This window comes from Physella acuta, unplaced genomic scaffold (genome assembly GCF_028476545.2).
Source record: "Physella acuta isolate Inbredline_101_S28 unplaced genomic scaffold, ASM2847654v3 ptg001914l, whole genome shotgun sequence".
Taxonomy (NCBI): Eukaryota; Metazoa; Mollusca; class Gastropoda; family Physidae; genus Physella; species Physella acuta.
Window position 1 is genome coordinate 15595 of NW_026733419.1, and position 72089 is coordinate 87683.

Sequence of the window (72089 nt, forward strand, 5' to 3'; positions counted from 1 at the left end):
TATGTGGGCGTAAGTCAACATACCAGATAAAGTGACGGAGTGGCCTAGCGGTAGAGAGCTAGACAACTAACCCGTAGGTATCGAATTTGAATCCGGGTTCAATACAGTAGACCGTCCCTGAGTCCACCCAGCTCTGATGGGTACCTAACTCACGTGAGGGAAAGTAAAGGCAGGCGGACATAGTGCTGACCACACTATCCCTTCATGTGCTGAGCTCACAGAAACAGGTAAACTCTACTGTGCTTGCCCCATAGACCGTGCGGTTTGAAAGGGGAACTTTACTTACTTTACTTACACCAAATAAGTTAACTTGAGTTTTAAAAGTTTTTTTTCCAGGTAATCACCATTATGTAATTAGATTTAGTACAATAGACCTTTGGTAAATCAACATTTCACCAACAAAATTCGGGCAAAAGACATTTTGCCTTAGGCTTTCCTGCTGGCAATAGGCGTGTTTTTGTGCGTGTGTGTGTTTGTATGTGTGTGTATCAGGAAGCTACGTTTTTTTTTTATTTCCCAAAAAACAGCTCTAATCCTCATAAATTTATGCACACGTTATCAAATTATTTGTAATGTCAACTAGGAACTTGTGCCACCCACGGGATCTAGAACATGACCTATGACGTGAAATACTACACCTGTAGCCTACGTAGTTTATTGCGGAATCTTTTGGTGTGGTACGATTTGATTTCATTTTCGTTGAAACGAAAACATACTTTAATTAAAAAAAAATTAATAAAAAAAAATAATAATAATAATTAAAAAAAAAATAAAAAATGTCCGCTTCGCTAAACCTTAATTAGACGCCCTCCTGTGTGGGAATATCTAGAAGCTTTGCTTTTATTGGTTAAAAATTTTGTTGAAAAAAAAAATATTAAAAAAAATGTTGTTAAATAAGTTATTTTCAGCGATGTCTACAAATAGATTCTAGATGCTGATAAAAAAAAGTTCTAAAAAATCTGAGAATAGTACAGATGACGTCACTTCCGGGTGTGTATTTTCTGATAGTTTGATTGCGTTCATGCGTGCACGTACATGATAAAAAGCTGTCAAACGTGAATTGGCAGAATATCCGTTGTAAATCTAAAAAAGTAAAATTACGTTTAAAATATTAGTTAGCTGGAATGTTATATTTAGACTTGTTCACGTCGCTCGCGGGCGTCTTGATTAGCATCTTGCGTAGGGATCCTAGGGGGGGGGTCGTGTGTAGGAGTAATGTAAATGTAATGGTATCACTACATAGGGTGGGTATTCTCTATTGATGTCAGTCGTAGGAGTATGTAATATTATGCAAATTCGTACAGGAGTAGACTGGCCCGCGGGTCTATTGTGAAAAAATCCCGGTGGGCTTCCAAGAAAAAATCTTTTAAAATTTTGATTTAAAAATTAATAATTAGGTATATCTCCATTTTGCCATTTCCATTCCTTTATACCATTGCGTAAAATATTCAGGCTTGAATGGAAATAAATAAAAAGATAATTAAAAATGAATTTTAGTCTGTGGTTTGGGGCCCCTTTTAAAATTTGTCGGGCGTGTTGGACACAGCAAGTCCACCCATGTATGTGAGGTCAGTCTTTTTTATATGTGGGTAAAGTATGTACGCGTGTACATAAAAAAAGAGTGTAACAAAAAAACTTTTAAGGCAAGTCAAAAGATAATACACCTAATGACCCCCACCCCCACCCTCTCCCCCATCCTGTTTAAAGGTTTTTTTTGTCTTGTTTTTTCATCCATAGAAGCAATACATTTTAGCTAAACTAAACAGTGGCGTAACTAGGATTTTCGGACCCCTATGCAAAAATATCAGTGGGCCCCTTCGTCAGCCGTCAGGCAACAATAGAGTCTAACGAAGAAAACAACTGCTTCTTATGATGGCGGATTTTAAATAAATATTCTGTACATTTTGTATTTTATACGTCCTGTGTATTTATGCTATATTATTATGTTGTAAAAATGTTACATTTGTTTTTTTTTTCTAAGTAAACAAACACAGGAGGGTCATAAGACAGGGGCAGAGGTGCGGTCCACATTTGATGAAAACATTTATGACAAAACATAATAAAAGATTAGCGAGGGAGGGGTGACACCCCTCCGAAAATGTAATTTGTTGGAGACGATGGGGGTGACACCTTTAGTAAACACTTAGAGTAACACCCACCTTGTGACGCTACTAACCAAACACCATTTTTTTCATTAAATTGCTCATTATTTATTTAGATCTGTTTTTTTATGCTTTTGATTTTTCAAAATGATTAATATGTTAATTGATATCTACTTTAGTTGCTTCTGTATATTCGTTTCTTAGGATGACCAAGCTAGTGACCCAAATGGGCATATCTACAATTTGTTTCATAACAAATAAATTCATCATAGTGAGCAAAAATTGAGATTTGAAAATTCCATCGCAAACATCAAAATCTCCTTCCCGATCACCGTGGAATGTTGAAGAAGGTTTATACTAACTTGCGCACCCGTCCGCGTTGCTGAGATCTAGTCCAACATTCCAGGGTAACAAAACTATTCGTACGGGTTTCATCAACGCGTTACCAATTATGTATTTTTAGTCGTGTGGCCTTGTTTTCTAAAACTGAGATAGGTCTATTTAAAATGTTAACAACGCCGTTGCTATTTTTTTCGGATCTTTGTTGCGGGGGGGGGGGGGGGGGTCTACACTATGCTCAGACGCTGTTGGACGTGCTGTGTGAAAGCATTTAATAAACGTTTCACTAAAACTACAATGGTCCTGAAATAAAGATAACAACGATAACACTTTCAACTGTTATCCATTTTTATTTCCATTTGTACCCACAAAACGTTTGAAAACAAGATTTTTTTCTGTTGACTGTGGCTCGATGTCAATGGGTCCCGATACATTCGAATTTAGGGGTCCCTCTGACTGACTCGAAGCAGCCGGATCCCTTGGGCCCTTTTCACTTAATTATAAAAACTCCTACAAGAAAAAATGGCCCTAAAGTAATTCTACTGATTTGGGGGTAAATATATCTCATTTTTTAAGAAAACCTTAAGCTGGTCTCATTTGTTTCGAAAAATATCAAGCTTTTAGAAGTATCTAGCGCTAAATTGCTAGGCTGCTAACCCCGAGAGTCTCGCGTTCGAATCCGGGTTCAAGTCAGTAGAACGTCCCTGTGTCCACCCAACTTTGATTGTTATTTAACTCAAGGTAGGGAAAGTAAAGGCGGCTGGGCACAGTGCTGACCACACTATCTCTTCTGATACCAAGGTCACGGAAACAGATGAACTCTACTTCACCTGCCCCAATGTGTCTTGGGCACGAACGGGGAAAAGATGATGATACTCTTAAACTAAGTTCTTATAAGTATCATATTCCTAAAAGTAGCAAACTAAGTTCTGATAAGTATCATATTCCTAAAAGTAGAAAACTGTTATAAATGTTTATTCCTAAAATAAATAAAAAAATCAAGGTCTAAAAAAAGAATTACTTTCCAAAACATTCTAATGTCTAAAAAGAATTGTACTACTAAATGCGAACGTCATACAACTACAACGTCCCAGAGAATACTAGTAAGTACTACATTCCTTAAATGTTCATGCTGGGAAAATTATTCTACTTCTAAAACTCCGAAAGCCAAGTTCCAAAATTCGCCTAGACAGCATTAGACCAACTCTTCAATACAACTAAAACAATTAAATTGACCACATCACACATCTCTCCAACACAGTTTTCAACAGTTAACTTTTTGTTTAATTTGCTCGTTTTCTGAGGTACTTCTTCATTTTTGCATTAGTTAGCACAGTGGTTCTTAACCTGGGTTCGATCGAACCCTAGGGAATCGGCGGAGATCAAAGCACACGCCCGACTCATATTATTTTGTCATTGCGGACGATAGAACTATTAAGAAGGGTTGGGTGAATACGCATTTGAAACTCATGGGGTTCGGTACCTCTAAAAAAAGGTTAAAAACCACTGGTATAGCTTATGAAAGTTTTTGTATTTGATTATAGACGAGTATGATCAATAATAGTGAAGAGTTTGAAATTTTTTCACATCTTTATTTACCAAATGCATGAAAAACAATATTCATAAAAATAATAACGAAAAATTCTTTCAAACATTTTTTTTTTAAATTCAGCAGTAAGAAGTATTTACATTAGACCTAAATGTACGGAGTATACACATAATACAACTTGTCATGTGATTAAAAATAGAACATTCTATACATCTTATCTCATAATATAAGCCCCATACAATATTCATTCATGATTTGTACCATGACATAGACATAATAATACATAAGCATAAAAGGATCATCACAATATATAGAAAGCTAAGAAAAAACAATGTTAATTATGGTGACATTTTAAATATATTTTCGTAGTAGCTTCTCGTTCGACAGAATATGTTTGTTATTTGTTTTTGTAAACAAAAAGTGACAATAAAATGTACAATTTCCAAATTATGACCAGCGTGCAATATTCGTAAGCTAATGCAACATTCATACATCATATAATATTCATACAATTGTAACATTCCTAAAAAATGCCACTTTTATACAAAATGCATCATTTATTTAAAAAAACAAAACATTCCTACATTATGCAACATTTATAAAATGTACAATTTCGCATACAATTATCGGGTGTAGGATCAGTCACTAAAAAATGTTGGCATTTTTTTGTATATGAAGTTTTAAAAAACTTTTTTTTTGTAATTTTTTATATCACATCATTTTTCTGTCACATATTTCTTAATGTATATGTGCTTATAGGCACATATCTTAGGAATTAAATCTCTATTCCCCCCCCCCTCCCCCGCCAACCCCTCCACAAAATATATATTGTATATGCTATATTAAAGACCACAAGCAGGCTTAGTCCATCCATATGTCTTAATGTGACAACCATACATACACATACATGTTTCCTTTTGAGCGATTTAACAGTTTACCATAAAAAGACAACCTTGATTACATATGGTAAAAATACATTACATCACAAGCTGATATTTAGCACATGATTAACTCACACCAAAATGTAACCTACATATTATACCCTCATGGCAATCAGAGATTAAAGCATTGAAAAGTTGAAATAATTTAATGAATGATCCCCCACCGGTGCTTAACTTCGAGACAACAGCATGACGTCATTAATTGGTGCAACTTTAAAAATGCGAAATGAAGGAATCACCTATCCAAAGTTATTGCTTAGTTTTTTTTTTTTAATTTAAGGAGCAATTTAGATTTTTTTTGTTAAAGTTTTGTATACATTGGAGTCTCATCAAAGAGCGGGTTTATACTAAAATTCGGCGCTACATTATCAGAAATCAGATCAATTTGTTGAAGGTCGTCAATACTGGCACCTGACCTTGGCGTATGAATCTGCATGGGTTCGTAGGAATCGCTTCCGGAATTCGAGCTTTTGTCCGTATCACCTTCAGAGTCCTGAGCGGGGCTGGGAAGCGGGGTGTGCCCATTCTGCTTAGGGGTGTTGGCTTTGTCTATTTTACGCTGGAGGGGTCTGAGGCTATCGTAGACTTTGTTCACGCGACCGGCGAGTCCAGTTGCAGCGGGGTTGTGCTTGCTGTGGCGGAGGAAACCGGAGCCGATGACGTTGATGAGCTGGGCGTCGTCGTCGGCGGTGGACTCGGCGAAGCTGACGTCGAAGGACGTGTTGGTGCTGTTGGAGACGGAAGGCACGATCTGCGACTGGCTGGTGTTGGCGGCTGTCTCGCCGTAGATGGCGTTGTCGCCGAGGTCACCGTGGTCATCCTGTTCAACAAATTAAACTAATTAGTCGAATGAATATTTTAGACAACATGGGTAGTTGTGCTATCAGTGTCCGATAATGACTCTACAAATACAATGCCTACTTTGTCCTACACAATGTCCTACATGTCGTATACTTTGTCCTATGTGTCCCAATATTTTGCCCGACACCATGTCCTACATGTCCTACACCATGTTCTACATGTCATGTACCATGCCCTACATGTCCTACACCATGTCCTATACTGTCCTATATGTCTTACACTATGTCCTACATGTCTTTACTTTGTCCTATGTGTCCTATACTGTGTCCTATACCATGTCCTACATGTCCTACCCCATGTCCTACATGTCCTTCACAATGTCCTACATGTCCTACCCCATGTCCCACATGTCCTACCCCATGTCCTACATGTCCTACACCATATCCTACATGTCCTACACCATGTCGAACATGTCATATACCATGTCCTACATGTCCTATACCATGCCCTGTACTTGTCCTACATGTCCTACCCCAAGTCCTACATGTCCTGTACTTGTCCAATACCATATCCTACATGTCCTACCTCATGTCCTACATGTCCAACCCCATGCCCTACATGTCCTGTACTCACCACAAATCCCGTATTCACGTGACAACCGTTCCCAACTGAAGTCGTGGACGCGATGCTCGGAGGGACACCACCTTCGTGAATGGCCTTGACCTTCTCAAACATGGCCTCGACCTGTGACCTGGGGACGACCCCGATCCTGAAAAAGGCCAGCTTCCCTTCGGTGCTCAACTTCCGGCAGTCTACGACAGTGGACGCCATGTTTTCCGGAGAGGGCCCGGAACACAGGATACCATCGCACTGTGGAACAGAGGCGAAATCTGAATGCGAGAATCCGGGGACTTCGAGTTCCTTGGCATATAAACATCTAAAAAGCTAAGACTCGTTACTATAACAATAATAGCAAGCTGTCACCACCAGTATTTCTTTCAGACATTTTTCAATATGGTGGGGAAAGACACTTGAATCTTTCGGAGGCGGACTTAAATTTCCGGGGAGCGGAAACGTATTAATGATATATTTTTTATATAAATAATATTTTAAATTTTATTCACGAGGGGGCAGGGGGATAGACCTTTTTCGAGGAAGGGCACATCCCCAACCCCCAAATAGATGCCTGAAAGAAACTCTTGTCAACATCCAACAGTATTAAATAAAGCAATTTACAGTTTTAATAATGATGCTTGGCCAATGGACCCAAACAAAATATAAACCTACGTTTTCTAGGCCCAGCTTGGCCAGAACCTGGAGGTGGTGGGTCGTGTCCGCCTCGCCCGTGGGGTTAGCTGACGTCACGGCGATCGGCCCCGTCTGGTCGATGAGGTGTGACGTCACGGTGTTGTCCGGCATGCGGCAGGCGATGCTGTCCGGACGCCCGATGTACTTCTCGGACTCTCCGATGCCAAGAGTCTGGAGCCATTCACCTGATGGAACCAAACGTTTTTTTGACGTCAGGTACTTTAGCGGTTCTTAACGATATTGTGGAGAGGTTTTGTTTTGGTTTTTATAGTGTTTTGTCTGATGGGGTTTTGTATAATGTCTTACTTTTATATACGAGCTAAGATTGTAAATTAGTTTTTTTTTTAAAATGTTTTAAGATTTTTGATTTTTATGTTACGTGTTTTATACGAGTGTTTATATATATATATATATATATATATATATATATATATATATATATATATATATATATATATATATATATATATATATATATATATATATACATATATATATATATATATATATATATATATATATATATATATATATATATATATATATATATATATATATACATATACATATATATATATATATATATATATATATATATATATATATATATATATATATATATATATATATATATATATATATTGTACAACAAGTTCACTTTCAAGATATGCTTTCCACTTGACTCTGAAATCAGTCAAGTTTACCAGAGCTAATGCTACAAGGACTGCGATTGAACCGTGACCCTCACCTTTGGGGACGACAAGGCTGACGGTTGAGGGCCAGATCTCGTTCATCAGGCCCCAGACTAGCTCGCCAAAGAGGGGGCGACCTGCCTCAAGCTGCTCCACTTTGGAGATCCACATGGACATGGGCCTGTCTTCGGCCAGCTTTTTCGTGTTGTACGCTCTCTGGTGATCAGATACAAGAGGTGTATGGTAATACATATGGGACCCACGATACAATCGGTATATGGCATAAACATGTGGCATACGGTACACTAGTTGCGATAGTAAAATTTGCTGTACAAGGAGTTTTGCTTTAGAGAAATCGTTACCATGATTATATACTTTTACATATGGTAACCACTAGACATTTCGCACACATTGAAAGGGTATGAGATGCACAAACATACAGATGGTTTAACATTAGAGTACTGTTAACAAACATGGTTTGGTGTAAGAGAATTGTTAACAAACATGATGAAACTTACCTCAACTGAGGCAGGGAACTTGCAAGCAGCGACCAGAGTATAAACTGTATCTGTTGGTATACCGCAGATACCTCCTCTGTTCATGATATCTGAAGTATCAATAGCATAATAGATATACCTTTACAGAAGTATCATTATCATGATTATCATAGTCGGGATCACTAAATTGCAATAAATTCGTACAATTACAATCATAGAGTAGTCTTTAGGCTATATACTTTTTAAGAAACAAAAACATTGGTTCTAATGTGTATGTACTTGTAAAGATAAAAAAGACAATTATATTTACCTGCAATGGCCTTGACCCCACTCGCACGTTTACCGTCTGCCCAGAACGCCTGCTCCCCCTGCGAGTGCAGAAAGCTGACCTGCAGGAACGGTTTCCCCAGGGGCAGCAGTTCCCTCCCCCACACCGACCTGAGCGCCGTGGCGATGAAACAGTAGATGCAGACGATGACGAAAAGAACCGTGATGACGATCTCGTAGATGAAAGAACCGTTGGCGTTGACGGCGTGGAGAAGATTGCCGACGATGATGAGGTTGAAGAAGAAAGTCAGGACCGTCCAGGCTTTGTTGATGATCGTGGAAAGACCGAGAAGAAGAAGGCCGACGGACAAGAAGCCGACACATCCGGTGATGATGGCGGCGGAGTTGTCCTGATCTATCGTTCCGATCCCCCGGGCCGGACCCCATATCAACCACAGTGACCCGAAAGTGAAGAAAGCACAGCTTTCGAACGATAACCCTTTAGCGAAACAGATCGAACCTACAATCATCTGAGCGATACCGCCTAGAACAACAGCCCAAGGTAAAACCCAAAGCCCGGAAGGACTCCACAGAATGGCTACAGCGGCGATAGCGTTTAAAGCAAAACCTGCTACATCAAAACCACCGTATCGGGAGTAACCGAGAGTAAAATCAGCAGAAAATAAAGCTTTCCCTTGTTTAGATGAAGTGCTTATTGTTTTGACATGCGAGAAACATGATTTAAAATGCGTTAGAAAAAAGTTTGCGATTCTCGCTGGATCAACAAGACGCGTACCTAGAGGGAGTTTGAAACCGGAGTTTTTAACTCGGGAGATGTGAGCGGCTAGACCGTAGAGGGAGAAAACAAACAGGATCCACCCCATCGCCCCGAGAAACGCCCCTGAGTTGTTGTCGTCGACGAGAATAGCCACACACAGAACACACAGCGCCAGATTCTGGGGCAGCTGGTACACTTCACGCGTCAGAGAGATGATGGCAATGACAGCGAAGATGATGAAATGGATAACGGTGGCGGCGATGAGGGTAAGAGGGACAAGCTCGCCTGTCGTGAAAACGACGGCGAGGTTGAAACCGTTGGTGATCCAGAAGGTGGCGTGGAAGATGAAGTAGAGCCCGTGGTAGATTTCGTTTCGCCTGACGGCAACCACCGCGGCAACAAGTTGGAAAACGCCAGCAACGATCACCCATGTGAACTCAGCAGACGCGTGTTGGAAAATCCGCGTCACCTGCCCAGCATACACCGCGGCGGCTAATGTATTCATGACATGCGCCATAGGGATATAATCTTTAGACGTTTTGAACTCTTCACTTTGGGAAATTTTAGGCTTGGGTTCGCCTTCTCGAAACCTGGTCCATAACGTGGAAACGGTTAGGTATAAGGTTATCAAAGCCAGGAGGAGATAGTACGCAGCGGCGCTTCTGCGAACTGGAGTCCAGAGAGCAGCGATCTCGAAGATACAGGACAGAAACATGCCAAGAGAGAGGATGGCGCAGAAGCGATCTTTGTGGTGGAGGGAACCACACACGTAGAAGAGGAAGGTCAGGAGGAAGGTGCCATAGCCGGCCCATAATGCCTCAGAGTCGGTGATGTTGTTGGGGGTGTAGAACTGTACCACGTGGTACAGCCCGACGGCCGTCCAGAGCGCGCTGATGGACATGAGGAGAGACCGGAGCAGACTGCTGTCTTGGTCAGGTGACGTCACGCCTGGCATAGGAGGAAACAAAACACAAATACAATCCTTTGATTTAAAAGTATTTCAAAGACATGTTTTGTAGGGATTTTAAAAACCACTTTTAGTGTTATATTATTAATGTGTTCCCATTACTGACAAAAATGTTAATTCTGTTACAAGTTCAAACTTTACATGAAAGGTCTCAAATACAATTCCTCTAAACCAATTTTGGTAATTCATCGTCCATTTTCTTTTCTTTTAGCAACCGGATATAACACTACGAATCCCGAACATTAACTTAAAGTTAAGACTATTCGTCATAACATAGAAGGCTACACACAGCTAATTGATACCAAACTACAGATGTTTCGTACATAACGTTGGCAATCAAGTACACCTATATTTTTTAAATTTTAGTCTAGATTTCTAAGATTCGGGGCTAGAGTATAAAAGTTAGATTTAAGAATCGGTATATTGGTCAACGAACAAAATCCGCAATATATTTAATAAAATGAAAATAACATTTTTTTTTTTAAATTATTGGGTTAATGGAATGGACAACTAAGTGACTATCTATTTGTGACTATCTAATTTATGAAATAAGAGTTTAAAAAACAAAAAAGGCCAAACAAAGAATGGTCCAATGATGAGTTATTCGGTGGTAGCGCGGTTAGTACCACTGGTAAACTATACATGTTAAAAATAACAAAATAACCAAATACGCCTCAACAAAGAATTGACCAATGACTTAACAAAGAATCAACCAATGACTTACTCAACAGTAGCGCAATCAGTGCCAGCACCATCAGAGCGATGCCAAAGCCGAAGTTGACCTGCAGGACATTGTCGACAATGGAGAAGTTGAAGATGGCGACGACGACGAAAATGATGCAGTGGGTGTAGAGGGTGGCCGTCAGTGCCGATGACGGACGGATGACAGCCATGTTGGTGTCGGATGACGGATGGACAGTCTGTTAGTTTCTGAGGACAGACAGTGCTTTATATGTAGACTCATAGATTCAAAAACTGGGCTTTGGTCTATCACAACAAGACAATTAAAATCTTAACTTTAACCATAATCTTAAAATAAAAAACTTACTAAAAGGAACCCAACCACGGCATTAGAGAGATTACATAAACGTTTGACAAATAACCAACACGCTTGACATATAACTAACAAGTTTGATAGATAACCAACAAGTTTGACAGATAACCAACAAGTTTGACATATAACTAACAAGTTTGACAGATGACCAACAAGTTTGACAGATGACCAACACGTTTGACAGATGACCAACAAGTTTGACAGATAACCAACAAGTTTGACAGATGACCAACACATTTGACATACTTTTTAAAGACATAACGATGTGTGCTTTATTATAATTCACATAATAAATATAGTTATGTCCGACTGGACATAGTGCTGACCACACCATCCCCTTATATGCCTAGGTCAAAGAAACATGTAAACTCGACTTCACTTGTCCCATGGACCGTCCGAAAAAGGAACTTTACCTAAAAACTAAGCCCATTTACTTTTCTTGGCTGTTTATTTATCTGAGTAATTAGTTGTTATAATACTTAATCCCTAAACCTTAAGTACTAGATACACGATAGGCCGTATTAAAAGAAACTTTTTTTAAAATTATGAAATAAAAAACGATTTGATTTAGTATCTTTATCGGAATTAAAAAAAAACAAGTGGTAAAAATAATATTCAGTTATGATAAAAGAAAAAGAATATTAACAACAATATGTCCTAAAAATGTTAAGGCTAAAGGAAGGAAAAGTAACTTAAAAATTTTTTCTTACCTTATTCTATCCAACTTAAAGTTAACTGAACAGTTGTAGAAGATGGGTTCAAAACGGCTTGACCTCTAAAGCCAGACGCTAACCTCTGATCGCGTGAAACAATATTTTTTTTAAACGCAGACGTGAAATTATTTTCAGTCAAATATTGATGTAAAATATTTAATGTTGAGCTGAAAACGTTGAAAAAAAATGTGACCTAGCAAGCACGCAGGTTTTTTTTTTTTTTTTTTTTTGCTAGATGCGGTGTAAACAAACACACCTTTTCATTGGTCTATTGAGATCACGTGAATAGACGGTCGTTTGGTTGGCGCGTGTGGTGAACAAATGCGACAAGCGGCTTAAAACAACGTTTATATTCTTCTTTACCTGGAGGTCCGGGTGTTAAGGTGAAGTAAGTTACCGCGATATTTTGTGTGGGACGAGTGAGGGTGGGGGTTGGGGGATTACTTCCGGTCTAAATTTAGCTCAGAGTGCGAGGAATCAGAGCGTAGTAAAGTTACAGGAAAAAGGTATGGTGATATACAATACCTACGTCAGTAATGGTATTAACATACTAAAATAAAACATGTGGTCGTGTTTTACCTTACCCCGGAACTAAAAGGATTGTTATGTTGTAATCAATGAAAGGTCAAATAATGATTTAAAAAAACAGGATATTTTTTGTTCGTAGCATTGAAATAAATCGTGATTTTGAAATTAAAATTTCGACCAATGAAATTTGATCTGGGGTAGAGCGGGAATGGTTTTCAGGAATTAATGTGATGTCTCCTGTTGGTGAAGTACTAAGAACGTCTGATGTAAATAGATAATTTAAAACGAAACTGCCAATTTCGACCCCCTGGACTATCCTTCAATCCTGCTCAGTTCAACACGTAGGAGTAAATGATTCAATTCGTCATCTTTTCCTGTTCGTGCCCAAGACACATGGGTCAGGTGAAGTAGAGTTCATCTGTTTCAATAACCTCGGCATACGAGGGTATAGTGTGGTCTGCACTACACCCAGCCGCAATAGTTTGTTTAACGTGATTCAGGTACCCATCAGACTAGATAGACTTAGTGACATCTGATAGACATCGGGATCCGAACTCGAGACTTTCGGGCTAGCAGTCATACGCTCTACCATTCGACCACGCCGTCCCAGGAATGACTCAATTCGGTGCCTTAAAACAATTTCGCCTATTACGAACCCTAGCCTATCACTAGACTTGGAACTAAATCAAATATTTATTTCGCATAATTATTTAGCACGAAAACATGACATTTTACACAAAAACATTATATTTTAACCCATCCCTTACCACTCATACGGTTATTTAATATTTCCATAGCACCCCCCCCCCCCCCCTTCATTTCTTATAAAATTTCTGGGAAAACACCCCCTTCCCTGCTCCAAAAAAACACGACAAAACATTGATACCACAAACATTTTGAATGTAGGATTTTTTTTTATTATTTAACAAACATGCTGTATTATTTAAACCAATGTTAAAATAATTAGATAAAAAATTAAATCGGTACACAAAATACGTAAAAAAAAATGTTGACTTCATTTATCAGTCAACAATAATTAGTTTTTCCATATTCGGTTACGAATAACAATGTATGTACACCATTCATGTGCCACAGAAACACGCACCTTCTAAAAAATGAAGTGCTGGGTAATGAAGTAGTTGTATCAACTTAGTACCCATCACTTCTGAGCTTTATATCATACCCGGCCCTCAATATTAATTAATTACAAATAAAGGCTGTGTTTATATACTACTATTCTCAACCACACCTACCCAACGTTACAGAAACAAAGCCACACCTACCTGATGTAATACAACAAAATAATAAACAACACCTGTCTTCATATATAACGGAGTGGTCGGGTCGGTTAAGCACATGGTTGTTGAACCTGTAAGTCCCGAGTTCGAACTCCCGATGGCTCAATAGCTGGAGAGACGACTCCAAAATCAAACAGCTGCTACCGTTATTCTTGGTTGGACAAAGGCCAAAATTAAGAATGAAGAAGAAGACATTATTATAAAATGTATAACTGTCCCCAGTTTCGTACCTTTTATGCAACCTAACCCCACCCTTAAAATTTCGAATGTGACTAACACAGTTCACAACATAGTTATTTAGATTAACAGTTTTTTTAACTGTAACGAATTACTATTTGATCATTTTTGTTAATCTGTCTGGAAACACCGTAGTCCTCCCAAGTAGGTTAAGGGAGAGCAAAGGTGTCTCTATTCTCTTTTATAAATACGGATTTTAGCCCTCCGCGTTATCTATCTGTCTATATATATATATATATATATATATATATATATATATATATATATATATATATATATATATATATATATATATATATATATATATATATATATATATATGTCTATATATATATATATATATATATATATATATCCCATACAGGTGTGGCTTGTGACAGTAGAGACACTTTTAGCAGAGGCGTAGCGACCCTTCCCGGCGCCCGGGGCGAACTTTCAATTTGGCGCCCCCCCCCCCGCTTATATATATATATATATATATATATATATATATATATATATAATATATATATATATATATGTATGTGTGTGTGTGTGTGTGTATAATTATGTGTGTGATAGTGTGTTTATATATAAGCTTGTGTGTGGGTAAGAGTGTATTTGTGTGTGTAAGCGTGTGTGTAAGCGTGTATGCTACAGTCCGGACAAGGTTTAATAATTACATTGTATGATTTTCATTCCTTAAAACTTTACGACAATTTAATTCCCATTAAGATGCGTTTAACTTTTTTTGCGAAAGATTAGTAATGTCAGTAAAAAAAATAAGCCTGATCTGTGTTAGAGGGTAGTTTGTAGCTAACGCTAATATGTTTAGACCAGCCTTTTATGTTCTAGTTTTGAAAGATCTCTGTTGTGATATGGTACATAGTTGGATTCGAAGTTTGTTAGAGTAAGGACACACAAGTGACATACAAGAAGAAGTTATCAGAAATATTTATTGTTCACATTGGAATACGACATGGGTATTTCGTTGATTGGTTGATGGTATGACAAAACAAGCTAGAGAAAACAAACTGGAATCCAACGGATGTTAACAGCTCGTAGTCTTGGATTTCGCAGATTTGCCCTGCCTTCTCGCACACAGTTTCTTCCAGGCATCTTTTCGGGGGGGCGAAGCCCCCCGGAAAAATTTTTACGCCTCCCCCCCCCCCCCGAACGAAATGAAATTTATATAATTTATATTTAGAAAATATATACTTTTAACAGTGTCCGCCCCCCCCCCCGAAGAAAGTTTACCGCCTCCCCCCTCCCCCCGAAGATTTCAAGTGCCCCCCCCCCGGAGAAAAAAGTCTGGAAGAAACACTGGTCAAAAGTATCTGATCTCTCACGTTGAAGTTGAGAGAATCGTAAGAATCTTACAAAGAACTAGTCGCGTCTTTTTTTTTAACAAAACTGGCTATTGAAATTGTACATTACGCGTTAATACACTTGGTTTCTTTACTAAGTGTTAAGAGAGTTATCTACTCACCAATCCAGTACAAATACTTGCGATTTTTGTTAGCGAAAAAAGCGCCCCCCCCCCCACCCCCACTCATCACAACCATCTTGGACAAAGTTTGTAGAGCGGTTTTTAACGTAACTAACTTTTTTTTTAAAAATGTTACACAATTATACAATGCACAGTACAATTCGTTTCTTTCTGAGAGCTAAAGGTTGTTTACTCAGAATCCTGTGTAATTTTGCTATTTTATTTAGCCTAAAAGCGCCCCCCTGCACCATCTTGATAAAAGTCACTAACGTATTTTACAGTTCAACAATCGTACAATACGTTTTAATACAATTGGTTTCTTTTAATAGTGGTAACGTTTATCGACTCAACAATCTAGTGTAAATTCTTCCGTTTTAAGTCTCGAAAAAGCGCCCCCCCCCCATCTAGGAAAAGCTTCAAAGCGGTTTTGCCGGTCACTGTTTCTTAAGAGTATATGTTTTACATTAAGAAATCAAGATAGAAAACAGTTAAATCAGTATGTAAATGCGTGTAGCCATTACATTTCTTAACTTAGACAGTTTATAATTCAAAACTGCAGCATAAAATAAGGTTTAAAAAAATTTTCCCACCCCTTTTGGCGCCCCCATAGGGTCGGCGCCCGGGGCGGCCGCCCCCCCCCCCCCCGCCCCCCCCCCTAGCTACGCCTCTGACTTTTAGTCTTATCGTATCTGGTGTAGCCGTCTAAATAAAAACATTAAATCACGTGACTAATAGTCACGTTATCTTACTAAATGATACAGGAGGTAACGTCTATTCAAAAGGGTGGGGGATGGGTGGTTCAATAAGGCCCCTAAAATCGATATTTCTCAGAAAACGTCACTTACGTTGGATTCCGATTATAAAAGAAATGTAAAATGTGAAGAAAAGAATATATATTACATAGGTTTGGGGAAATTTTATGTTAAATATTTTTTTTCTCCGAAAATTCAAAATTGAAACCAGGCAATTCCCATGCAACCAACCAATGTGCACAACACCGAAATGGTAAACACATGCGGTGTAAAAACAATACATAGAAATACCTTCTTAATCCCCTTCATTTTGTTATTATTAAGACTTACGTTTTTTTATTTCTTAGAAATAAATGTCAGACAAACATTATATATATATATATATATATATATATATATATATATATATATATATATATATATATATATATATATATATATATATATATATATATATGTCTACCACATAATTATCTATACATTCGTGTATATATTATGTAATGAATAAACATTATATAGTCATAAGCATTTACACAATCACACAAATAGAAATACACTCATATAATGAATATATATTTACATAGATACTTTTCTATATATTGTTTATAAATGCACTTGTAAAGACGCATGTATATATATATATATATATATATATATATATATATATATATATATATATATATATATATATATGTGTGTGTGTGTGTGTGTGTGGGGCGCGGTGTGTATCTATATATGGACAAATATACTATATCAAAATGCCTTTCTTTGTTCACAAATAGCCCACCCTTCGCCTACCGACATACCATGGCATGCTTCTAACAAATAAAAGAAAACAATGAAGTCCTCACACACGCATACAAAAAAAAAAAAAAAAAAAAAAAAAAAAAAAAAAAAAAACTGCCCACACTGTCCACACCTTCTACCTGCTCTATGCTGACACACCATTGACGGACAGGTAAAAAAAAAATTGTCTCTTTTGACACCGTTTCTCCCAATTTGAAAATAATTAACCCGCACAACAACGGGCTGTTGCTGGGTCATTGTTCTGTCGTCTGCCTCGCGGAAATCGAGTTTTGACTAATTGTGCTTTTGCACTTTGTTTTAGCTTTTTCGTTTCTTCATTTTTCTTTTCTTTTTTTTTTCAATGTTGACGAATACAACAACAAAAAATCAACGTATGCTGAATCAACAGTCAAAGGAGAAAATAGCTAGTTTTGTGTTGGGTTCAAAGCAGAAGTCATGAATTGGTGACTGTGGTTTTCAGAAAAACGAGTGTTGTACCCAAGCAGACGTTCATTGAAAATTTTCTTCAAATTTTATTTTGAGAAGCAGACGGCTGGATGGAATGCGCGTCCAACAATTGTTTTTGTGTGCCGGACTGTGTGCGTGTGAGCAGCAGGACAATGGTGATTGGCCTGGCATCTATACTGCTCACAATATGCCCTCGCGTGCTCAAGAAATTTAATTACTCGTATTTATTTAATATTCGTGTTTTTTTTTCTCAATCGGTCACTTTTCTCTAAGCAGCGCGATGTATGAACTACCTTGACCATAACTCATTGGAAGAAAAATAACGACTTTAGTTCATTTGTGTTTGGTTCTCGATGACTAAACTTAGAAAAAAAAGGAGAAACTTTGATTAATTTGTGTTTTTTTCATAATTTACGGATTACATGTGTCATATTTGTCCCCCTACCAAATACAAGAGGGATTCTCCTAACTGATTAAATCTGCCATGCTTCAGCGGAGATCATACGGCCGGTAAGTTAAAAATAGAAGAAATCCAGACTTCTCATTGGTTTAGATCTGTTGCCGGATGCTACTACCACTGGCTGCTATTTTTATTGCTTGTGACGCGAATAAGCCGAGAGCGGGGGTTCAAGCACCCTTTATAACCACAGCCAACACCGTATCACGTCCACCCTAACTTACTTCATGTTTGTGTTCAATATTTGAAGATTTAAATTTAAAAAAAAAACATTTGATAGTTATACATAAAGCGTGCATGCGATTTCACACTTCGACGCGATTTTTTTTAGAGGAAAAGAAAATAGTTAAACAAAAATATTATAAATCAATATAACGTAAACTCTACTGCAACTGCACCGGCTGAGTCTGGAAGTCGACATTTATTGACAACACGGAACGTCAACACTAGTTAAACATAAGTGGGGGTAAAAAAAAAAACAACCGACTTGTTTCAAGGCTTTAAGTCAGCAGTGAACGACACAAGATCGCTCTCGTAGGTAAGCTAATCCCTTTTTATTCAGTCCCTTTTTGTTTAGAATTTAATTCATGGGAAGTAACTAGGTACATGGGTTATAGAACCTGTTCAATAAAAAAAAAACCTGACAATCAAACAGGTGTAGATAGAAGCGAATCTGTTTTAACTGGATGAAAAGGGTGGTTGTCATGTCTTTATGTTAATTAGTTTAGCAGACGTGAAATCAAACAGACCTTGTTTAATCGTGTGGTAGGTAAATTTGACTTGGGGGGTGGGGGGTGGGGGGGGGGGGGGGGTCAACCAACACTGCTGATGCTGGGCACGTGAGTACATCCACACTGTACCACTGCTCACCTACAGTACCCAACTGAACAACTCAAGGCTATAAATATTTGTATCCGAATCAGTTTTAGTGTCAGTGTGCAAGTTGATGTTCCGTGGACTAAAACAGACATAGCTGATTAAAAAATGTAAGTTAGTAAGTTAGTAACATAACGAGATAATGATTAACACTTAACTAGAAATAGCTGATTAAAAAAATTTAAGTTAGTAACACAATTAGGTGGTGATTTCCTTCAGTGACTCCAATTTAATTAGGGCACTTAATTAATGTGTGCTAGTCTTTAAGTTTCTTATAGCAAGTTACTTTAATTTTAACTGAATTTCGTATCAGCTGAGTAGGCCTAGACAGTAATTGTGTATAACATAGGGGACCTAGGGGGTGACTGGGGTAGTCTCCCCCCCCCCCCCCCCATATAGTTGGAAGAAATATGGTAGGTCTTTCAAAACATAAACATCTTTCGTTTATTTGAGGTTGTTTGGAAATATAGGCTATATCATCTGTTCTGCTTTTAATGTTCTTAATCCATATATCGATATGACAAACGATCTTTTAGTTTTTAGCGTAAATTACGTACTGTTTACTAATTATGTGATCGGTTTGGTGGTAGAACAGATGAATGCTACCAGGAAAGTCTCCAGTTTGAATCACAGGTTTGTGAACTTACCGGAGCTCACCCAGCTCTGATGGGTACCTGACTCAAGGTAGGGAAAGTAATAGGCGGCTGGGATGGTCGTTCTATCCGTTTTATGCCGAGATTACCGAAACAGGTGAACTCTACTTCACCTTACCCATACACAGTCATATTCGAAAGGGTATTTTTTTAAATAAACAAATATATTGCTAATAATGAATACTCCGGAAATACAGTTTTAATGTTGATTAATTTATAGTAATAATCTACAACTTGAAAGAAAGTGATACTTTATCATGTCCTGAAATTTCGCATCATTATTTATTAGCTACTAAAGGTTATTAATCTACGTTTTGATCTTCACGCATGCGCTACGTGAAAGTAAATGTACCTATTGATACTTCACACATGTCAATGTTTCGTTATTTAGTGTGTACGAAAGTTCAGTCGTAGCTTTGTAGCCCGCGGCGAACCCCCGGGGAGACTCGCTCGTGGTAAATAGAGGGCGCACTGTGTACTGTGTCGCGATCACGTTCTGGGTTTTCATAATTAATGAACGAGTTTAATATACGTTGTTTCTTTTTTTGTTAGGCGAATAATGAATATTGTGTTGTATATAATTAGGCCGTATATCTTTGTTGTATGCAGAATAATGAACACCGCTCCGTGTGTAACGGTATTGTGTTTGTGTTGTATCTTTCAAAAAGGGTGTACAGGTAGTGTTTAATGTGTTGTGTGTATGACGTAACTGTATTGTGTGTACTTCTTTGCACAATGTTTGAATATGTGTACGTAGCACGTGATTATGTAAATCTAATAAACACTCTGTTATAGGTGAGAAGCTTTTTATTTGCTATAATCATCATCATCATTGTCAACATCACCATCATCATTATCATCATCATCATCATCACCATCATTATTACTATCATCATCACCATCATCATCATCATCATCATCATCATCACCATCATCATCACCATCATCATCATCATCATCACCATCATCATCATCACCATCACCATCATCATCACCATCATCATCACAATCATCATCACCATTATCATCATCCCTGTGGACCCCTTGTGGAGCATATATACGCAACCACACCTCTCCACCGTACTCAGTTTTGGGCGATTCTTCCAAGCTGGGCCCACGACATTCCGGCTGCTTCTGTTTCTCCTACAGCTGACCAAGGCTGTGTATTCGCTATGCAGGCACTAATATTGTGTTGTTTTATTTTTTTCTAGCGTTCCAATGGAGGGGGAAGCCGAGGATTTCGCCGCCATCTTGTACGCGGAGCCCGGGGCCCTAGGGCTCATCTCCAACATCGTGGCGGCGCTGATGATCGCCACAGAGAACTGCCTGGACCCCCCGTTCTCATCTGCGGCGCTTGTCTTGTCAGGTGGGTGAGACACATGTCCGGGTCTACAGGGTGGGGGTGGGGGGGGGGGGGGAGGGAGGGGGTGTGTATAAGGCATGAGTATGAAGAGTAAGGTAGGGTGTTGTAGATGGTGTGATATGGGAAGTGGTAGAGTGGGGGTATTGTAGTTGTGGGTGGGAAGGAAATACAGTAGTGGGGGCGAGTCATTTGTATATAAAATAGGTCTGAGCGGGGGATGTAACTAGTGTAGACGAATAATGTAGTTGTGTAGGGAAGGGGATTTAAGCTACTTGTGTAAGGGGTGGAAATGTAGTTTAGAACAAAGAATTGGTAGAGAAAATGCGGGGTCTTCATTTAATATGTAATCAACTACTAATTAGAAATCTTAAAGATATTGTAAAATTGTGAAATTGTTTTTAAAAATGGCAATCAACAAAGTCATTTCCAGATCCGGCCTCAGAAAAAAACCATAACCTACCTTTTCCCGATGTCTGAAACCTAATTAAGACACCAGCCAAACCTACCGTCTTCGCATGATCTAAACCTGCCTCATACACCAAACTAACCTTACCTTTTCCCCTCCCTCCCCAACAGGTGTCCACCTGATAGTTGTGGGCGGCATCCTTCAGATCGTGGCCGGGCTCCTGTCCTACAGACGCTGGGACCACCTCACCGCCACCGCCTTCATTGTCTTCGGATCCCTCTGGACCTCCATGGGCATCTCTCGCATTCTGGCTGCCCAGACCGGCGACGCTGAAGCCATCCGTCTCGGGACACTTCCGGGGTTGATCGGCTTCATGGCCGTCGCTGTCATCCTCTGCGTCTGCGCAGTCACCGTCAACTTCCTGTTGCCTCCGGTTTTGGTCGCCATTTTGTTGACTTTAATCTTCGAGGGCGTGGGGGCTTTTTTCGACTGGGGGCGTAGAGTCGCCGCGGCTTTTGAATTGTTTATCGTCATCACCGGGGTGTACGCGGTCGTTGTGATGATGTTAAAGGGCGTCAGCCAGAGGTATATTCTCCCCGGGTTCGGCAACGCCCCGTACGACCCTCTCCTCATGAGAAGCGCCGGGGGACCGGCTCCGAAAAACGAGAAAAAAAAAGTCACCAAATACTCGGAACCCATGGGGATGGGATTTCTGGGAAACGTCGTCCCCGCGGCCGTTTTAGCCTTCCACCATCTTGGATTCTTCACCGACTTCCGGCCGGCCATCGCCATGTTTGTTTTCACCGCACTGTGCCAGATTTTAGCCAGCTTCTACTCCTTCCTCCGACATGATTTCTTCCACGCCCTCACCTTCGTGATCTACGCCACCTTCTGGAACACCCGGGCCATTCTCCAGTTCCTGATATCCATGAACATTCCAGACATTTTCGACGCCCGGGTCAACTTCTACGGCCAGTGGACGCTGATAGCCCTCATCATTGTCATGACACTCGTCTCCGCCAGTCACAACAGGTCAGATTTTACTCCCTAATATATATATATATATATATATATATATATATATATATATGTATGTATATGTATATATATACATATATATATATATATATATATATATATATATATATATATATATATATATATATATACATAAATAAATAAATAAACATATATATATATACATATACATATAAATATAGGCATATATATATATATATATATATATATATATATATATATATATATATATATATATATATATATATATATATATATATATATATATATATATATAAATTTATCTAATTATTGAAGCTTGAAAATTCATAATGAATCAACACTAAAAATACGATTTTTATAACCGGTACCATGAACTTTATTTTAACCTTTTTAATTTTATTTTTGCTGACATTTTGTTCCAGGGTCGTCTTCATCTACAACCTGGCATTTTTAGTGATGAGCATTTTGTCGATGGACCACATCCCTGTCGCCGCCCACAACTTCACCTTCGGCATCCCGGCCGCCATTGTGGCTATTCTTAGCCTGTACGTGGGGATGTCCGCACTAGAGAACTCCATCGCCGAGAAGGCGGTCATGTACATCGGGGCAGAGGTCATCAACTCGGACAAGTTGAAGGCCGCTATTGGGAGCATTTTCTGCACACTCAAGTAAGTCACGCAATAGCTTTAGAATACCAATTACTTCTAACATAAAGACATAATGGGGCTTTGAAAAAACATTAAAATAAAAGTATAAATAATGGTGTTTCAAAGTTTAGTACAATTTTACTATTACTTTTATGAATCATTGGACACAAGTTTCCATCTTCGAAGCTAATAACTAAATAAAGTTTTGCTTCTTTATATATATATATATATATATATATATATATATATATATATATATATATATATATATATATATATATATATATATATATATATATATATATATAAATATATATATATATATATGTTACGGTCAAAGCCCGAAGTCGGCCATTGCTAGGATTGGCCAGCCAATCTGCGCATTGGCCAATATCGCCTCCCATAGGTCGGTCAAAGTCCGAAACTTTGCTTGATTTCGGCCTTTGGCCGGCCAATCCGCAGACTGGCCATGGTGGACCGGCCAAAGTCTTAATTAGAAGATCATCTGGCTAGGCACGACTGGCGAAAGTTCGAATTAGAAGATCATGAGCAGATTTTGTTTTTTTTATGCCGTAAGGATCATGAAATTAAGTCTTTATTGATTATTAATTAAAGTAAATGACAGAAACATTCAAATTTTTTATTGTACTATAGTCTCAATCTATCAATATCATCATTTGTTACAACAAGTTGAACTTTTATGGCATTTAGAATTACATAGCAGCTTGTTATTTTTACACTTGCAGCGATTTGTTGTGCACTTAGTTGTGCAATTGCAGCGAGTGTAGCCTTGGCCCCCAGTCAATGATTGTTATGATGCGATGGTTCGTAGTGATTTTTCCTCAGTGCCAACTGACGACAATAAGAGTAGTTTTTCGTGAAGAATTGAAAACTCACTTCTAGCATACAGTTGTTTTAGAACACCATGTTCCGTTCCTAATTTGTAGAAACCGCCCTCGACGCTCATGACAATTGCAATCACGCTTCGGGGATCACCGTGACCTCTGTCGACATCTGGAAAACGGATGCGTACATTGTCACCTACCGCCCCCCCCCCCCCCCCCCGAAAATTTCAAGTGCCCCCCGGAGAAAAAAGTCTGGAAGTAACACTGCTCTCAATGAAAACGCACCCAGAATAATGAAAATGCGATCACAACTTAGTCTAGATAGAACATTGGCCAGGACATCCCGGCCAGTGCGCGCATTGGCCGGCCAATGTACAAAATACGCTGTCAAGTTTAAGCGCTTCGGACTTTGGCCAGTACGTCCCGGCCAGTGCGCGCATTGGCCGGCCAATGTACGAAATACGATCTTAGTGCTAAGTTCTTCGGGCTTTGGCCAAGAGAGCCGGCCAATGCGCGGATTGGCCGGCCAATCCGCGCTTTGGCCGCACTTCGGGCTTTGACCGCAACATATATATATATATATATATATATATATATATATATATATATATATATATATATATATATATATATATATATATTTAACAATTAATTTTCCTTTTCCAGAGAAAAAGACAGCGCTACGAATGAGTATGAGGATGATGACGTCATTGATCTTAAAATAGTCGACACTATCTTATTCACCGGTAGCACCGTCAGTTTGATGGCTCTGTCTGCATCAGAGGCAAGCAACCCGGTAAGACAATCGTGATCATGTGACATTTGCTTTTCAACACGGTGAACTTTGAACTAGCCTACATTACATATTAAAATAAACTATGTTTTTTTTTCTTTACATAAGCCCTAATTTTTGGCAATTTAAACTTTCACTGTTATTACTATATTAGCCATATAAATTGGAATTTAAAATTTGTATTGAAAATTTAAATTTACGTTGGCAGGTGTATTCTGTCCCTTGGATAATGGTTGCCGGTATTTTCTTGCACCTGTACGCGGCTAGACTTGCCTACGCTGCCGGCTCACTGGCCAAAGCTTATACCGGCGTTGTGTTGGCCATTATCTGGCTAATATGGGCTGCTTTCTTTTTCAATCGTAAGTTGTTGTTTTTTTTTAACATTATTTTAAAGCAGCCTTATTAGCCTAAAAGAATTTAAACGTTTAAAAAATCTCAGTGCCAAAATAAATTTACTAGTTGGTCTACTAATACTACAAATATTGTTTATTTTTAACAGCCAACTTGGGGTTCGCTCTCCGTCCATTATCCGTCGGAATGCTGTGTTTATTTACCGTTGTCATGGTAATGAGTCCAAGTTTCACCCGTGTGTGGATCCCTTACACTCTGTTGATGGAACTGGTCGTCATAACCCAGGTCGTCACTGTGTTCAACACCAACCCTCGATGGATGATTCTCGTCACAGCTTTGCTGGCAGGTTTGTCAACTCATTGGCCAGATTTTATTAACACGAAAGTTCAATTTTGATTTTTTTTTTTAAATCAACAACTGTATATTGAGATTAATATTAGCTGTTAATCATAATAAAATTATGATTTTTAATTACAGCTGTAATGAGTTTGTATGCAGCTTCTGCAGAATTTATAAACACGTTCCTTCAGTACCAAGTTATTCCTGTTGGCGAACCTCTTATAAAGGTAATTTACAATACTAAAACTAAAATGCCAAATGTAGGCTTACATTTCAAAACTCAACAAATACTGGCTATTCCATTTTGATGTTTTAAAACAAGATGTTGTTTCAAATATCTAGATTTAGATCTAGATCTAGATTAGAATTAGATCTAGATCTAAGTAGGTCTAGAAATCAGTAACATTATTTCTAGTTTATGTGATAGAGGTGTTGTAATGGCGTGTGTATACGCAGTATTTGGGAGGGGTGGGGGGGGGGGGGGGGGTTGGGGTGGTATACTAATCTTAGAGGTAGACTAATGAAGTCATTTTTGGGGATAGATCTAGAATCTAGATCTAGACATCTAGATCAATCTAGCAGCTTCTAGATCTAGCTAGATCTAGAATCTAGAGATCAAGTCAAGACTCAAAGCTTTGAAAAAATATTGTCTTCATAAAATTCCAAAATTGAAAAGAAATAATAGATCTACTAATTTGTAAATAGTTTTTACCAAAAGAACTATTTAAAGTAAGAATATTCTACTTTTTCCCCCTAAATTTTAATAAGTAAAATATCCATTTTTTAAGACCCATTAGTTATACTTTATAGGCCATAACTTTGCACTCATTAAATTTGACCTTTTTAGGACATTTTAGGTGTTAAAGTCTATCTATACTTAGTATACTATTAGTATTAACATTAACTAAAATAAATACTATAGTTAACAATATTACAGTTCAGTAACAGCTATGACTTGAACATTTTAAGCATCAACCATGTTAATTGTCCCCAGGAGAAGGTATCTGCAGCAGACAAGGCTGAGCCCCCATGTCTTTTGTTCACCTCCCGTCGCAGCTCAGCGCTGCGCAAAGTGGCCAAGATGCTGGACGAGGGCTGCGTGGTGGGTGTCCCCACGGACACGGTCTACGCAGTGGCTGGATCCTGCAAACATCCAGAGTCCATCAAGAAAATTTACATGGTCAAAGTAAGTTGTGATGTAATATTTACATTTTCAAAGTAAGTTATAATTTAATATGTACATACATTTTCAAAGTAAGTTGTAATTTAATATGTTCATTTTCAAAGTAAGTATTTTAGTTGTTACATCACCAATGTCATTTGCATAGTAGAAGTAAGTAATGGTAAAATGTACATTGTCAAAGTAATTTACGGGGTCAAAGTAAGTTGTCATTTAATATGAACATTTTTAAAGTAAGTATTTTAGTTGTTACATCACCAATGTCATTTGCATAGTAGAAGTAAGTAATAGTAAAATGTAAATTGTCCAAGTAATTTACATGGTCAAACAAGTTATAATTTAATATGTACATTTTTAAAGTAAGTATTTTAGTTGTTATTTATATTGAAGGCCTACATCACCAATGTCATTTACATAGTAAAAGTAAGTTGTGATTTAAAATGTACATCATCAAAGTAATTCACATGGTCAAAGTCAGTTATAATATAAATTGTACACTGTCAAAGTAATTTACAAATTCAAGGTAAGTTAGAAATCAAGATGTACATTACTGTACATTAAGTAAGCTACATTTTAAATGTACATGTTCAGTTTAAGTTACTATTAACATAACTTAAAAGATAAGTTGCTGTAGAAAGAAATTTTTTTAAAATTATGTTTTTCACATAATTTAAATCTGTATAACTGAGGTCCATTTTTTAAATCACTTCTTAATATTTCTGGGTGTTTAAAAAGATAAACTTTATATTTCCATCGTAAAGATTTATGCTATGTGAATATTATGAAGTATAATTTGGAAGTATTATTGAACTATACTAACTGAAAATTGCTGCTGTGATTTCTCTTTAAAATAATTTCTCTCTGGATTTCAGGGTAGACCAGCAGAAAAGCCAATCTGTCTATGCCTCTCCAACCTTGACCAACTGGCAGCTGTCAACCCACCATTCAGTGACTTGCTGTGGAACTTCATGAGACGCTGTTACCCAGGGGGCATCAGCTGTGTTGTTCCCAAGGGTGAATGGTTAAGGGTAAGTCAAAAGAATAAGATTTTACCACACTGTATTATTTGATATACCTATATATTGCATCTACACCAATGATGATTACCTAACTTAAAGTGTAGTGTGTTTTTCACAGTTACATGATAATAGGTGAGAAAAAAGATCTCATACACTCTTAAGATATTTTGTTTTTGTGATATTTTGCCACTGAGATCTGTCACTATTTTTTTAACATAAAGCTACAAGTATCATGTATTCACTCAATAATGGCAGACATTAAGGATCACTTGTCATCTTATAGTATAACTTATAGCTGTAGCAATATTTGGGATGTTTTGTTGCCATTTACCTACAGCAATAAATGTGATGTTTTCATCTTTGAGCTATAGCAATATTTGGGACAGTTAATCACCTTATAGCTGTAGCAATATTTGGGATGTGTTTGCCACAGTGTAGCTTCAGAAACATTTTTTAATGTTTTTATCTTTTAGCTGCAGCAATATTTGGGACAGTTTGTCACCTTATAGCTGTAGCAATATTTGGGATGTTTTGTCAACATTTACCTACTGCAATAATTGTGATGTTTTCATCTTTGAGCCATGGAAATATTTGGCACAGTTAATCACCTTTCAGCTGTAGCATATTTGAAATTGTCACCAATATTTGGTAGCAATACATGTAGCATATTTGGAATGGTTTGTAGCCTTGTAGCTGCAGCAATTATTGGGGATGTTGCTAACCTCCGTCTTACACTCCACAGAACTTGGGTCTGGGAGATTCAGTCAACTATGTGGGGACAGAGAAAAGCATTTGTATCCGTGTGCCGGACAGTTCTGTGTTGGCGTACCTCGTCAGTTTGTCAGGTCCAGTGGCACTGTCGTCTGCTAATCCTAGTGGAGGAGATGACAGCACTCATCATGACATGGTCATTAACTCTCTGGGTAAGATTAATTAGTTAGATTGGTATAAGGGTCTTTAACTTTCTGGGTAAGATTAATTAGTTAATTTGCTATAATGATCATCAACTCTATGGGTAAGGTTAATTTGGTATAATAGTCATTAACTCTTTGGCTAAGATTACTTAGTTAATTTGGTGTAATTGTCAATAACTCTCTGGGTAAGATATATTAGTTAATTTGAAATTTTATGAAATAATTTATTACTTTAACTTCAACTCAAATTTTTAAATTTTAATTAAAGTTGAGGTGTACAACTTGACTTAGAGAAAAGAAAAAAATATGTTATAGATGAACATGTACACTCACAGTGTAATGGTAATTTACTATGTACAAAAATTATATCCAGCTATTTTATGTTTGTTTTATAATTATTTTTATTAGGGGATAAATTGGATGCAGTGGTTTGTGATGGAACCTCCAATGAACTGGTGGCATCAACTGTAGTAAACTGCCTGAAGATTGATGAAGGTAAGAAACATTGTAATTAACGATAGTAAGGTATCATCAACATCAAGTTCTGTTGTGGAACTGATTGTAAACTTAAAGTTTCAAAATTTATTTTTAAAGATATTTTTTTTTCATCTTTCTTTTTAAATAGAGGTAAGAAATAAAAACATAATAAACTTAATTAATTGCCTATAATGTTTCAGGAGTGATCACCTATTTCCGTATTGGCTGCACACCTCAAGAGGTTGTGGATGGGCATTTCGAGGCTGCCAAGGCTGAGATAGCAGCCAAACCATCCAAACTAAACATGGAGGAAAAACTGGCTTAGAACTGCCAACATCACACTTTACATTAAAGTTTACATTAATATTGGGTGACAACATTTTAAAGTAAACAAGTTAAATATAGGCTTGTATATTATATATAAGGCCTATGTATTGTAAAGTAATCTAGAATTTATTATTTCAGATTTTTGTAGCATCTGATTTTTTGTTCTGATATTATTATTAAAAAAAACCTTAAACTTACACTATAAATAATTCTATAAATTATTTAGACTTGCAATAAAATAGGCCCTATATGCATAATAGGATATTGGTTAAAAAAACTGAAAATAAGGTTATAATAACCAGTTCTACCCAGAGGCGTAGCGACCCTTCACGGCGCCCGGGGACATACTTTCAATTTGGCGCCCCCCTCGGGAGCAAATTTTCGATTTGCACCCCCCCTCAAACTTTCCATTTGCACCCCCCCTCGAACTTTTCATTTGCACCCCCCCCCCTCAAACTTTCAATTTGGCGCCCCACCTAAGGTCGGCGCCCGGGGACATATGTCCCCCCGCCCCCGCCCCCCCCCCTCGCTACGCCTCTGGTTCTACCAGTTATGCACTGAAAATCTTGACACAATGATCTTTAAGGTTTGAAAATTTGATAAGACATCAAGATTTGCTCTTGCAATAAAAGAAAATGGTTCCATATTGTGGATTGTCAATGATTGCCTGGATTTGTTGTCCACCACTAGAATGATCTCCCTTGTAATGTTGTATGCTCGTTTTTTGTGTAAGCTGCTACATAGTAACAAAGAAATTGGCTTTAAAATTCAAATGCTTTAACTTTTTAAAAGCAGTAACTGCTCCAGAAAATTGTCATTTTAGAGTGCATGAATTTTGTTTTGTATTTTTAAACAAAATGTCAGATAAGAGCATGGTGGCTGTTTGATATAATGCAGTAAGTCACGTTGAATGTGGAATGTTTGTATTTAATGCTGTATTTAACATTTTTTAACTGTCGGGTTTAATGATGAGTAGTACATTTGTATTAAATTGTTGTTTGAGTTTCATGCAGAAGCAGTGTTAGATGAATATAGCCTGAATGGATTCTATTTGTAACACATGAACATCGCCTGAATGGATTCTATTTTTATAACTATTGTATTTGTATCACATGAATGGATTCTGTTTACGTTTCACACACCCTTGTCTCAGGAAAAAAAATTACCATGTACATTTTAAAATTATTTTTTTGCCTTAATTAAATGAAGCTGAGAGAATAAAAAACATATTCTTCAGTGAATGAATAGACATAATATTTTATGTAAAATATATTATCATGTTTTTTAAAGAACAGAATATGTGCATAAATATTTTCTATGTAATGGTCATAATAATGTATATTTATAGGTAGGTAGATAAATATAAATAACATAAGTTTCAAGTTAGATATCAAAGATAAGTTAATAAATATGATAACAATATTTTCAATCATCATACTATTTTTGAAATCATTGTTTAATGGTAAAAAAAAAATATTCTTTATTTTATTTGACTTAAGTTTCTTTTGATTTTATGAAATATATCCCATTAATGCTATATATCCCAATTTTAATTATATAATCTTAATCTAATCTTGCCACTCAAATTAAAAACCCATTAACATTTGTTTGTTCAATAGACTTATTTTTTTGTTAACCTAATTCTAGTAATTTATTCATGAATTGTTTGTGACCAAATACATTAATCTTTTTTTTAGACAAGAAATTTAAAGTTAAATGTAATTCCAGTCTATACTCTGATATCAGACACATTACAAGTTAATGCATTTATTTATTCATTGTAATTATACTAGTACTAAATGCACAATATTATTTTCTTTTATTTTTTGTTTATATTTTGTGTCTATTTCAATTGCTTAATTCAGTTTTTGTATGAATGTCTTGAAAGTCTTACATTTGTTGTATAAATGTTTTAGTGTTGTTGCAGCTTTTTTTTAAAATGACCAATAATTATTTTTTTTTTACAAACTTGTGATACTAATAAATAAAAATCTCAAACATATATGTCAAGTCTTAAATTTGATGTTATTGAATATTTTTAAAAATGTATCCTCTGACACAAGTATTACACAGTTCCAATAATAAATAATCTATACAGTAGAATTAATACAATTGTCTTGATTTCGTAATGCTATTTGCCCACAAGAAAATCTTGTATAAAGATATGTGCATAATCTGTCAAACAACATGCTGCTAATCAGTAGATGCTAAGCATAATAAACAGACACATTGAAACCTTATGGCAAAAGAAAAGGACATTTTTTTGAATGAACTGAGGGGTCGGTGTGGTCGAGTCGGAAAGCTCATGGTTGTTAAACTGAAAAGTCCTGAGTTAGAATCCTCAGATGAGGCTCATTAGCTGGGGACAGCCACTCTTCTAAAAGAGACAACTCCTTGTAGTTTGTACTTGGTTGGACAAAGGCTATGGACGCTAATCCAAAAAGAAAAGCAGGCTAAAATCTGAGTAGATTGGGCATGACCAGTTGACAAGTCACATTGAGATTTTGTTTTAACTGGTGTTAGGGTTAGAATTAAAACAAGTGCAAGCATCACAGTGCTAGCACAAAAATAACTCATCCATCCTGTCATATTTAACAATTCCAACAAGCTACTCTCCTATTGTTTAAATGCATACATATTTTATCCAGGTTTCACCAGCTTTTGTTAGTCTTGAATAAATAATATTTAGCAAATGCAGGGAAAATATAACACAATTACCCTCTTTAAGTAAAAGAATTGTTAGCTAAAATGTGTTTTAAAAAATTATAATTAACCAAAACTTTTACTAAAGAGAGTTTTTTTTTTTTTTTTATTTGTGTTGCATTTAAAAGTTTTAAAACCAATTAGTGCCAAATTTATAATTTCAGTTAATTTTAATCAAGCTTATATTTATACCCTATGGCTAAAACAGTTGCTTTTAAACCAGATTAGTAACTCTAAACAACAATTATCTGCCCCTTAGTAGAGTCTGTTGTCTCAGGTATAAAAAAACAGAGCAAGTATTCACTACTAATTAATCTTGTTATCTACCCTTGTGTTGAAAATTAATTTAATTACGTTAAAAGTATTAATGTGTTGTATTGGGAAACAAATGTATAAGTAAAACTCAGAGTAGTCATTGCTTTAGAAGTAGGATGGGACAGTGTGGACTAAGCAGTAGAGTTCTAGGCTGCTAACCTGAAAGTCTTGAGTTTGAATCTGGGTCCAAGTCAGTAGAACAGGGGTCTCCAAACTACGGCCCGCGGGCCAGATGCGGCCCGTGAAGTCCTCTCATCCGGCCCGCGGAGATCTTTTTGTCCAAGGAAAAATCGTTTGTTGGTGATGACTGAGGAACTTTGACCAGAAAAATCAAAGACATGCCTGGAAGAAACTGGCCCCCAAAGTGAAATTTGATAGTTAATACGGCCCTCGGACTGAAAAGTTTGGAGACCCCTGCAGTAGAACATCCCTGAGTCCTCTCAGCTCTGATGGGTACATAATTCATGTCAGGTAAAGTAAAGGCAACTGAGCATAGTGATGACCACACCTTTCCTTCAATGCTGAGGTCAAGAAACATATGAACTCTACTTCATCTGCCCAATTGATCGCTAGGTCTAAAGAGGATTCTTTAGTTACTTTTTTTAAAAAGATTTGCCACAATCAGGCATTGTTAACTAAATAAAAGAACTACTAAACTATGTAGCAGCTGCACAATGAACATCTGTAAACTGCTACGGCATTTTTCCTCTTTTTTTATTAAGATCAGGTACCAATTAAAGCTGAGTTTTACAGAAGACAGTGAAAAAGGACCAATCAGCAGTATTTGAACTCTAAGCTTTGGGCTTTGAAATCATGTGCTCTACTACTCCACCACCAAGATTCTTACATTAACACAGAAGGCTTATAGCTCATCTGAGCTTAGTAACTATGAATACTCAAACAGTACTTGAACTTTAAGCTATGAGCTTTGAAATCATGTGCTCTACTACTCAGCCACTTGGATTCTTACATTAACACAGAAGACACATAGCTCATCTAAGCTCAGTAACTATGAATACTCAAACAGTACTTGAACTCTAAGCTATGAGCTTTGAAATCATGTGCGCTACTACTCCACCACCAGGATTCTTACATTAACACAGAAGACACATAGCTCATCTGAGCTTAGTAACTATGAATATTCAAACAGTACTTGAACTCTAAGCTACGAGCTTTGAAATCATGTGCTATACTACTCAGCCACTTGGATTCTTACATTAACACAGAAGGCACATAGCTCATCTGAGATCAGTAACTAGGAATATTCCACAGGATGTACACCAGGTCTGTTTTCCTCTAACTTATTACTAGAATGATCTATGACTAATCTAGAATAATCAACTAAATGCTTATTACTAGAATAATCTACTACTAATCTAGAATATTCTACTTATTACTAGGATAATCATGACAATTTGGTTCCAGCAAGACATGAACTCAAGTCTCCCTGTTATTCCAAGGTGTGTTTCTGACAATCTGAAGCAATATGTGATACTCACGTTTCCATGATCAAAGCCATTTGGTTGCATCTGTATGTGGACGTGCACTGTTACGGGTCAGTTGTAGGTTAGATTAGAATAGGCTCGAATAGTCCAGAACATACGGGAGAGGTGTGTGTGAGTTAATTTAACCCCGGGGTGTTTAAGTATTGTTATCCCAAGGTCGAGTGAGAGTATAAAAGCAGGAGTGAACAATTGTAAGGGGCTTTCAGTTAGTAGCAGCTAGGGACGAGGGCTGCTGTGTAATGTGTAAAGATAAGAACAAAAAAAATATTGAACATTTGCTCGGATCGTTTTCTGTATTGAACAAAACCCAGACGTACACTCATCCTGAATAGTGATTTAGTATCTTTGAACCATATAATACTACCAAAAATTTTATATTTATCTGGATGTCATAACTTCTAAAAAAATGAATTCTGAAGTATAAAATGTATATAATTTTATAGAATACTTTATACTTTAAATATTTATACCTATGAAGTGTAAGGCAAGCAAATCACAAAAGAAAATAAAGCAGCAGAAAGGAACAATAACAACCTTTTTTTTCCCACGTTTTCTTTAACTTGCTTTCTCTGTTTGTCTTTCCAATCAAATCTTGCGATCGAAATTTCTGGCACTTCCCAGTTAGCTAGCGCGCTGAAATTTTCAGGGAAGCTTTCTTTTGGATGACCATTGAATATTCAATTGTTATTATTACTAAATTGATCAATGGAAACATTTTATTGAGCATTTTAGACCGCTATATAATCTATATATATAATTCTCCTCTGCTAGCCATTAGAAAAAAAACCAGCGACGCGTACCTCGCGCGCAGTGAAGCGAACGATCACATGTCGCCACAGGCTTAGGGGCAGAGAATTTAGCTTGAACCGAGTTTAAACTTACAGGAGGTAGGCCAGTTTGGGGGAGACGATATGGTCGAGTGGTTGGGCACACGATTGCTATCCCACTCGACACGGGTTCAAATCTATGTGTTCTAGTCAGTAACGTATTCAAACAACGAGTTTTTTACGAGTTGTCTTTTTACGAGTTGTCTTTTTACGAGTTGTCTTTTTACGAGTTGTCTTCGTTTACCCAAAAAAAGTGAAAAGATAAAATCGATAGCAAGATTTTAATGCAAACAAACAGACAAAGACTAAAAAGTAGAAAATAATAATCATTAAAAAAGTTTTAAAAAACCCACGTTTTCTGATTGAACTAAAAAGTAGAAAATAAATGCTATAGGCCCTACATCACAATAATGCAAGCGATCACTCTACTATAAGCGAGCAAAAACGTGGGGCGCCGTGATTTTCTTACAGTTTCTAATACTGTTGACTCTCTACAAGCTCCCTAATAAAAGTCAATAGTATTATCTAATCAATAGTAATATAACTTTTACTTCGGCGCCCCACGTTTTTGATCGCTTATAGTAGAGTGATCGCTTGCATTATTGTGATGTAGGGCCTATAGCATTTATTTTCTACTTTTTAGTTCAATCAGAAAACGTGGGTTTTTTAAAACTTTTTTAATGATTATTATTGGTAAATAAGTTTAATAAAAAAAATTATTGTTTGAGTTACTTCCCTTCCTCTAAAATCAACAATTCATGTCTAAAAAAATATCTTAAGTTAATTCAATATCTGCTTATCGCCCTAAATATGATAGGTAAAAAATATAAACAAATGTATCTACTTTAATATATAAAATTACAATTAACAATTTAAAAAATGCAAGTTTTGACAAGTTTAATAAATATAAATAATGCAAAAATTGGTAATGTATGAAACAAAACATATAAAAATTAAAACCTGTTACAGAAAAACCTGTCATAAATATAAATTTAATCATAAAAACCTCTCACTTATTTAACATAAATTTAATCATAAATTAACCAAATTCAAAAATTGATAATGTATGAAACAAAGCTGGTAAAAAAAACCTTCCAGATCAATGCTGTTATAGAAAATACCCTTAAAGATTGAGCTTCACACATGTACAGAGTAATATTTCGAAAAACAAAAATGTCTGCTTATGTAGTTTTTCTTCTTTGAAATATTTTTGATCATTAATATGTACAGTACAAAATTGTATAAATATTTGCGGAGCCTCTCTATCAATAAGTTTAATTAAACTTTGTTGATTTTGAATGCTCAGTGAAGAAAAATATACAAAAATACAACCAGTCCCAGAAAAATAAATTTTGATGTAAAGAATTGTAAGATCGTTATATATTTGTAAAGATTCTCTTTCAATTACAAAATATTTTTTTAATATAATCACAAAATTAAAGTGCTCAAAATTAGTTACACATTTTTTTATACAATTAAAGGCGATTAACTCTATTTGTATAATTAGAAATCTCTATGAGGTTACCGTCAGGATCCCTTACGTAAATGGATCGTATGCTGCCTACTGCACCTGTTCTCTCTACTGGACCTTCAACAATACATATATCACATACCTGCAATATAATCAAAAGACACAATAAGTATTTCATTAAATGTTTTATTATTAAGTAGTTTTTAAAAAGGTTAAAAAAGTCAGAGAGGTGAGATATGTATTGACTCAAAGCATTTTCAAAATCAATAATCCCATCTTGTTTAAAAAAAAAAGTTTTCTCATATATTGGGAAATTTTTCACAGCAGTCTCTGATAATGAACAAAAATAGAATTTCATTTTCAAAAGGTTTAGTTTTATTGAAAACTGTTCACAAATATTTCTTGCTATTGCCAATACATTGCCACAACCTATTTCCTCTACTGAGACCTAACTCTAACACATCTTTAACACTTTGGGGCTTGTTCATTATCAAGCACTGGTAAATCAATCTGTGCTAATTACAGTGATTTCTAACACTAAGTGGACTAAGGATGCCAGGACTCATTTTTATATGTTTTTTTATTGGCACTAACTACAATGATTTATAAAACATTTTTTTAACAAATGACTTTACCTGTACAGTTTACCATAGCTTAGTGGATTAGCTGTAATAAGTTTGAAAAAAATACTTTCCAAATCTGATAAACAAGTATTTATATGTCATACATGACCCAGCATAAAGTAATTAATTAACCAATTACCTTTAAGTGTCCCATGACGTCATCTAGAGAGCTTTGAGTAAGGAAGCACAGATCAGCTGACCCTGGTGTTGGGACAGTGGCCTTAGGTTCAAATTCTTTTCCCAACTCATGCAAATTAATTTTCTGTTCTCCAAAATTAAGCGCTTTGCGACCACCCTGAAAAGTATATATTTAGTCATTCTAGTATTCTTTGGAGTGTAGGTTTCAGCTGTAAACCTAGGCAAATGTCCACAATATTAAAAAAATGTGTTCGACATAAAAATGTTTTAAAGTAAATTTAATTAAATGTTGGGTTAGTCCATCACCTGATATAAATAATGTATTTGATATTAAAAAAAACTGATAAAAATACCCTGAATGTTGTGGCTTCCATCCCCAAAACACGAGTGTAGAAGTCGACTGTTTTATCCAAGTCTTTTACAGTCAAAACTAGGTGATCAAGGCTTGAGATTTGGAATGGTCGACCAGAGGCAGAACAAGATGGCTGAATAGAAGCATTTGTGATTTGCTGGAACAAAAAAAAATCTTTGATAATATCACACCTAAGCTGGTATGAAACTATAACATAAATTTAATAAAACTACAGTTAGTACAATGTAAAACTTTTGAAATATGTGTATTGTAGCAAATTAGTTTTTTTTTAAAATTATTTAAAAATTAAATGAGCACTTCTGAATCCGACATTGTAGCCAAGCAATGTGAAACGCAAAATGCTTAACTTAAATAGCCTCCCTACAATCCTAAATAATCTTCTGGCAAACACAATTTCTGCCCAAAGAAAAAAATAGCAGCAACTCTATTTGGCAGCTCAGCGAGTAAACTTCAGACCAAGTAAGCCTAACTGAAACATGTGGCCTCTTTCAAGTAAACAAACTATGCACACAGTTCTGGTAATCCAGACATTTTGAAAAAGACTGCAACAAATTGTTGGTTTCCATACCTGCTGTTACACTAAATTATTCAATATGAGGCTGCATAATCTATTACGCAAATACATTTTATCCGTTTCCATTTAATTAAAACAGGACAAAATTATTAATGGGGAAAAAAAGGAAAAAAAAATTGCATGAAAGTGATGCATTATAATAATAGGGAAATGCAAGACATGTTTTCACTACACAAGCAATACATAAAAACTAATTGTTATTTTCAATGTTTATCTTATAGACATGGAAAAACCAACTCTCCCAGTATCTATGTTTTTCAGAACAAGCATTTCTGGCACAAGATTCCATTTAGTTGTAAAAATAAATATTTTAACCACTCCCCCCCCCCCCCGAAGAAAAGGTCAATAGGACTTTCACCATTTGGGCAGGGTGGTGTAAATAATTGGCAGGAAGGAGACTCCTGTTATGACTAAAAAAATATCCACCCCCGTAACAGCAAGTTGAGTGGAGTTTCCATGGTCTGTAGTACTCTCAACAATCACAACCATCAACGCAAGCTACAGTCACATCTCATTTTATGCTAGTGCTTGGCCATTTTGACTTTAGCGTCAAAAACAGCTATATTTGTTGCCGTTAGTCAAAAACTGTACTTTTATGTTAGCCAATAGGATCATAAAGTATTGTGTTAATTTAATTTTCTACTAGATATATACAGCTTTTAGGTGTTAAGATAATGGCTAGAAACAATTGTTATGACACATCATCCGCCCCTGCCAGGAAATAAAACATTTTGTCAATTAACTTTCACTTTAAACATTTTTTAAAACTACGCCCATTAAATAAACTGGCCAATTTCAAGCAGCATTAGTGTTAGTTATAGTTAGGCTGATAAGTCTTTCAGAAAAAAACCTACTCACTACTTAAGTTTAGAAAAAAATTAATCAAAATAAGGTTAAAATTTAAAAGAAAGTTAACAAAGTAATTTTTTTTCATACTCATTATTTAGAGCCCTCTTTAGTTAGATAACAAGCCTAATTAATATTATATTTAGTAATGTAGGCCTATAGCCAGGCTACATACAATATTTTATATTTAGATCTACTAGATCTAGGTAAAATAATAAAAATAAATAATAAATAGGCCTACTGAAATTAATTATTAGGCCTAAATTTAACAAATTAATTTAAATTTACTGTAAATTTTACCAAGAATTCTCTTTTCAGTGCTAGTGAAGCTGCTGCTGCTATTCGTAGCCGTAACATACTGGAGGTTAAATAAATCTTTTATACTGCGTGAATGAGTGATGATGCTCAGGATACTAAGTTAAATAGGTAAACACTAATCTGCAGGGTCGTTGAGGAAACTAACTGTTGACAATAGATCAAGTGACTTCCCTATCAGCTGCAGCTAACAATCTTTCTCAAGCCTAGCTCAGTAGCTGGATTATGTTTACTGAACAAAAAGGGGAGACCACTCTTCTTTACATTTACAATCAACGGGATTTCCCACTCCTACATTAGACATAAGAAATAGATCTAAATCTAAATCACCAGAACAAGTTTTAAAATATTAATTAGACTTACTCCTTTCAAATGTTGTATACACATAAATAGTAGGCTTGATTTATATATGTATTATACATATTCCCCAAAGCTTATATTATTTATTTAAACGATTTTTAAAAAATAAAATTAAAATAACTTATTTCATCCATACATACAAATTCGTGTTTTCATTTGAAAGTACGTATTAACCGATCACATCTCTGAAGTAACAAGTAAACAACAAAAGATTTTATCCTCCTGTGTAGTTCTAGTTGCTACGTTGGCATACAAATCTAATTTATTGTTATTAAATAACTGATTAGCTATACTACACTGTTTTAGCCCTTAAAAACTCAATACAATAGTTTTTAGATCCCAAGAGTAACAGTAAACTGTAAAAACAATATTAAAAAGGTGCCCCCTTTCATTCGACATTTCCACCCCATCTTTTTTGATCATCATTGAGAGTTTGAGACCTCAGACACTCTCACTCTCAACTTGAGACAACTTGTCAACATTCAACATACATTGGATCGGCATTCTCACTTCTGCACCACTAAAAAGGTTGTGAAGACTGCAAAGTTTGAATTAGACAGTTAAGAGAAAACCAGCTTCACTTTAAAATGATATCTGACTTAATCTTATTTGGGTAAGTACTAAGTAAGTAGCCTATTTTAATTTTAGGTAGATCTAGCCCTGTCTCACTTACTTAAGCCTAGCTCATTAAATTTTTAATCTCTTTACTTAAGAGATAAGATCATAAGACATAGTGCATAGCTTTATTAGAGCGACAGGGCCAAGAATACTACTTTATTATATACAAGCTGTCGGGTGAACTACATTTTGCGGGGAAATTTTTATACCAGTGTCCGATAATAGAATCTTCTTTAAAAAAGGGGTGTTAGGTTACTGGTAGTTAACTAAATACACACATTGCTGCCTAATGTCAATGCTAACCCTGTCCCTAACCCTAACCCCAACCCTATTCCTACCATACGCCTAACCCTAATTTCTAACCATAAAATTAGTCGAGATTACAATACTACTATCAACCCAAGACACCTATTTTATGGAAGTCATTTATAAGACATCGGTATCTAAAATCATCCCATTTTGCTTTGACATACAAGCAAAATTTGATGTATGAGTAACTTGATTAACAGGTTTAACAGTTCATAGAAATGAAACATCCTGAAAAAGTTCAAACTGATTGTGCATTAGAGCTGTTTAATGACATTTACCTAACTCATATCTGAAAAAATTCTGAAAGGGAGAAAAAAACTAACCTCCTCAGACGGGTTTATTTTAATGGCCCATGTGGAAAAGTGAAGAAAGAGTAGTGAGAAAAGCAGAGAAGTTCGAAGAGAAAAGCAGTGATGAATAAATTAAGCAAATGTAGGCCTAACTAAACATTATATAGTAACATAGTAAACTCCTTCGCTTATCTCCTCCACCCTACACTGGGTCGACACATCCAACAGCATCTTATGTAAGCTAATTTTGCTAATTTTCAGGGTAAATACACTTTGTAGAACTAGTTTATTTCTTATTTATTATTATGAAACAATTTTTTTTTTAAACTAAAAACGCATAAAAAACAACTGGGGTGGTATTTTGGGGGCTGGAAGAGATTAATGGCATTTTAAATATTATTAGGGATTTTGGTAAAAAAACACTAATCATCATATAAAAATAAAAATTACATATTCTTGTAGAGCTCAACTATATGAAAACAAAACAAAAAAGATTTTCTGTCTAGCTCAAATAGTTTTTTTTTTGCGAATTTTTTTGTGAGGGGTGGAATCCCCTTGCTTTTGCATTGGCCAATTGTGACAAGTCATGGGATACCTGAATAAATTGAGCATAGTTATTTTACTTGCAGTTGTATTTTTTTCATATTTGCAGAGTTTAACTAGAATGATATATAGAACTTGTAAATGCTGTTGAAATGAATAAAAATAATACAGAACTTATATTTTTGTGTTGGCTTCCTCCCATAACCCCAAAAAACTGTATGCTGCGCAAATATGAAAATGTTTCTAAAGCCATATTTTATATAAATACAGCAAATGAAAGAACTACAAAGTTAGAAATCTAAAGTAAATGACTTGAACACTATTATGTGCATATAATTGCCTCATTATTTTGGGCAGGTGAAGTAGAGTCCATCTTTAAGCCATTTTGTTATAAAACTGCTGCGCAAATATGAAAATGTTTCTAAAGAATGAAAGAACTCCATAGTCAGAAATCTAAAGTAAATGACTTGAACACTGTAATGTGTCTATAACTGCCTTGTTATTTTGGGCAGGTGAAGTAGAGTCCATATAAAAGCCATTTTGTAATAAGTGAAATGAAGTTATCAGATCAATGTTTTTTATGTGTGAATTGTGTATGGATTCTGATTTTCAGCATATAACTATATCTAAGGCCTCTAAGGGTAAGTAGAACTTGAATACTTAAAATTACAGTTAGCACAATGCTAGTGTTAGCAACAGACAGGTAACCTAGATCTAGGTCTGACTCTTGTCAGTCTAGTCTGACAAAATTGGATTTTAGGAAAAACATATTCTGCAAAACTAGAACTAGAGCTGAAAAATTAAAGATGGCTATGTATATATATTTTGAAATAAAAAATTAGGAGATTTGTTTGCACATTCCATAAGAATGCTGTTGTTAGTTGATCAAACTTAAGGCCGGAAGATCGGGATGAAAAAATATAACAATGGTGGCAACGCGACCTACATACAGTGACCACCTCTAAACAAGTATATCTAATGTCAGAGTCAAAATATCCAAAAACAAATATCATTTCCACATATATAAGATATGTCTGCTCAGTAATCTTCACTCATCTAGAATAACCTTTTAAAAAATCGTGATTCCAACGTATTTGAAACTAGCCTTCATACAGGGGGAAGACCAAAGCAGAGACAGCGTGCTATCAGATCGCTAAGCCATCAAAACAATGGGAAAACCATTCTACTTTTCATTTAACATTAGGAAATGACCTTTTAAACTTAATTAATTACCATAAATTAAAAACTTATTAGTATGCAAAACCAAATCTCCCGGTATCAGAAAGTAATGGGCGATTTCGGGTCATGTTTTTACCGCGATCTCGGCCGATACCGACAACCCTAATATTATCAGTAAAGAAAATTGCATTGAGATATGAGCAATGACATAAGAACAATGTTGTGGCATGAATTAAAATCTTATTTCAAAGTCCCACCTGTAATTATTTTATTTATAGCCTATAAAAACTTATTTAATGGCCTATGGTTTTGGAAATTGTAAAAGCTAATTTGATTTTTATAAATCAAATAAGTGAGCATCCTTATTTGCTTATTCTATGCTTGAAAATATACATGACTAAATATATATATCTAATATATAAAGCTCAGTTCTGTAACGTGTGGCAAAAAAGTTTGTCGTTGACAGTTCTATGGATTTAAGTGTTAGATTTTTTATCGTGCTCACAGTCTAAATGTACGAGTCAAAAAATTTCCATTGAAAGTCTTTAAAAACAATGTTCATTCTATTTACTTAGAAGAATAATTTTCAATAATGAACGCGACATAAAATTTTTTAAAAGTGTATCGACGTTTATAAAATTTCTAAAATTGTGTCGGAAATGTATTGACTGCACAGTTACTTCCCTTTAATAAAAAAAATTCTTAAGAAGAAAGAATTTACATTTTATTACTTTGTTTTTGGTGTTAAGAAAAAAAAATAATTACATAATTAGCGGGGATTGATTAAGTGCAATGTCGTTAGGTATTTTTAACACTGCCTTTTATTTATTCTATACACTGAACATACTGTTCAATATTTTTTTTTTAAATCAATAACATTTAATAAGCCAGGTCCTACAAATCCTATATGTTAATTTCTTTCCATTTACGGATAAGCTTATAGTATTATCATTTTTGTTCACTAAATTGAAACAGGCGCGTCCGCCGGCGCCCTTGCACGGTTCGATTTGGCACCCTGGGCTATCATGTGAGCGCTATGCTGCATAGTTTTGTTTTTAACAGTGCGATAGACTATGGGTAAGAAAGGTTACTATAGTCTTTAAGTGAATCAAATCCGGGCGTCCTCCGGCACCCCGACAGGGTGCTATTTGGCGCCCCGGGCCTTCCGGTGTACGCTATGGTATATACGTTCGCGTGAGTTCAAAAGACTATGAATAAGTTATGTACTATAGTCGTTTACTAAGTTCAATCAGGCGGTGACGTCATGGTGCGTCCTCTGGCGCCCAGACAGGGTGCTATTTGGGGTCCCGGGCCTCCCGTGTTCGGTTTCGCACCTACGTTCATTAAAGTGAGTGCAAAAGACTATGAATAAGTTGGGGTACTATAGTCGTTTATTAAGCTGAAACAGGCGATTCCGCCCCGGGCTAGACTCTGAGCACTGTGCGTTTATGTTCGCGTTAGTGTTTTCTTTGTGTTTAGGTTGGGTTTGCGTTAGTGGTTGCGTTTTGATTTGGTTCGTTTTTGTTCTTTCTTTTTTCGTTTTCGTTTGTGTTTTATCTTCTTTGCGTTTGTGTTTGTATTTGTGTTTGTGGTTGGTTTTGCGTTTGTATTTGGTTTGTTTTCGTTTGTTTTTTCGTTTGTGTTTTTTTCTTTGGGTTTGTGGTTGGTTTTGCATTTGGATTTGGTTTGTTTTCGTTTGCTTTTTCGTTTGTTTTTTTTCTTTGTGTTCGTATTGGTGTTTGTGGTTGTGGTTGGGTTAGTTGTTAGGTTTTTGTTTTCGTTTGTATTTGTAATTGTGTTAGCTTTATGTTTGCGTTTTGTTTTGGTTTGGGTTTGGGTGTGCAATGCCGGGTTTATGATGATTACTAAACACACAGGTAATGGTCTTTAACAGAAAGGTTTTTCACAGAAGCCAGAGCAGGGCCTGGCCGGGACGGCTAGTATGTATATATAAGTTAACAAAACTGTAAAAATGCAAAAATTAAGGCCGCCAGCTGATTAAGAGCCTGGATTAATTCAGTTTTAAAAATCTGAGTAAACCAGCCAAAAGTTGTGAAAAAGTGATACTCCACAAATCTGGTGTGCTAGTCAATAAAATATGGTAGCTGGCAGTGATTTCTAACTCCAAAAGCTTGATGATTTTTATGGTTTGCTGTGTTTTATCACTATAGTTTTTTTTTTTTTGCATTTGTATTGTGTTATTTATTTTGAATCAAATGATTTTTTTATTTTTTAAAACTATTTCATTATTTTGTATTCATTTAATTAAAAATGTAAAGGATCAGATGATTTTTAATGTGCTTAGTACAGAAATATGTATATACATAATAAATACGTAGGAAATGTACATACATAATAAAGATTGGAAATATGAAATGATCAGTCTGAAAATATAATTTTACCATTATTGTTTTAGGGGGACAAACTATTACTATTAGAAAGGGTTATCAATTTTTTTTAATTTTATGAATATGTTAGTTATATATAATAGGGAAAAGGCACCATCATTATTGATCTGGCTATTCAGCTTTGAAAAGGTAAATACTTCCACAAAAATTATTTACACACTAATTTACACACCATTCTTATCTACACATTTTCAGTATTTACACACTAGTCTTCTCTACACATTTTCACTATTTACACACTAGTCTTGCCTACACATTTTAATTATTTACACACCAGTTTTATATATTCTTTTATTATCCTTTATATTTTAAGCTGTATGAGATTTTACTGTGAGGTTGTATAAGCATTTTAATAAGTATGTCTGTATTTTTCCAAGAAAAATAATTTTTTTATTGTAAGCTGATATGTGAAAGAAGGCTTTTTTAATTGTTTTATTTTTTTATTAGCTCATCATAAAAAACTGTTTATTTTAAAAGATAATAATTTTGTCTCAAGCATGAATCTAGGTGAAAAATTGTAATTCTTCTTTTTTTACAGTTATCTCCCCTGCTCTGTCAAAGGTGGTTACTTTCATTACCATTCTACCATTGGGTGAAGAGACTCACCCTCTCCCTATGTTTTAAAAATTATTATTTTACTGTGTTATATGGACATATTAAAAGCTTTATTGCTTTCATGTGTATGGTGGGCAGGGGGGGGGAGGGCACAGAAGTTGTTTAATTAGGTGTCAAAATTAAACAGTTGTATTCAACATCATTATATAAGAATAATTTGTTATAATTTGAACTAATAATTATACGGCCACAGTATTGCATGTTATTCTATTTTTGTTGTTTTTATGTGTAGTTTAAATTTTCTGTTCATCATACAACTGACTGTAAATAGTTGATCGCAAATAATACTTTTATTCTGTTATTATAATTTTTATTTGTGCTTCAAGACAGTTAAACAGAAGTTTTTAGTTAAAATTTTAAAATGTAAAATAATTTCTAACCCTTTATGTTAGGTGTACAACATTCTAGGATATATAATCCTCTATTACTATCTGGAGATACTAAGATTTTAATTATTATCAGGGCCCACATATTATCCAACTATAAAAACAGACAGCAAGTAATTCAATAAGCCACCATTTCCCTACCTCTGCCATAGTGAAAGCTGATGCGTTACAAAATGTCTGGGTAATTGGTCCAACCCTGTGTCAGGAGGCACTTTTGATAAGGGGAAATTGTGTCAGGCCAGGGTATAAAAGGAGAGCCAAGGTACTAAAGGTCAATTGAGCTTTCATCAGTCTGATGTGTTTCATCTCACCGCGGTGGTGGTGGCATCACACATTCCTACCCTTTCTAGTTGAGACATCCTGGGTTCATTTTTTTTTTCTTCTCTAGTTTCATCAGAAGAGTTTTTGTAGCTGGGGTTACGCAGATGTTGAAGCAATTTTAGTTTTTACTCTAAACTTTACCACAATAGTTGCAGCCGTTAGGTTTTTTTTTGTGTAGTTTCATTAAAAAACAGGTATTAATGTTACTGATATAGTAGTCCTAGTTTGACTGATTCAACAAATTTTTTTATCTGAACTATACTTGTCCCCTTTACACATTTTCACTGTTTACATTTCCAGTTTTATGAACTCATTATCTTTTTTACTCATTTTTACCATTTACACACCATCATTACCTACACACTTTCACTTACTTCACACCATTCTTAACTACACAATTTCCCTATTTACACACCATTCATATCTTCACATTTTCACTATTTACACACCATGCTTAACTACACATTTTCACTATTTATACACCATTCTTAACTACACAATTTCACTATTTACACACCATTCTTATCAACACATTTTTACTATTTACACACCATTCTTAACTACACATTTTCACTATTTACACACCATTCTTAACTACATAATTTCACTATTTACACACCATTCTTATGTACACATTTTCACTATTTACACACCATTCTTAACTACACAATTTCACTATTTACACACCATTCTTATCCACACATTTTCACTATTTACACACCATTCTTATCTACACATTTTTACTATTTACACATCATTCTTCTCTACACATTATCACTATTTAAACACTATTCTACACTTGTCTCCACATTTGAATTATTTACACAGCTGCCTTCTCTACACATATTCACTTATTACCAGTCTTCTATACAACTCATCCTCCCCTACACAATATTTCTCGATATATTACTCACTACAAAACCCATTATTATCTGCCCTACATTTCCCATACATCAGTTACGGCCCTTTGTTTATACCCTCAACCAACCCCTAGTTGAATTCCCATTGATTTTTTTTTATATATATACAGTTTGCGTTATCTGCGTAAAATACATCATTTTGTTGTAGATCTCCTGATACAACTAGCAGACAGACTGGAACTCACTTGTTCCAGCACCACCGGCTGATCTATATGAATCAATAACTCTACAAGCATGCATCAAACATTCATAAGTGGAGAGTAAATGTCAGACATGTCCTGGCTGTGGCAGGCGCCTCACGCTAATGACGCCGGTGCCAGGAGGGCTTGTTGCCAGTGTCAGCCACGATGGGGGAGTTTGTTTCATTCAGGATGTGACATTCGTAGTCCATGATGTGACATTCATAGTCCATGATGTGACATTCATAGTCCATGATGTGACATTCATAGTCTATGATGTGACATTCCAGTCCATGATGTGACATTCCAGTCCATGATGTGACATTCATAGTCCATGATGTGACATTCATAGTCCATGATGTGACATTCATAGTCCATGATGTGACATTCCAGTCCATGATGTGACATTCCAGTCCATGATGTGACACTCCAGTCCATGATGTGGCATTCATAGTCCATGATGTGACATTCATAGTCCATGATGGGACATTCCAGTCCATGATGTGACATTCATAGTCCATGATGGGACATTCATAGTCCATGATGGGACATTCCAGTCCATGATGTGACATTTGTAGTCCATGATGTGACATTCCAGTCCATGATGTGACATTCCAGTCCATGATGTGACATTCATAGTCCATGATGTGACATTCATACTCCATGATGTGACATTCCAGTCCATGATGTGACATTCATAGTCCATGATGTGACATTCCAGTCCATGATGTGACATTCCAGTCCATGATGTGACATTCCAGTCCATGATGTGACATTCCAGTCCATGATGTGACATTCATAGTCCATGATGTGACATTCCAGTCCATGATGTGACATTCATAGTCCATGATGTGACATTCCAGTCCATGATGTGACATTCATAGTCCATGATGTGACATTCCAGTCCATAATGTGACATTCATAGTCCATGATGTGACATTCATAGTCCATGATGTGACATTCCAGTCCATGATGTGACATTCCAGTCTATGATGTGACATTCCAGTCCATGATGTGACATTCCAGTCCATGATGTGACATTCCAGTCCATGATGTGACATTCCAGTCCATGATGTGACATTCCAGTCCATGATGTGACATTCATAGTCCATGATGTGACATTCATAGTCTATGATGTGACATTCCAGTCTATGATGTGACATTCCAGTCCATGACGTGACATTCATAGTCTATGATGTGACATTCCAGTCCATGATGTGACATTCCAGTCCATGATGTGACATTCCAGTCCATAATGTGACATTCATAGTCCATGATGTGACATTCATAGTCCATGATGTGACATTCCAGTCCATGATGTGACATTCCAGTCTATGATGTGACATTCCAGTCCATGATGTGACATTCCAGTCCATGATGTGACATTCCAGTCCATGATGTGACATTCCAGTCCATGATGTGACATTCATAGTCCATGATGTGACATTCATAGTCTATGATGTGACATTCATAGTCTATGATGTGACATTCCAGTCTATGATGTGACATTCCAGTCTATGATGTGACATTCCAGTCCATGATGTGACATTCATAGTCCATGATGATGCTCTGTGTGTAAGGGATCTTGTTTGTGGTGCAGTGAATGATGTTTGTATGGATGAGTTAATCTGTGTGGCACCACAAATGATGTTTCTCTGTGCATGAGATCCAACCCCCCCCCCCCCCCCCCCCCATGATGTGTCTGTGTATGGGATCTTTGGCACCATGAATCATGTTTGAATGAATGAGTTAATCTGTGTAGCATCACCTTTGATGTTTCATATTCTTTGAGATTCTCAATGACTCCCCCTACCATAAGTGTTTCCCAGTTTATAAGATCCATAGTGTGAACCACCCCCCACCCCACCTGCCCCTCCACCCCCCCCCCCCCCCCCCCACCAATGGTGGTTTCTCAGTGTTTATGAGAACATCTGTCACATGCATATTTCCACATGCATGAAAACTTCATATGATATGTCATATGTTATCTGTATGTATGAGGTCATCTGTATGACATTGTCCATGAAGTCTCTCATTCACAGCCAACATTAACATTGTCATTAAATTGATGGATGCGTGAATGGATCTCTTTTTAAATGAATCATTGTCTATCAGGTTAGCTAGATTGGACTTAGCTCTCTGAGATTAGATAGGCATGAACACATTGGACACAAAACACCTAGGTGCTCATATTATAGGATTATGCTGATGTAGGGAGGGATATTGCTTGACCCTCCTAGAATCACAAAACTGTTAATTAGTATTGACATTCCACTACAAGTCCTAAGGTTTGAGTTTGGATCTCGGTCCCTGAGTTCACTCAGCTCTGGTGGGTACCTGCATCACATTGGGCATAGTGCTTACCTCACCATTTCTCATACCCTGCGGTCAAGATAATATGAACTCTACTTCATCTGGCTTATGGCTTTTAATTAGTATTGAGAAAAACATAAACCCTCACAAACAGCCAATCAACTGCATAATTAATGAGGTCTAATGAAATATTAGATAATGAATATGTTTTGAATAACATAGCTAATTATTCCACAGGGTTTCCTGGTATTTGTTTTAAATCTTTAAAGACTTCCTTTGTAAAAAAACATGTTCCTGATGACTTACAGCAGCACTAGCTAGTGAACATTATTAAAAACTATAATTTTTTTAACTTGTTTAGTTTTGTTAATCTTTCAGAACTCTGCGGGACTAGCTAGTGAACATTATTAAAAACTATAATTTTTTTAACTTGTTTTGTTTTGTTAATCTTTCAGAACTCTGCGGGACTAGCTAGTGAACATTATTAAAAACTATAATTTTTTTAACTTGTTTTGTTTTGTTGATCTTACAGAACTCTGCTGGTGAATGCTGGGGCAGTGCTCAATTTTAAGTTGTAAGTCAAAGTTTAACAACTATACATGTAACAATTTTAAGTTGTAAGTCAAAGTTTAACAACTATACATGTAACAATTTTAAGTTGTAAGTCAAAGTTTAACATCTATACATGTATCAATTTTAAGTTGTAAGTTTAACATCTATACATGTATCAATTTTAAGTTGTAAGTCAAAGTTTAACAACTATACATGTAACAATGTTAAGTTGTAAGTCAAAGTTTAACACCTATACAGGATCAATTTTAAGTTGTCAATAGTTTAACATGTATACATGTATCAATTTTAAGTTGTAAGTCAAAGTTTAACATCTATACATGTAACAATTTTAAGTTGTAAGTCAAAGTTTAACATCTATACATGTATCAATTTTAAGTTGTCAATAGTTTAACATGTATACATGTATCAATTTTAAGTTGTAAGTCAAAGTTTAACATCTATACATGTATCAATTTTAAGTTGTAAGTCATAGTTTAACATCTATACATGTATCAATTTTAAGTTGTAAGTCAAAGTTTAACATCTATACATGTATCAATTTTAAGTTGTCAATAGTTTAACATCTATGTATTGCTGATGTAACTGTGAGTTATTTCATCTCACTAAAAAATCTTCACTTGTCTAGAATAGGCTTGGACTGTATGTGTTAGTGACATAATTGTGAAGTTATTTCTTTATCTTATTAAAACAGCTTAAGTTATCTAGACTAGACATGGACTGCCACCCATTGTGTCTGTCATGGTTTAAAGACAGAAACAATCAATTACATACTAATTGCGTTAGCTTATAGCTAGTGAGTTAACACTGGCACCTAAATGTGATCAATATTCTAGACGTGCACCGTGTCAACTTGAATCAATGCACTGTTGTGTTGCAGCTCTGGTGGTTGTGAAATATTGAGAGAGATTATTGCCCTTATATAGTCTTACATTTCTTGGCTACAAACTGTAGGTCTAGACGATTAACTTTCATGTACTTTATAGAGCATGACTAGTTCAGTCCTGAATACTGAAAGTGCTAATGATTGCTGGCAATGTATTATTATTAAAAGTTTAATTTTTGTTGTAGATAAAATAGTTAGATGTATTGATAGGTGAATTAATAATTCTAATGACTATTTCTGTTTAGGAAAAGGTCTAAAGATGAAGTTGCATTCATGGCCAGCACTGAGTCCACAGGTAATTAAACAATGGAAATCTTTAGGACTAGAAATATGGCTAGGAACAGCATGGCTGAGTGGTTAAGCACTTGATTACTAATGCAAAGGTTTGAGTTTAGTTCTGAAGTTTTGAGATAGTCTAATGTCACTGAGTCCACTCAGCCTGCATGGGTACCTGACATTAGTTAGGAAATGTGCTAGTCTTTAAGCATAGTACTGGCCACACAAACTCTTCATAGTCAGATATAATAGACGCAGGTGAACTCTACTTCATCTGTCATGTGGATAGTTACGGCTGAAAATGTACCATGAATTTTTTAAATTTTAGCCTGCTGAGTTTCTCTGTATACGAGATCTTCTGTGTGGCATGACATGTGACTCTGGAATTCATTTAACCCAGTTGAAAGTACATGTCACGTATTTTATTGTCTCTTACTAGTTTAAGGGGGATGGCATGGTCAAATGGTAGAGCTTATGACTGTTAACCCTAAAGTCTCAAGTATGAATCCCAGGCTCAAATCAGTATGAGTCTACCCAGCTCTGATGGGCACCTGATTTGCGTTAGGCTAATGGGCATAGTGCTGACTACACTATTACCTTGCATACCTTTAAAACAGATGAACTCTACTTCATTTGTCTCATATCTTGTTCATGAACAGGATAAGATGATGATGAACTAGTTTAAGAATTATTTTATTTCTTACTATCATAGAACCACTACATTTACACATAAAATTCCCTGACCAACTTAACCCCTTTCCTGATGAAATAACCCTGATAAACTTAACCCCCTTTCCTGATGAAGTAACCCTGATAAACTTAACCCCCTTTCCTGATGAAGTAATCGCTTAACCTTGTGACCCCAATGTTCCAGGGGACAAGGTCAGAGACTTCCTGCTGAGCCTCAGGCATCTTAGAATCTTCATAGCACTCTGGAACATCTTCATTATGTTTCTGATGTTGGTGTAAGTAAACATATCTACCGTTAAGATAAATGTTTTACAAAGTTGGTCAAAGTAATCATATCTACTGTTTAGATGAATGTTTTACAATGTTGGTCAAAGTAATCATATCTACTCTTTAGATGAATGTTTTACAATGTTGGTCAAAGTAATCATATCTACTTTTAGATGAATGTTTTACAACGTTGGTCAAAGTAATCATATCTACCAATTAGATAAATGTTTTACAACGTTGGTCAAAGTAATCATATCTACCAATTAGATAAATGTTTTACAATTTTGGTCAAAGTAATCATATCTACTGTTTAGATACATGTTTTACAGCATTGTTCAAAGTAATCATATCTACCGTTTAGATAAATGTTTTATTAAGCATGCTGTCATTGGTCTAAGTAAATATATCCATGGGTTTAGACAAATATTTTTATAAAGGGTGGTGCCATTACGATGGTTTGAATAACTTTTTCTGTTGAATAATTTAATGGCCGTTGTATTGACTTTTTCTATTGGATTGTGCACACGAATCTGATGGTTTTTTTTTAAATCACTGATTTTTTTAACATTTCATTTAGAATACAGTCATTAAGAAAAATGAGAGAAATTGTGTATAGATTTTAAACATTATCTTTTATGAACTTAAACTAGTGTGTTGCTTCATTTAACAAGAAACAATAATGTATTAAATATGGGTCTAGGACATTAAATCCCCCCCCCCAATTTAAAATCCTGACTGTAACTCGAACTCTATACCTATATATTACTTAATCCTAACTGTAAGAAAAAGACCAAAACCTAAGCATTCATCTAGCGCTAACCTTAACTCTAGCCCTAGCAATACTTTAATCAAGATATGAGGGGGAGGGGGGTAATGTCCTACTGGCCGGGGGGGGGAGGGGGGGTAGTAATTGACATAGGGGTAATTACTCAGGGGGGGGGTGGGGGGGTTAATGCCCAGTTCCGATTAAATATGAAGGAAGTAATTTGTTTTTTTTTCATTGGCTCTGTCGCTGCATACATTTTTTTATAAGTTTAAAACTGTTTTTATTCCTCAGGTTTTTCAGCCATTGATTGCCAAGAATTTAGTCCACCAGGTCATGACTTTCATTCCTAGTTACTTTGAGCATGGCCCCCATGCATCCACTCAACCAGTGTCTTACATATTCATGACATGGTATATGGGTAAACTCTGTGGGAGTTAGTAGACATCACATATTGTACATAAATCACACACTTGTAACTCTGCTAGATACTTACTTATCTTACTTATTGACCTATCATTGACCACTGATTGATCTATCATGGACCACTGACTTATCATTGATCATTGATTGACCTGTCATTTACCACTGATTGACCTATCATTGACCACTGATTGACCTATCATTGACCACTGCTCGACCTATCATTGACCACTGATTGACTTATCATTGGCCTATCATTGACCACTGATTGACTTATCATTGACCACTGATTGACCTATCATTGACCACTGACCTATCATTGACCACTGATTGACCTATCATTGACCACTGATTGACCTATCATTGACCACTGACCTATCATTGACCACTGATTGACCTATCATTGACCGCTGATTGACCTATTATTGATCACTGATTGATCTATCATTGACCACTGATTGATATATCATGGACCACTGATTGACCTATCATTGACTACTGATTGACCTGTCATTGACCACTGATTGATCTATCATTGACCACTGATTGACCTATCATTGACCACTGATTGACCTATCATTGATCTTTGATTGACCTATCATTGACCACTGATTGACCTATCATTGACCACTGACCTATCATTGACCACTGATTGACCTATCATTGACCACTGATTGACCTATCATTGACTACTGATTGACCTATCATTGATCACTGATTTAATTATCATTGATCAGTCATGGACCCATTACTGACCACTCATTAACAATTCATATATCAGTCATGAATCATCAGTGGCTAGTATGCATAAATCAATAAACAAAAATTGATACATCATTGAACAGTCATTGACCACGATGTGACCACTCATTGTCTGACTTCTTGTTCACCAACTATAGTTTAGTCAGTAGTCAAATTATTTACTGCTCAATAGTCAATCATTGACCACTCATTTATTCTCAACTAATCATTGATTATTCATTTGACTTTCTTTGATTCATAATGCATCTGCAATCATTGACCACACCTTGACTAATGTTTCATCATTTATTGACTTAACATTGACTAATCCTTGACCGTTCATGATGCTATTTTTATGTCTTGTACATAGGCCAGGGTTGAACTCATATCCCATGTTCTAATTTAAAATATCTCATGTTATAAATTTTAATTCTTTTATCATGTTTGAAATGTGTATGTTCTATGCAATAAAGTTGGGTAAAATCAAATTTCCATTGTCTAATTCATGTTATTAAAACTTCAGTTGAGCGTCTTTCATAATTGAAGTAGTTTTTTTTTAATCTTAAAAAGATTTATCTGCTTATGTTGACAGTTTCAAAATATTAAAAAGTAAAAAACTAAATCATGTATAAAAACCTTGATAATAATAACAAGCTTTATATATATGTACTACATAGAACAGTAGTCTAATAAAACTTGAAATAACCATCATGTTATATATAAAAAATAATAAGTTATTGAATTACTGCATTGACTGAGGTCATTTTCTGTAACAACGTGTGACCTCTATAAGTTCTTGACAGCTACCATATATGGAAATTCCTAATCAATAAGGGGCGGTAATTTCACTAACACCCTGTGGGTTTTTTTTGTGCCAATTAATTAACTATTTTGTTGCACTTGTGTGAGTTACTGGATGATAAACAATTGATCACCATCATATATGCTAGTTAGTTACGTCCCTTGATATTGGCAATGACTTCAAATCAATGGTGGGTGGTAGGGGGAGTGAGTGGTTTGCGGTAGGGTGACGGAATGATGTGGGTGGTAAGGGGATGTGGAGAGTGGGTGGTCGGGTGCGGGAGTGAAGTGGGTAGGGGAGGGCAGCGAGTGTATTTGGTGGTAGGGGGTGGGGGTGCGAGTGTATTGGGGGGGGGGGTGGGGTAGCGAGTGTATTTGGTGGTAGTGGGAGGGTAGGGAGTGGGTGGTGAAGGGGAGGGGGGAGTTGCGAGTGTATTTGGGGGTGAGGGTAGTGTGTGTGTGGTGGGGGGTAGCGGGCGTATTTGGTGGTAGGGTAGGAGGGGGGGGGGGGTGGCGAGTGTATTTGGTAGAAGAGGGAGGGTAGGGAGTGAAGGGGGGAGGGTGCGAGTGTATTTGGGGGGAGGGTAGGGTGTGTGTGGTGGGGGGAGGGTAGGGAGTATAGTGGGAGGGGAGTGGGTTGTAAGGGAGGGAGTATAATGGGTGGTTCAGATGGCAGGGAGAGAGAGGGGAATGATGGATATTTGATGGGAGAGTGGAGGGGGTGGTAGGGTGAGGGAGGGGGTGGTAGAGGAGGGAGTGGTGTGGGTTGTAGAGTGAGGACTGTTGTGGGTGGTGATGTCGGGAGGGATAGCGGTTGGAGGTAAGGTTTCGATTCAAACGAAAACAAGCACCGGTGGAGAGATCAATATCTCTTAGTGGTAAACATCAGAAATATTTAATGGTCGGCTGGTCACGTGATCACCGGGCTCATCAATGAAAGTATCAGTCACGCGGAAAGGAGATGGTATGGCAGAGGTCTGTCTACTTACCGAGGTCATGAGGAAGATGTCAGCATCGTAGGTCATGTGGCAGAGTTGTCAGCTTAGGTCATGCGGTAGACAGGTCAGGAGAGAGATCCAATACCCCACCCTACTTCTTGTAGCTACCCCAGTCTGCTTTAAGTCAAAAATTACCCCCCCCCCCCTTTATCCAATACAAATTCGCCATAATCCTATCAATTTTAATAATATTAAACTCAAACCTTATCACTGTCAGTCACCTTTACATCTTTTCCACCTTGACTCCAAGCAGTGGCGTAGCGAGGTCGAGTGTCACCCGGTGCGGCACTTAATGGTGTCACCCCCCCCCCCCAAGAGGCGTAACAAACTTTCAATTTTCGATTAGCACCCCCCCCCTCAAACTTTCGATTTGGCACCCCCCCCCAAACTTTCGATTTGCACGCCCTCCCCACTCAAGCTTTCGATGTGCACCTCTTAAAAGACTATTTAACACTCTAATTAATCACTTAATTAAGTGGAATTATCATTTTTCTCTATATATTTTGCTATTTTTGCCTTGGTGTCACCCCCCCCCCCTTAATGGTGTCACCCCCCTAAATGGTGTCACCCGGTGCGGTCCGCACCCCCCCCCCCCCCTCGCTACGCCACCGACTCCAAGTGATACCCGTCTTAATTGGTGATAGCCTCAAATTCTTGTAACCAGGTGTTTCTTTGTCGACCTCTTCTGCGCTTTTCTCGTGAGTTCCACCTCAATACCTGCCTGGTGATATTGGTTGTCGGTCTGCGCAGTTAATGCTATGTCCAAAACTTTTTCCCCCTGGTATATGCCTATATGCGTGAGTGTGTTTTGCGTGCGTGCGTGTTTGTATCCGGACGGAGATAAAATGAAAAGAAAGCCTCTAAGGACCAGTGTTTTTTCCAGACTTTTTTCTCCGGGGGGGGGGGGGGGCACTTGAAATTTTCGGGGGGGGGGGGCGGTAGACTTTCTTCGGGGGGGGGGGGGTGGGGGAGGGCGGACACTGTTAAAAGTATATATTTTCTATTTAAATTATATAAATTTTATTTCGTTCTGGGGGGGGGGGGGGGCGGTAGAATTTTATTTTTGGGAAGGGGGGGGGAGGGGGGGGGGGCAAAGCTTCCCCGAAGAGATGCCTGGAAGAAACTCTGCTAAGGACTGTCCTAGTCGGATGGAGAAAAAAAGACTGGATGAAAGACGGCATGGATAAAACAATCCTATATAACCACATGCAGATTAACTCAATACACAAGGGCGTCCCAGTTTAAAAACAAATGTACAAACACACACAAGCTTGAGGATTGGCATATATTCATTAGGGGGGCGGAGGCGGGAAATGATGAAGCATAGCATTAAAATCGTAGTGAAAACAAATGCGCCGTATTTAAACTGTCAGAAACAGCACTGTATTAGAAAATGGAATTTACCAAACGATTCATCTTCTTCGAAACGAAGTTTAGTGGTAGGTTTCAGAGTTTCTTCCAGGCATCTGTTCGGGAGGGGGGGGGGGTTGCGGAGCTTCCCCGAAGATAGTCTACCGCCCCCCTCACCCCGGAACGAAATGGAATTTATCTAGAAAATATATACTTTTATCATTGTCCCCCCCCCCCCAAATTTTTTTTAGTCCGCCCCCCCCCCCCCCCCCCCCTCCGAGGAAATGTCTGGAAGAAACACTTGTAGGTTTCCATGACAAACGGGCCCAAACCCTCGCTATTTTCTTATATCCGCCGCTGATCTTAAATTAAAAGGATTTAATGGTACGGCTCGGCCATGACTAATGTATAAAGAAACAATAGGTTTCCAGGCTTCGATCCGATAGGGTGCCCAGCGGGAATTACCCTGCAGTCGACACCACAACTAACGCAGAGAGAAAAGAAAACACTCACACAACACACACACAAACACACGCACACACAGACACACACACACGCACACACATACGCACACACACACAGACATAGACACACACACACAAAGACACGCACACACAGACACAAACACACACACACAGACACACACACACACGCACACACAGACACAGACAAACACACAGACACAAAAGCGAATGTGTGAGCAATGAGCACGTGCCCAGTGAGCGAGAGATGGACCACAACAAAAGGGAACAGGATAGCAGACAAATCCACTCACGGTGGACGCCGGTGGATCTGGGTTTTAACTCGGCCAGGGTCGTCGTGTGTTGACCTTCAGCCTCGTTTTGACGCTGACCTTTATCGTCCCTTTCATGAATAATTATGACATATACACCGAAATGTCATTTATTTGGAATTAATTATTTGGAAATAATTAGTCATATAAATACCTATATATATATATATATATATATATATATATATATATATATATATATATATATATATATATATATATATATATATATGTATGTATAACCCTCCCATAACCATTTCCAGCCTACGCTAATGTATATATTTGTATCAATGATTTGTCATTCGGCTAGCGACAGACAGACAATACAATGTTTTCATTTTCAAATTGAATGTGACCGAGTTGATTCCCAGACAATTCCCCATTGAGTGTTGGCGATAAATGTGTTAGTTAGTATTTGCAAATTTTTCGCACTTTTAGTTCGTGTTTGCACTTTTACCACCGCTCACCTTCTTCTCTCCTCCCCCCCCCCCACCCGCTCTCACTTTATTTGAGAAGTACTGACATCAAACATCCATAAATATAGACTTTGTACTAACAGCTATTTTGCGTGGTCGAGAAGTAGAGCGCACAATTACTACCTTAAAAGTCTAGTTCAGTTTAAGGTCTCTGGTCTATAAACATTTCGAAAGAAGACTGGGGATCATCCCTTCATATTCAACACCTACTTAAGTTAATGCCGGATTTACGTTTAGGCTAAACAAGCTGTACCTTAGCCCCATCCCCCTCCCCCCCCCCCCCCCCCCAAGAATTTTCTTAAACTGTGGTGGGCCAAATTATATATATATATATATATATATATATATATATATATATATATATATATATATATATATATATATTAATATCTTTTTTAAACCGTGTTTTCTTTCCACTACAGTTGTAATCACAAATATTTGGCACTGACATATAGACCTAGCAATCTGGACCCGTAAATGGACCCATACCGAAAATAGCAAGTCTAAATCCGGTGCTGGATGAAATACACTTCATTGCTCAACATTGTTAGTAAGGGAACTTTCATACAAAAGAATCCGTCATTTTTTTATAAGGGCTCGTAATTTTCTCTCACTCGGCATAGTTTTTTTTCCATTACTCTTTCAAGAAATTAAAGAAAACATTATAGAAAGCATTATATTATTTAAAAACAAGAACGAAATGTACTTTTTTTTCCTATCGGTAGCTGTGAAATATATTGTATTGCACACAGCAAATACTTAGTGGGTTTTTTTTTATTTGCAAAAAAAAATTTGAAGTCATAGGCCTACGTAATAATCGAAAAATGCACCGATAAGAAAAAAGTACTATTTTAAAATATTTATCTGAAAACAAAACTTCTTCGGTCGTCTAACACATACACTATTCCCTTTTTGGTTAAATAGAACTTTTTTCTCTCCAAATATTGATTCTAGTATCTCTACCCCAACTCGGCAAACACACCAAGATGGCTGTTCTAAGTCTGTGCGGCCGCTGTTCCAAGATTTATCCCTCTCAGTCTAAGTTTAAGAAAACAAAAGCTGTGGTGCAGCGAGACAAAGATCGATGGCGTCGTAAAAAAAAAATTTAAAAAAAAATACGGCGATTTTTTATCGATAAAATGAATTCCGTGTTTGTCTAAAAAAAAGAAAAAGATTCGATGCTTATGGTCACGGTTGGGTTATTCCGTTATTTTAGCTAGCAATTTCCTGGAATCTCGCTGTAACGCTAAGTCGGGGTAATTAGACACTACCCTATTATAAAAAGGTGGCGCTTCAGTAAGCTGACAATCACTTCCTTACCCATTGAGATGTTGTTTTTTTAACTTGGTAGTTAATTTTATCTTTGGAAAACTTTGATTATCAAATATAGTTTTTTAGCTGTCAGAAAAAGATGAAGTAAAATTCGATATAATTTAACGAGCAGTCAAATAATGAACTGATCAAAAAGAAGATTTTTTTCCAGTTTCAAAAAGATTTGTTATTTAATTTAAAAAAAATTAAGCTTAAATAAACCGGGAGTAATCTCCACTAAACTTTCTCGAATATTCTTATATAAAACAGTCTAAGGGAAAATACTTCATAGGATACTGGTTAGTTGTAAACTAGATGGTATTTGTGATGGTATGTTTTTATTCTAAGGGATAATACTTATAGGATACTGGTTGTATGATGACATTTATGGTGATATTTGTTTATAGGTGACATTTATGGTGGTACTGCTCCCTAGGTGGCATGAGTGATCAGTTGCTTCACAAGGCGGGGTCAGTGGATGGGGGAGGGGGGAGGGGTGCTAGTCCACACAATGACACCATTTAGGGGGTGACGCCAAATCGATTTTTTTGTCAATGCAATATTTTATCCAGGTGAAATGATATAATAAGCAAAAGAGGGTAACACCAAACCAAAAATTGTAAATTGTAAGAGGAGCGGTGGGATGACACCTAAATTTCTGCATCCGGTGACACCCGACCGATGATGCCACTGTGAGTGATGATACTAATTCACATGTGGCATTCGGCATGATAATGGTACACAGATGACATATATAAAGTTGACATGAGACTGGTCTAAAGATGGCGTGTGGTGATAAGGGTTGACATCTGTGATAATACTGGTCCACAAATGACATGTGTGATTATATTGGTTCATAAATGACACTTCTATTGATACTGGTCCAAGAAACGACATGTCTCATGATACTCGACCACAAATGACATGCGTTGTGGTACAGGTCCACAAATGACATCTGTGATGATACAAGTCTACAAATAACATATGCGATGATACTAGTCCACAAATGTCATCGGTGATGACACAGGTAAACAAATGACACATGTGATGATACAAGTCCCTAAATGACACGTGTGACAATTTATGTCCACAAATGACAATATGCGATGATACCGATCCACAAGCGACTTATCTGAATATACTGGTCCACAAATGACATGTTAATTGCACCGGTCCACAAATGACATCTGTGAGGATACAGATACACAAATGACATCTGTGATGATACAGATACACAAATGACATCTGTGATGATACAGATACACAAATGACATCTGTGAGGATACAGATACACAAATGACATCTGTGATGATACAGGTACACAAATGACATCTGTAATGATACAGATACACAAATGACATCTGTGATGATATAGATACACAAATGACATCTGTGAGGATACAGATACACAAATGACCTCTGTGATGATACAGATACACAAATGACATCTGTGATGATACAGATACACAAATGACATCTGTGATGATACAGATACACAAATGACATCTGTGAGGATACAGATACACAAATGACCTCTGTGATGATACAGATACACAAATGACATCTGTGATGATACAGATACACAAATGACATCTGTGATGATACAGATACACAAATGACATCTGTGATGATACAGATACACAAATGACATCTGTGATGATACAGATACACAAATGACATCTGTGATGATACAGATACACAAATGACATCTGTGATGATACAGATACACAAATGACATCTGTGAGGATACAGATACACAAATGACATCTGTGAGGATACAGATACACAAATGACATCTGTGATGATACAAATACACAAATGACATCTGTGATGATACAAATACACGAATGACAGAACTAAGCTTTCAATCACCAATATCTGGACAGGTCCTGGACTTGACGTTCTAAACCTTCAATTTCACGCCCGTCTCTCCACCCCCTCTACCCTCCACCCCCTTACTCCCAATCCGCCTGGCAATGGGTGTATCATGAAAAGTTGATTGTGCGCATGGCATAGGCTAGTTATCGACTGCTTCCTGCTGCAATCAATGCTGGCCGATATTGACTGGCTTTTTAAAATGTGGCGTTGTATCCACATAGGGGAGGCGAGTGGGCAATAAAAAAAAAAGATTGTATTAAGAATCAGTAGGCAAAAGATAGCATAGTATATAATCCTACTGTCGGCAAACAATGTTATGGTATAAAGAATAAGTGGTAAAAAATAAGATGGTATGATGTATAAGTAGGCAAAAACATCACACGGTGACACATCTGAAGATTAATTTTCCATAGAATAATATATCTGAAGGTAAATATCCCATAGGGTTAGCTAGACCACTAACCCGAAAGTCTCGAGTTCGAATCCGGATTTAAGTCTGTGAAACGTCCCTAAGTTCAACTAACTTTGATGGGTACCTAACTCACATTTGGGAAAGTAAAGACGGCTGGGCGTAGTGCTGACCACTTTATATCTTCATATGCCAAGGTCACAGAAACAGGTGAACTCTACTTCACTTGCCCCGTAGACAGTCACGTTGGAGAAGGGAATTTTTCTTTAGGTATCTGAAGATAAGAAATATCTCAGCATGATGTGTTATGAAGACAAATATATCAAAGCATAAAGTAGGCCTATCTAAAACACACAATATCATAGTATCATCATAGTATGATGTATTGGTAGCTAAATAATATCATAGTAGGATGTATCAGAAGCCACAGACACAAAAACTATTAATATAATGTATAAGTATATTAATAACAAATCGTAGAATGATATATCGATAGGGGAAAGAAATCATAGTATGGTGTATTAATAGAAAAAAAAACAATACCAATCGTTTAATTCTGCTTTACACAAGTAACAAGAACATGTACATTGATATACAAAGCAACTCGCGTGTTTTTTTTTGTTGTTTTTTTGTATGTGTGCACAAATACGAACTTGGACAAGAGAATAATAAAATAGATTCATCAGTCGACGGGATTATCTCCCATATTTGGCACTAATCATATATAAGATCGAATACCCTCCCCTTAGTTATGTCCCTCCGGCGGTCGGTGAGCCCTCCTCTATGAGACACGCGACGGGAATGATTCTCTGACCTTCTGTCCGTTCCACAGGGGCGTGTCCATGCCTCGCTTCCCCCCGAGGGGGGCAAACATCTTGGAAACCATTGTGTACTCTAGCATTATGCTGTCGTCAGGCGGAGTAATGGCCCTTGATGACCATGGACTCTAAACTTGGTAAAGGGCGGAGGGGGGGGGGGAAGAGGGGAGAGGATATACTAACGCATATACTTTATATATATATATATATATATATATATATATATATATATATATATATATATATATATATATACTAACGAATATACATAACGTAGGTCGTTACGTATCAGTTATCGCAGAATATACCAAAGGGAAATACTAGAATCATATATTTATTTTCATAAGGATGCAAACATACTAGAAGACAAATTGACAATGTCTGTGTTTTTTTTTTGTCAAGTCAAGGTGTCCAAATAGTGTCTAGTCGAGGCTTGGGTGGATAAATACATCGACAAACAGGTGAACTGAAAACAGGTGAACTCTACTTCACCTGCCGCATGGACCGTTACGTTCGTAAGGGTAGTTTACTTTAGTACGCTGCAAACAATTTATTATCGCACAATTTTTATTGTAGCTTCATAACCTTGAATAAGTTTTCTTTTTCCCTACAGGAAATAATCGTACTATTAGATATGCTGTTATGATTGAATGCTCTAACGAGAGAGAGAGAGAGGGTGAAACTGGAAAAAAGGAGTGACGCATAGTTCTTTGTTTGCACGAACAAAAGGCTAACGAGAAATCAATGCAAAAGAATACAAAATTAACGCTTAAAGTAGTAGAAGGACAGCGAACGATACCTTTACATGCAGAGTATTTTCTTAAACTAAACACAAACTCTAACCTAACCCCAAACCTAGACATAACTTTTATTAGGACTTTTAACTTAAGGTTATGTTAGGGCTAAAATTAGAGTTAGATCTAGGGTCAATAGCTACTTCTCCGTTTTAAATAATAGTTCTCCTTTTTAAAACATAAACTAAGTATTCCGTGTTGCGTACTTGGGTATGTAATAGAGAATACAAAAGATTACTCGGAAATTTCATGTACATATAAATAAATAGATTAATGAATTAATTTAAAAAATAAAAATACAAATAAATTAAAATTAAAATTAAAATTAAAATTAAAAAAAAATTGATTAATTAATTAATTAATAACAAAATAGAAATAAAGAAAAATGAAAAATAGAGAAAAATAAAGAAACATTAAGAAAGAAAGAAAGAAAAGCAAGGAAGAAATAAATAAATTATATATATATATATATATATATATATATATATATATATATATATATATATATATATATATATATATATATATATACGAAAGAAGTTCCAGGTAAAGCAGAAGTATGGTTTCGAGAACGAGTTTGATTTCTATTACACCACGAGCATTCAAATAGAGAACGGGTAATTTGAAATGTTGAAATGAAGCAGTTATACGTGATTAACCCCATGACTCCTAGCGGCACAAATTTTCCAGACGAACAGAGCTACGAGCCGCGTTGCAAAATTCGTCATTTTACACGGACAAGTTGAGGAGAAAAAATATCCTGCTCTGTTAGCCAATAATATATAACCACTCAGTCGTTGTGATGTTTGTATTAGTAATATTGATATGAAACGGAACAATGTTTTTTGTAGTGAACAGTGTTGGGTCTTTTATTGGATATTCGTGTTGGGTTAGAGGAATACGAGGAGATTGAAGGGTATTTTTTTCTGGACTAGTTTCAATCTACTTTTATGACGGCAATGTTGGTAGATCATCTTAAGTTGTACTGTTGGTAGGTCCACATATTGTTGTAGTGTTGGTAGGTCCACCTATTGTTGTAGGTCTTGGTAGGTCCACTTATTCTTGTAGGTGTTGGTAGGTCCACCTATTGTTGTAGTGTTTGTAGGTCCACCTATTGTTGTAGTGTTGGTAGGTCCACCTATTGTTGTAGTGTTGGTAGGTCCACCTATTGTTGTAGTGTTGGTAGGTCCATAAAAAGGTTTTAGTGTTGGTAGGTCCACTTATTATTGTAGTGTTGGTAGGTCAAGCTAGGTTGTAGTGTTAGTAGGTCCACCTATTGTTGTAGTGTTGGTAGGTCCACCAAGGTTGTAGTGTTGGTAGGTCCAACTATTGTTGTAGTGTTGGTAGGTCAACCTAAGTTTTAGTGTTGGTATGTCCAACTATTGTAGTATTGGTAGGTCCACCAATTGTGTGTTGGTAGGTCCGCCTATTGTTGTAGTGTTTGTAGGTCCACCTATTGTAGTGTTCGTAGTTCCACCTATTGTAGTGTTGGTAGGTCCAACTATTGTTGTAGTGCGAGTAGGTCCTGCTTGGAAGTCTGCAACGCCCCCCCCCCCCTCCCAACCAAACTCTGATTTCACATCACCACAAAAACCTATCCTAAAATGAAGTCTCAGTGTTTCGAGCACTATCGCTAAAATGATCAAAAATTCATTTTATTGGTCTCGTTATTTTCAAATAAAAACCTCAAAGCAAAGTCACTTATCGTCTGCATACCTGAGCCCCTGACCCCCTCTCACCCCCTACCATGTAACTTTAGTCAAAGTCATCCCCCAGAAATAGACACATTCCCGTCACAACCCCCATCCCCCCAACCCCTCCCTCTTCTCTAATAACTTAACCCTTTACATTCGGGAAAAATATACATGAGGACAGGCAGAAAAGGATGAATATTAAACTAAGACTGATGTTGCTTTAGGCTGTACTAAACTCCATATAAAAAAGGCAACTTTGCCTAAAAAATAATTTTCTGACATTTTGTTGGAAATTTTTTTAATTGAATTGACTAGAGTTCTTCCCCCCTCATAAATGTAAAAAAAAAATGTTTTTTTTTTTGGAAATAATATGCGGTTCATTCATTAGTATCGATTATTTCTCCGAATGCACTGGTTACTAGTATCGATATTTTGGTCAATAGAACCTGCGATGTAGAAACGTGTGTGACGTCATGCGTGTCCAGGATTGATGACGATTTGGGTATGGTGAGAATAGGCTTGAAAAGTCTATGTAATCATATTAAATTTTTGAAAAAAAATCTTTTTAAAAAAACGACAAGCGATATAATTATAGTTACATTTGTAAAATTAAAGCCGTTTGGGAACCATCGATTACATTCTTTTTTTTTTATTTTTGTATCGAATATAAGCCATTGAAATGCCATTTATAATTATTTTATCAATTAAAATATTTTCAAAAACTGCCCTCAATCTCTCCTTAAAGTCAACCGGAATGGCCAGGGAGAATAAAACAATAAAAGTAGAAATTTATTTTTCCATGATAAAAAGACACAACAACAATCTATGGTGTATATCATAGTATTGTATTTAAATTAAATGATATAACATCCCCAATCACCGCAACACCTTGACTCTGTTAATTCTAATTAAAAATAAAAGTGTTTGCCCAATTACTATTATATTGCTAGTATTTTTTTTTTCTTTGACTATTTCTAGCCTTAATGAAACGGGAAGTAATTTTGTCCTTACAACACAAATGTTATAAAATATACACTTTTGGTTTAAAAATATGCTTTCTGGCAACAAAAAATTCGGAACCAGCTTTTGAAGTCTATTTTTATACTTTGGAAATAATTTATCATTACAGAACCGTCGTAGCTTAGCGCCGCCATTAAGTTAGTCTTTAGAGTACAATGTATATGAGAGTTCGATATTGTTTTCGCATCTGATCGAAATTGATTTGGAAAATGTTCACTTTCCCCTTATCCCCTTTCCCATTATTAAATACCTATTTTTTAAATATATATATATAGCTAATTAAACATAGTACTCCCTACGTCATTTCTATAAATAGTCTAAATGAATATTAGGCCATGTAAGAATGTGTATTCACATTATGAATATAAATATAGCTAGACATCTGTTGACCTAATCACGTGCACCATAATTTTTTCTTTTCTTTCTCACATATTATATATGTTTTTCATTACTTATCCAAACTTGCCAGAAAAATGCGCAATCGAAAAATTGCGCAACGGAAAAATGCGCAAACAGAAAAATACGCAAATCCAAACTAATTATACGATTACACTTTGATTTTGTCTTATTTCGTTGAAATATGTTTTATTATACTACAATGTACATGTATTTATTCTTTGTTAATGTCTAAAAATGTTCGATTTCAGAAAACAAAAATGACCTTGCGCACATTTATCTACCCGTATTCCGTTGCGGAGTTATCCGTTGCGCAGTTTTCGGTTGCGCATCTTTCCGCTCACCTTTATACAAAGATAGTTATCCGCCTGCATCACGAATTAGTATTGCTTATGTAGCCTATATTTTAAATGAAAAGTTAATATCAACACATATATTTAAAAAAATACAATTACGAATCGCCATAACACTGTTTTAAATTAATAGATACATACACAATTTCAGATTTCATCCATTATGATTATTTACATTTTATAAGTAGTTAAAAGAGCGTTTAAATTCAATGTTAAATAATCCTGGAAATTATTTATTTACACAATGCCAAATAGGCACATGCATAATTTTGAAACAGATCGTTCTATGTCTGCTACGACAATATTTCTGTACGACAATAGATTTATATTTGCTTATTAGTCTATCAAATTCCTTCTGAGCCTAACTCTAATCCACTGTGAGCTTTATTTCGGACTAATTGCCACTGAAATTGATTTCTTCGCCTAGGCTTGGACTAATTGCCATTGGCATTGATTTCTTCTTAGGGCCTGCTTTGGCCAATATTTTCTATAATAAATGATGCGGCGTAATTTGATTATATCCACACAAAAAAATAATTTTAAATTATTCATAAATCTCACAGTCGTCGGAAACGGATAAGGGAAACAACCTTTTTATTTAAGACTTCGGCTTGCGGCCCTTTAATTATTCCGTGGAGGATGTAAGGGGACGAAGACCACTACATTGGCAATCCCGGAAGAAGATATTGACGTAATATTTTTTTTTAATAATGCTCTTATTTGATATTCTACGTCACGCTCGTTAATATGCAAAAGCTCTGTTTCTATTATTTATTTAAAAATTAACTAGCTAGCTACTTTTTAAAATATAATCTAGTTATACTATGTTATTACGTTTATAATTTAGGTTGTTGTGTATTGTGAAAATTAAATTAGGGTTTCGATTTTTTCCAATACATCATTGTGTTATCTTACACAAAGTATTTAAATATTTTGAAAATCTTACCTTATAGAATCGTCATTAAACTTCTTCTTCTTCTTCGTTCTTAAATTTGAGTGTTGGAAGGGATTGAGCCTTATCTGCCAGATGGTTTGAACTCGAGACTTTTTTCGAATTTGTCAACCATGAGCTTTTGCCGACTCGACCACGCTTCCATCACAATTAAGGATACGTGTCAACTGGTTATGCGCCATTTAGGCCATTGACTCCGATTTCAGCCTGCTTTTCTTTTTAGATTTGCTTCCATAGCCTTTGTCCAACCAAGAACAAACCACAAGGCAGCAGTTGTTTGCTTTTGGAGTTGTCTCTCCTAGAAGAGTTGCTGTCCCCAGCTAACGAGCCTCATCTGCCCGAGGGTTCGAACTCGAGTCTTTTCGGTTTAGCAACCATGAGCTTTACCATAAAGATTTGTATACAATTGTGACTGGAATTTTAACGAGTCTTACTGTACATTCTGAAATCTTCTAAACTTATACAGCACCGTGCAAACAATACAGGGGATAATTTTGTAACCGTTTACTAACACACAAGTCGGTAGAAAGTGATGACTAGCTTCGTGAAATTTCTTTGTGGCCCTGTGGCCCTGCGGAGCAAAGTACTGCAACTACACCTCTCCACCGGTTTTGGACAGCTCTTTTTAGTTGAGCCCACCTTAACCCCCACAGCCCTTGCTTCTCCTTTGACTGCCCTTCTCGAGGATGACCTTGGTCGGCCTACCGTTCTCTTCTCCTTGGGTTTTCAGTCTAATGGTTTACCTATTTATCCAACAATCATTTCTCGCAATTCAACTAACTAATGCCTACACCTGAAGACCTTTACACAGTGTTAACTATGTGACCTTTAAAATATTGTAAACCCCCCCCCCCACCCCACCCCAGTGTTCGGTTCTTTAAATTGTAAATTGTTTTATTGTAGATTTACATTTTATCTTCACAACGCTACGTATGATTAAATAATTATATTCTTTTAAAATCTCAGGCTTGGGAGATTCAAATCTTTCGCTTTGACAGTGAGAAAGCGAAATCTTTGATAATATACTCATTTGGGATCTTAAAATCGTCAGGGTTGATACTTTACTTGTTTGGATATTAAATCATAAGCTTCGATAATCTACTCGATTAGATATTAAAATCGCACGCCGTGATAATTTACTTACTTATATTAAAATCGTAAGCGTTGATACACTACTTATTTGGATATTAAATCATAAGCTTCGATAATGTACTCGTTTAGATATTAAAATCGCAAATTTAGATAATTTAGTTATTTGGATATTAAAATCGTACGCTTTGATAATCTTCTTATTTTGATATCAAAATCATACCCTTCGATAAACTACCTATTTGGAAATTAAAATCGTAATCTTTGATAATGTACTCATTTAAATTTTAAAATCGCAAATCTTTGGCAATCAATTTATACGGCATATAAAAATTGCTCACTGTGAAAGATGAGCGGGCCCTAGGCATGATGCCAACGCAGCCCCACAGATAAACTGGCCCTGGTTCCCCATGCTTGCCGTTCTTTGTCCTGTAACGGCCCATTGAATACCTTCAAAGCGTCCCTCGGGGGAACTGCGGGAACTGCAGGGAACTGTTTACCGGGTACCAGCCAGTAAAGGTCAAGGTGAATCGTTGCGTAATGCCTGCGGTTTTTGTATGTAGTTTTCCGACAAATGTCTTCCGTCGGTTCGTAAAAAACGGGACTGTATTGTGACTAAGCAGATGTCGCAAGGGGCAGTAACTACCAAATCGATGTATTCACCAGTCTACCTAAAAGATTTATAGAAAAGGAAAATCTGTATGGGAAAAAAATCATTGCTTATATTTATTTGAAATTTGTTTTTTTTTTAAATATGTGTGAAGCGGTTTAAATAAATAGAAACAAACTAAAAATAGAGTAATATGCGTTTTTTTTGTTTATTTCGACATAAATTTTTTTATAGTCCAACCTTTTATGTTAATTTACAAACTGATTAAAAATGTAAAACAAACACATGTCCCAGCTTGTACAACTCCCCTCATAAAAAAGAATTGTACAGCGTGGTTGTGTGGTTGAGCGTAGGGGCTCTGTACACGACACATAGCAACCCCAGCTGTGTCAGTATCTAGCATGAGCTGGGATCAGTATAGTCAGTATTACAGTATATATATATATATATATATATATATATATATATATATATATATATATATATATATGTATGTATATATATATATATATATATATATATATATATATATATATATATATATATATATATATATATATATATATATATATATATATATATATATATATATATATATATATACGTGTGTGTGTGTTTGTGTCGGCTTACTTAGGCCTATGATTCCGATTTCAGCCTGATTATCTTTCTGGATTTGCTTCCCTAGCCTTTGTCCACCGAAGAACAATGTACAAAGCATCAGTTGGTTCTTCTTCTTCGTTCTTAATTTTAGTGTTGGAAGGGATCCCCTGGTTACGCGCCATTGAGGCCATTGACTCCGATTTCAGCCTGCTTTTCTTTTTGGATTTGCGTCCATAGAATTTGTCCGACCAAGAACAAACTACAAGGCAGCAGTTGTTTGATTTTAGAGTTGTCTTTCCTAGAAGAGTGGCTGTCCCCAGCTAATGAGCCTCATCTACCCGAGATCTGTTGTTTGATTTCGAAGTTTTCTTACCTAGATGGGCTGCTGTCCACGGCTAACAAGCCGCATCTGCCCGATAACTTTTAGTTAGAATACTTTTGGGGTTAGATATCACAGGCTCCTCCTCCCAATCATGCCGTCCTCTATTTGATATAAGCACAGAAGATCTAGTGCAATACACTCCTAACAACCACTCTACATCAGCACAATACCGCTGGTGTACTCACCTTAAGTTGCCTGATCACGTTTTACACTAATTTTAAAAACAAAATTTGCCTTTTATACAGAGATCGACAGACTCTAGTTTAGTCTAGAACAGTTATATACATCATCCATACCAAAACAAAGAAATGGATCCACACTAAGAATAAAATTTAAGTTCTTAAGCCTTAAACCTTGGAAAACTACAGTTAAATATACGCACGTTTTTCCATGTTCTATTTTTAGTAACATGATCTTAATGAAAAGAGCCGCAAGTTACTAATTACAGGAGCCACATGTAGCTCACAAGCCGACTCCTGTTTTAATATGTAAGTGATTAAAATTACAGATCACGTCTCCAATCACGCCGTAGAAATTTGTTAAGAATTTTGGTAGTTTCAAATGATCTTCCAATATTTTATTAACTTTAGCTTAAATTTTAAAACATATTCTTTTACACATATGTATCCCCCACCCCCACACACCTTTGAAGCTTATTTATGTAAGCCCTGCTAGGGGGGGATACCTTAAAATCTACCCTTCTAGGCTTATCTAACTAATCTGTCCGGTCAGTGCAACCGTGGTAAAACCCACAGTGGTTAAACCCTAACCTTAGTCTAAATAATAAAAACAAAAAAATCTTTTAACAATTTAATAAAATTTATTTCATGGAACCAATCACAAAATATAAAAAACTAGAATTTAGGTAAAACAGAACACTGGAGACATACAAAACAGAAACAGAACTCAACGGAACAAAACAGTTTATATACAACAAAACATTACGTTCGACCATTTGCTGGTGTTGCGCCGACTTATGATGTCTAGGATGGTCCAGGCCCTGACACACAGAAACCTCCCTTCATCCATTCTCGACATCCAAAAGTCCACACCAAACAAAACACCACGTAAAACCACTACGTACAATACGTTACGTACAATACATTACGTAGAAAACAATACGTACACAACAAACTCCACGCGTGCGGTGCGCCACGCGCCCACACAGAAACCTGACCCGACCTACATCTCGCCGCGGGTCAAAAAAAGGAAGACAATCACTTCGAGCGGTCAATTTATACTGACCGCTTCGGACGGAAGGGGACTCCGTGGCCGTTCCCCATTGGACCACCATGCGCTCACAGATTCGAACCAAATAAATAATACAAAATAATCCATTCACCCGCTCACATTTATAAAAAAAAATTAGAACCTTGTGTTAATTTGATTTAACTAGTTACAATATC

At 36.4% G+C, this 72089-nt stretch overlaps 4 protein-coding genes across 7 annotated transcripts; 2 read left to right on the forward strand and 2 right to left on the reverse strand.

Moving 5' to 3' along the window:
* Nucleotides 1-4032: 4032 nt before the first annotated feature.
* LOC131931202 (uncharacterized) lies at nt 4033-12321 on the reverse strand. Its single transcript, XM_059287910.1, has 8 exons — nt 12006-12321; nt 10966-11171; nt 8540-10222; nt 8251-8339; nt 7789-7948; nt 7020-7225; nt 6366-6602; nt 4033-5751 (listed from the first exon to the last, which is right to left on the reverse strand). The coding sequence occupies exons 2-8, from the start codon at nt 11132-11134 to the stop codon at nt 5233-5235; spliced, it is 3063 nt and encodes a 1020-aa protein (XP_059143893.1). The 5' UTR covers nt 11135-11171; nt 12006-12321; the 3' UTR covers nt 4033-5232.
* A 5623-nt stretch (nt 12322-17944) lies between these two features.
* LOC131931204 (uncharacterized) lies at nt 17945-29647 on the forward strand. 3 transcript variants are annotated; one of them, XM_059287911.1, is made up of 13 exons: nt 17945-18055; nt 20743-20897; nt 21471-22332; nt 22743-22988; nt 24479-24608; nt 24814-24964; nt 25105-25302; nt 25434-25522; nt 26290-26481; nt 27348-27503; nt 28237-28417; nt 28817-28903; nt 29086-29647. In XM_059287911.1, the coding sequence occupies exons 1-13, from the start codon at nt 18030-18032 to the stop codon at nt 29208-29210; spliced, it is 2598 nt and encodes an 865-aa protein (XP_059143894.1). In that variant the 5' UTR covers nt 17945-18029; the 3' UTR covers nt 29211-29647. The 3 variants fall into 3 exon arrangements, with proteins under 3 accessions (XP_059143894.1, XP_059143895.1, XP_059143896.1); XM_059287912.1 differs by lacking the exon at nt 17945-18055 and adding an exon at nt 18221-18540; XM_059287913.1 differs by lacking the exon at nt 17945-18055 and adding an exon at nt 18914-18988.
* Nucleotides 29648-35252: 5605 nt separating this feature from the next.
* On the reverse strand, nt 35253-45860 carry LOC131931200 (glyoxalase domain-containing protein 5-like). Of its 2 annotated transcripts, none has more exons than XM_059287908.1 (4): nt 45752-45860; nt 37148-37303; nt 36796-36951; nt 35253-36175 (listed from the first exon to the last, which is right to left on the reverse strand). In XM_059287908.1, exons 1-4 carry the CDS (start codon nt 45758-45760, stop codon nt 36038-36040), a joined length of 459 nt encoding a protein of 152 aa, XP_059143891.1. In that variant the 5' UTR covers nt 45761-45860; the 3' UTR covers nt 35253-36037. The 2 variants fall into 2 exon arrangements, with proteins under 2 accessions (XP_059143891.1, XP_059143890.1); XM_059287907.1 differs by lacking the exon at nt 45752-45860 and adding an exon at nt 38888-39145.
* Nucleotides 39415-54451, forward strand: LOC131931201 (protein SMIM7 homolog). Its single transcript, XM_059287909.1, has 5 exons — nt 39415-39875; nt 49876-49917; nt 51045-51094; nt 51950-52040; nt 53090-54451. The coding sequence occupies exons 1-5, from the start codon at nt 39850-39852 to the stop codon at nt 53103-53105; spliced, it is 225 nt and encodes a 74-aa protein (XP_059143892.1). The 5' UTR covers nt 39415-39849; the 3' UTR covers nt 53106-54451.
* Nucleotides 54452-72089: the final 17638 nt, after the last annotated feature.

What these genes read in the sequence shown, in the direction of transcription:
- LOC131931200 (XM_059287907.1), bottom strand. Translation starts at nt 38,944, where the DNA reads ATGTTACGGCTACGAATAGCAGCAGCAGCTTCACTAGCACTGAAAAGA. An exon ending in CACTGAAAAGAGAATTCTTG is followed by an intron (nt 37,304 to 38,887) that starts GTAAAATTTACA and finishes TTTTTGTTCCAG; the next exon opens with CAAATCACAAATGCTTCTAT. An exon ending in TGGAAGCCACAACATTCAGG is followed by an intron (nt 36,952 to 37,147) that starts GTATTTTTATCA and finishes TATACTTTTCAG; the next exon opens with GGTGGTCGCAAAGCGCTTAA.
- LOC131931204 (XM_059287911.1), top strand. Translation starts at nt 18,030, where the DNA reads ATGCTTCAGCGGAGATCATACGGCCG. An exon ending in CGTCACAGCTTTGCTGGCAG is followed by an intron (nt 25,303 to 25,433) that starts GTTTGTCAACTC and finishes TTTTAATTACAG; the next exon opens with CTGTAATGAGTTTGTATGCA. An exon ending in AGAAAATTTACATGGTCAAA is followed by an intron (nt 26,482 to 27,347) that starts GTAAGTTGTGAT and finishes TCTGGATTTCAG; the next exon opens with GGTAGACCAGCAGAAAAGCC.
- LOC131931201 (XM_059287909.1), top strand. Translation starts at nt 39,850, where the DNA reads ATGATATCTGACTTAATCTTATTTGG. An exon ending in TCTGACTTAATCTTATTTGG is followed by an intron (nt 39,876 to 49,875) that starts GTAAGTACTAAG and finishes TTGATCTTACAG; the next exon opens with AACTCTGCTGGTGAATGCTG. An exon ending in GGCCAGCACTGAGTCCACAG is followed by an intron (nt 51,095 to 51,949) that starts GTAATTAAACAA and finishes CCAATGTTCCAG; the next exon opens with GGGACAAGGTCAGAGACTTC.
- LOC131931202 (XM_059287910.1), bottom strand. Translation starts at nt 11,134, where the DNA reads ATGGCTGTCATCCGTCCGTCATCGGCACTGACGGCCACCCTCTACACC. An exon ending in CAGCCTTGTCGTCCCCAAAG is followed by an intron (nt 7,226 to 7,788) that starts GTGAGGGTCACG and finishes TGGTTCCATCAG; the next exon opens with GTGAATGGCTCCAGACTCTT. An exon ending in ACGTGAATACGGGATTTGTG is followed by an intron (nt 5,752 to 6,365) that starts GTGAGTACAGGA and finishes TTTGTTGAACAG; the next exon opens with GATGACCACGGTGACCTCGG.